The following is a 60,948-nucleotide window of genomic DNA, read 5'->3' on the forward strand; positions in this document are numbered from 1 at the left end:
AAGACCCATTTTTTCACTTGTTCTTTTGTATATTAATTTACTTTCTTTGTAAAGCGCCTTGAGCAGTGTCTTTTGTCTACTGATTTGGCGCTATATAAATCTCATTTACTATTATTGTTATTATTCACGATTAAAGATTTTCCATGTAATGAAAGTATGGTCAGGTTCCGGCCTACAGTATGCGGCAGGCTTGATATTCATATATATAACTGTAGTAAAAGGTTCAGTAATGTCATTCTCATAACTAATATAGATTTGTTAACAAAATTTACAGGAGGATCTTCCTCTAAAGTTTGGACAAGTGTAATTGTCTTTGAGCAGCACTCGATTGATCGGAAGGTCTGGTGAAATTGTCAGAAATTAGTCACCGACCTCAACAGGCTAAATATAGAGCATACGACACATTCTAGAAACCAAACCTGGTGAGTAGGAATAGATAGATAGCTATGGCGATACAACATTCTCTGCCACAGCAGTCATTCCCTTGTGCTAAATGTGGGATGTTGTTTAATCACATTCACAGTATGCAAACATGATCTTTTGTCACTTTCTGTTTGGGCAATGCACAGAAACTACCTCATCTGCCAAAACTATGGAAATTCCAAGAATTTTGAGCAATATATAGTTGTGTGGTATATTTTAGACCATTTTTAAATTTTTAAAGTTTAGACCAAGAAAAAGGATGTTGTAAATGTTTGCATACCAGCTGCTTGTGAAAATGAAAGTTTCTTTTTGATAGTTTGTAAAACTGATATATCTTTCTGGCAGTTCTGTGTTATAATGGGTAGTAAATTACAAATTCAAATGTTGTGAAAATCTAGATCATTGGGTGAGCTCTGTTACTGTGTATACAATGAGATTATAATCAGATAACAGAAGGATAAAATAATTTCAATTCAGCCGCCTACATATGTGTCTCCAACCCAGCCAGAACTATTTTGACCACCAGTGTCTGTCAACCTGCATGTGGTCATAACTGCTAGAGAATGCAAAGTGTTACCACATTTGACAAATACCGGTTATAAATGCCCCCCTGCGGTATAATTAATTTGCTCAATGATGCAGAGACAAAAGTTAAAAAGTTTCTTACTAATTACTGTACAACCTGTTTTGTGTCCTTCAAACAAAATATTGAAAAAGAGTGGAGGGAGTAAACAGACTTTGAGTGTAAAAATATCTCCATGAAGTGAATTTTACCAAATCTGTGGGTGGCAGAGTGAATTGCCCGGGCTACTATATCACCAATTTAATATTTACTTCAGTACTGGGAGCTCACTACCTTAAGGTTACAGACCTATACTGTGTGATAATAGCACATACTGTGGAATAGTTGGCTTGATAGTACTGCAAAGTGAATCAACAATTCTTTAATGGATCCAGCATAGGTTTTTAGTGTGGAAATGAAAATTCTTAAGGGCCCTAGTTAGGATTTTAATTTGGGATATATTCCTTGAGAGAATTTAATAAATATACTTAATGCAGTTTTGAGTTGAATTGGAACTTGTTTGGAATTTTAAAGTTCTAATTATTTGCTTTACTAAAAATTTGACTTTCAAAATGATGATATTAAAGTGAAATTTCTTAACGTTTTTAACAATCTTGGCATGAGATTTATATTAATATCAAAGTCTTAACATTGGCATCAATTAAATCGCCCTGATAAATCCCTAGCTCATTAACTTTTCATTTGTAGGAAAAGATATGAAAGTGTATTAATTACCATCACTTGTGTAATATTCGGTAGATTTGGTAAATTTGGCGGACCAAATTCCTGGCAACAGATTAACTTTAGGTGATGGCCAGTTCAAGGGCACAGAGTTGAGAGCAATAAAGATACATGAATAAATCAGCATGTGAATTGACTTTAATATTTGCATATATTTATACATAACAATGACTACAGGATCTTATACATCATGCATTTCATCTGTGTACAACAATGAATATTATTTATAATTACAACTACTTGTTTTCCCCCTTCCACCTCTTCCCATTTTCTTCCTCATTTTTCCCTTTCTTATCCTGTTTTCCTACTCCTCTATCCATAATACTCACTACCAGTTCCATTTACTTAAAACTAACATCACTTCACATTTGCCAGCCTCCATTAAGTCCGCCCTATATACTTCACCACAGTCTCAATAGTTTTCTCTGTCAGAGGTGTGTCCTGACATATTATGAAGATCTTGGCTTCATGTGAATACTGTACCTGCACATACTTGTCACTTATAACCTGACAATTCTGAAGAATGCACACAAACTTCTCCACCTTCCTATATCTGGGTTAAATATTTTATGACGCAGCACTGATATGAAACATGTCCATACTTTTTACCATGTTATGTTTGACATGAATGTATCTGTATTCAAAAGAAGACAGAATTATAAGCAGTTTTCATATCATCATTCAACTGTAGACACAAGATTGAAAGACCACTGTAGAGATATATTTATATATCACTGCATCATATTGCAGAATTTATCAGGGCAGTCGCAGGATGACGGGTGGGGGGCAAGGGGGGGCATTTTCCCCACTTTTTCTTAGACCTTGAGTTGGCTTTCTTATCCGATTCAGTCGGTACATTGGTTGGTAATATGCCACAGCAATACTGACAACTCTGCGATACTTTAATAATTATTTATAATTTGTAAAGGGAGAAAGTTGTAAGCTGGTTTGCTGGTTTGAGTGTCAATGGGCACCGTCTAGCCCTTCATTAACCTTAAGATTGACCATTTGCTACTTTTTTTGTAGCTATAATAAATCTGGCAACACATTTAGGCAGATAGCTATTTTACATTTTCAAATACACAACTATTACTGAGAAATAACCAATAAATATTGCACCATATTACATCCAGAGGGCTTTATAAAATCCAAAAATTTCTCAAAAGGCACGGTTTGTCCCCCCCCCCCCCCCGCCCACTTTCAGACATCAAATCCTGCCCCTGTATCAGGGTTTATATTTACCTGGGTACTGCATAGCAAAATGAAAACCAAAATGGGAAAAAAAATGGGACCACAAACTCACCGATGTAGATGTTTTCTTTCTTTCTATTTTTCAATATGAATCAATTGCTTCACCATTTCAATTTGAATTGCAACACAAATATGTCAAAGATGTGTGGAGCAGTTTTGTGTAAGAAGAACCATTGCATTTTTAGTGTTTTTCATATAAACACACTGTTTTATTACCGAAAAAACATTATGTCCGACATACTACACGAAAGGTAAACACATTGGAAAACTCTAGCACCAACTGTTTGCAAAATATGTTCCTATCTACCAAAGAAAATAAACAATATGACTGCATGAGCAAAGAAAGACATTAAAAGACATTAAAGTGACTCTGTGACATTACTTTCCCATGTCTTCACTCTTGTACATAGTCAATAGATGAACTAACATCAATGCTGTGACTTGTAGTACATTGTGACTTTGAGGGTCCAACACTAGGATGTTTGGGGAGTTGAGTTATGATATTGATAACCATCAGCAGCTGATTTACTGACCTGCAAAGGCTACAAGTGGGAATCTGTCATCAATGTTATAAAGTTTACTAGTTCATGGTGGATTAGTATTGTATCTTAACATTGACCTAACCTTTAACTTTATGCTGCAGAATTTGGTTTGTCCTGACAGTTTCACTCTGATTCTAGATTATCCAGTTCCGAAATCCAAACAGTTTAGATATTTTTTGTACTGTACATACGATATTGAACATGTTTGTTTCTTTAACTTTTGTTCCTTGCAGTCCAGTAAAATTCCAAAACTTACTGGTTTGGATATTTACATGTGACCAGCTTACCTGTCTCCCCACAACGTTAGCACCTCGCTGTAGGATATCCAAGGATGACAAAACAAATGATGTTGGCAATTTAGATGGTAGAATGAGAAGGTATTGACCGGAGAAGTCTGTCATAGAGGGCCCACAGTGTTAAAGGGTTACCAGTTCATTCTAGGTACCGTAGAATGAGGTGCTAAGGTTGTGGGGCGACAGGTAAGGGAGGAACGAAGTGAAATAAATTTCAATTTCAATATTAATAAGGACATGATGTTTATTTGTTTTTGCAAAAATGCAGTGCTTTTTGTTATCTTTTTCCCCCCAAATACTGTATTTCACATATAAAATGCATACAAGTACGTATCATAAACCAACAAACATTTGTTATCCAGATCTACACAGCTTTTTACACCCAGACAACGTTCTGTCTCGATGTGTCCTGATAATCCAGGATTTACAATTCAGCACTGTTCAACTACAGTAACTGCCCAATTTACCTTTATATCGAATGATACCATTTTGAGTGAGAACAAAGATCAGAATTTTGAATGAGTCTCCTTCTATTTAATTACTATTCCTGAGTCCTATGAAAGTATGAGCAAAATAGCTCCTCAAGTAATAAAGAACACAAAGCAGAGAACTAGCATAGGTAAAACTGTACAGACTAAGTTAGAGCTGATGCAGTTCTTCCATAAAGCTAATAGTAAATCTTAACTCCATGGATACAGCTGATGTATATATAGAAGATATATCTTAACTTGTTGTCAATATATATATACAAAGTGTGTTTATTGGGAAGTTGCAATCATTGTAACATTGGGAGAGCCCCTTTTTTGTTTTGGAACTTCTCACTATGCACTTCCACTTGACTATGAATTCAAAGTCTGCAATGCTCTGGCAGGATTACACAGAATTTGTTTGATTAAACCATCCCTCCATGTTGTTGGACTCAAATAGTTCTCACATAGTGGAGAGCCAATTTTCACAGGCGAGAAATATTGTTGTATTATTTGAGATCCCCAAAAAATAGGTTTAATTTGCTACCTGACTTTAAGGCAGAAGGGACAACCACTCTTGGAGCAGAGTCAAGTTACAGTTCCTGGGTAAAATTAAGAAGACCTCCTAAAATTCTTGATTAAAGTGCTGAGAAGACTCTCACTCTTAGAGACAAATTTTAAAGATCATCGGTATTACTGCTCCTTTAGTAACATTACTGTATGCCATGTGCAGTAGAAAGACCAACTGTTAGGAGAATTAACTTTTACAACGCAAACAAGAGGATCTCGATGAATTTCCTACCAGGGCCACAGAGATATGTTGATTGGAGTAGAGAGCCATCTGGAGGGAACCCATAGCTTTATACCTTACACTGCATGAGCAATGTAAAGGGGTATAGGCCACTAGGCTGCTTGCAAGCCTAAGAAGGCCAATATATCGGCCTATGATCCTGTCTATCTATGATAAGTGAAATTCCCACAACATGTTAACTTCTCATTATGAAGAATAATTTGCAAGTTTGCACCTATAACTCATACAGTATATATATATGCAAAGCTGAATTATTTATCATTTCCTAAATTTGGATAAGATGTTGGACCGAATGTAGATATGGAAGACTATCGACATAATTTTGAATAATGCCATCAAGGAATCTTTTTCTCAAGTTATCTACGATATTTCTGTTTTTATTCTTTCTTCTTTTTTTTGTGTCGCTGGGACTACAATGAATATACGATACAATGTGTTGTTTTCTTCCAAGCCTATGTTTCCTAAGCGTCTCTTATAGTGATGCCCAGGGCCATGTAGATGCACTTGCGAAGTGAGATCTGTGATACTGTATATGACCAAACCTTTTGAACTCAAATCTTTCAAAAGAATCTCTAGTTTATCTGTTAGACAGTTCAGAATGCCATTTTTACTGAAGATAGTCTGGGCTTTGATGTGGTTATGATAGCTGTGGTACTTAAATACTGTAGCACAAACACAGAACTGAATAGAAAAGTAAGCGTGGCTAGAAGCTCGCTGATGGCGACGTAAAAGAGATGTAATTGTACATTTTTCACAGTTTCATGTTTAGACAGTGTGTTTTGATATAGGTATCGGTTCTCGGATTTAGATCCGCAGGGCTTTTTCCCAATTCAAAACTGTTTACTTTTCAAGAATAATTTTTAATTTCGTATGAAGAGAGACAAAAAAGGAATAGTATTCGGAGAGCACAAAGGATATATCAGTGCTGTTATGTGATGCTGTATATTTCTTCGGTTTGAATTCTGTTACTCTCTTTTCGTGGGCCTTGACAGACTTTGTCAAAGTCTCCAAGGGTCAAGAGTAGCTGGGAAGGAGGTCACACAGGTGGTCCACAACAAAGCACGTTGTTGTCAATCTACACTTGTTCTGGAGCTTGGTTTGTAGTACAGTACTTGTGTCAACATATTGACCAAGTCATGTTATAAATATGTATAGATTCACATATAGTTAATACGGCTATTACTCAATATTATGTCTATCTTTGCAGTATTATTACCAAATTTTAGATTATAAACAAGTAATAGCAATTTCAGAACCTACACTGCTCTCACAGTAGCTCTATATAGATGTATAGGGTTCTAGCATACAATTTGAGAATGATAAAAACCTATTTGGAGGCCATTCTTGTACTAGATTGGTTTATATGCTAAATTATCAACATATCTACCTTGGAATACAACCAATTTATACTTCCATTACGATTTGTATGCAACTATTCAGAATTTTCAGCTATTTAAAAGAGTAGTATAAAGGTGTATAGATCCAGAGATAATGAAAGCCCTACATTATAGAAATGAGTTGAACAACCCTCAGTCCAAAATCCATAGATCTCAATTTGTCTTGTTCGTGCCTTTCACAGCCTGACACTGCAATTTTGTAAGCTTCGATCAAAACCAGATAAATTTAGATAAATGTTCTACCCGCCTCACTTCATTCAAATGTCACCGCTCAATTTCTATAAACCTCACGGGACCTCAACCATAAACTTAAAATGTAAACTCTAGGTAACTGAAACCGACATACTGTAATTTAGTTCCACCAATATACATTAAGAAATGTTACAACTTGGAAGAGTTGTTACAGTTGGATGTAGGTATACGTCTCCCGAAACTACAATGGCTTACTGCCAGCATTTAAATTTAGTCTCACCTTGACTAGAATTGACCGTTGAACAGCTCCCATTGACTTGAAGGCACTTTTATGGACTATATTTCCATTTCTTGGCTCGACAAGTAACATGACTGGTTAAGGTGGAAATGCGAATTTATCGGCCGAGAATCCACACGTAATGAACAAATATACAAGAAATTATGCATCACCCAATTCCACTTCTGTGTGTGTAAATCCACACAAAACATTTAGTTTCACAGAGTCAACATGACTCATATACACTGGTAACCTGTAGTAATAGGAAGCAATCCAGTATTCAAATTAAAATTCTTACTGTAAAACGAAATGTTCAGAGATTCGAAAGAGACAAGTCTAACAACTTCAAATGTTCAGGCACATCTGGTGGACAGATTTTATCAGTTAAATCTTTAACCATCTGTTCTGTGCAAAAACACTCCAAATTGCTCAAATTTAACTACTAAATACAGTGAATTTATATAAATAATACGCCTCTTTTCAATAAAACTTATTTTACTATGTGGAGGAGTATCGCACTGTGGGAACTTCACAGTTAATCTGTCTGCCTATTAATACACTGAACAATAACGCTATAGTGTTTGTGTACCGATATTTTCAATGGGAACAATCCTACGATAAAATTAACATTGTTACTAGAACCAAAGGGAGTGCAGTGACAGGAATTTGTAAAATGTGTTTTGATGATACTTTCCAGCCAAAAGTGATAAACAACTAGTCCCTATTTTTAAATTAAATGAAGTTCTTTTTCTAATTAGAGAGATTTCCAAATGACCTTAAAAAATATTTAGCCCCTGGTAATGAAAAAGCGGTTGAAAACTTTTCATAACGAGCCAATTACACACATATAAAGAATAATTAATGGATATCCATTTTCCCAAAGCTGATTGATTTAATTGACTGATATCACCTGATAAAGCCTTTCTTACAGCTTAATTTTTCTCACAAAACTTGTCAATAACTACTGTATCTGATTTTCAGTACGTAGGGAATAATTTTATGGTTAACATTTTGTAACAGAAGTTAGGAAAGTTATGAATAATAAAACACTAGGACTCCTGTGCATTTCATACACTTAAAAACTGAAATTTGACCGTTTTGAGTTGCATTTTACAATGCACTGAAGTTTTCACTGGTACTTTAAAAGTTTAATATTGAACAGACCTTTACAACAACAGCCCAATGGGCACTATGGTTCCTTGCTTAAATGGAATATTATAGTGTTTTATGTCATCACCCACTACCATAATATTTATGACCACATGTAGTTAGCTATTAATCAACAACTATATTCCAAGTTTGGATACAATCTGATTAAGGTTGTGGAGCTATTGCAATGTTAAAATTTAGGCCCCTCAAAACTGGGTCCAATAAAATGTTGCGCCTAAATGGTCCCAAAAATATTTGGCTCAACAAAGTGACCCCAAGTATATTTGCCCCCAAAAATTGAACCAAAAAAATGTGGGCCCAAATGGTCCCAAAATATTGGGCCCCAAAATTTCAGGCCCAAAAAATCTGTCTCAATTTGCATTTGAGGTGGATATAAAATATGGACCCACCCAGCCCAAAATGGGCCCGGATTTGTTTTGGGCCCAGATGGCCAACATGTATCAGATATTAACCAACAACTACATGTACAGTATACCAAGTTTGGCTACAATCCGACTTAAAGTCTCAATACACGTTTGCTGATGAATTTCAGAAAACAAATTTCCGAAGTAGATTCAATGTTTCTTATTCTAAATGCACTCTCCCCAGGTGGCTTTAATGGAAAAAAGCTGTCGCAATCGAAAGAAAGAAATTCATTTTCTGTTACCCTAAATGCACGAACGATTTACCATAAAATAACTGCGCCCGCCCATATCAGCATGTTCATTACACAAATGTAAACAAAATAGTCTACACATGCGGCCTGATCAAGATTTTAACGCAGTCCTATACTTGTGTAATCCACTTTTTCCAAAATTACACACACTGAATGGCAACTTTGCAAAGAAACTGCTGCTCAACAACATAATATGCAGAATTTCGTCAGGTCCCTTTGAAACGATCATCAGCAATGATCAGATTGCAAAAATCTTAATTGTAGTTTTCTCTCCCAGAATTACAGTAAATTATAAAGGATGACTGACTCAAAGATGCATACACAGCTGCTGTACCTCCTCAAATATTCTGATCACATTTTAGAATGAAACCTCCTTCACTTACCTTTCTCGACCTTAGATACTGATCTTTACTGTAGATAGCCCATGGGCGCAGTGCAAGAATGTTACCAGTTATTTGGCTAGGTAGATAGGTGTGCGATGGTAAAGCAGACAGGTAAGTGAGGAGTGAAGTAAATACCACCATTCTAGTTCCTTGACGATGAACTTTTTGGAAGAGACCTAGTTTATTCCTTTTCTAGATGCATCAAAACAATCTTAACACTAACCAATGACAGCGCGGTATGTATGGTTTACATCATAAACATGTCATAAAAAAACATTAAAGCTTTCCGTTTCAGACTATTCCTTGAAGTCTGCCCCACCTACCCTCCATTTTCTGCCATTTATGACTTCACAGTGGTACCATTTGTGTCCAATTTAATTATCAGGGTTGAGAGAAAATATCTAATATTTAAGATGTGGGAAATTAACATAGATCTTCTTTCCTCTAGGGAGACATTCACGTCCCCACTAACTGTCACAAAACGCACAATCAAACAGAAAACTTCAGACACTTCATTTCCATAAGATCTTTTTCTTCTGTTTTTTTGTTGGTTTGGAATAATTTAACATTTTTGTACAAAAGACACAGTTACTGAATATATTGTACAGCATGAATGGAACAATCATCAATCAGTAATATTTCTTATCTGTATTTTTTCAAAGACTAGAAAGGTGGCGATGGTTGCATTCCCCCCCCCCAACCCCACCCCTTGATGACCATTGTGCCTTAACACAACCAAGACGGTCTCAATGCCTTCCAGATGTACAGTAGACTTAACAGTTGGTCTTGGATATCTTTAGACAGGTCTTTTAGTTCATGTTTATAAACAATTTGAGGCTGAAACTAACCAGTTAAACTCGTGGTTCCTTAAAGCAGCTTTTTGAATTGATTTTAATAAAGTTTGCAGGACTGAAATTTAAATTCCATAAAAACGTACTTAACAGTAGGTCACTGGCATGAACAGCCAAGGTTGATTTCAAGTTCTTAAGGAAAAAGTTGAATATTCCTACATACCACTGAATTTGATATATTATTACATCAATATTGTAGTGAACTTGAAATCACACACGGCTGATGTGTAGAAGTACAGTACTGTACACACATTACAGAGTGTCTAGAACTTCTATGAAATCCCTATTAAACTGTTAAGTCAGTTCACCAAATTCATTATTATTATACATGGAATTCACATCCCAATCATCCATTTAGCAGGGTATAATATTTAGTGTTAAAAGTTTGTGTACTGTAACAGTTTCCAAGGCACTATAACATTCTTTGATTTCTGTGAACAAAAACTGAAATCTTTTTTTTTGTCATAGAGGTAAGAACTGAATGCAAATTGCAATAGGAAAGTAACCATAAATCTCTTAATTTTTTTGCAATCAACAAAATAAACAACAAATAGATTGACCTTGACCTCTTTTTGTAACTTATTCATTCCTGACCTACTATACTATCATAGTATTCACCGACAACATGAATAGCACAATATACATAACTGCTGTACACTGTAAATACTGTACTAGGCTATCAACACCAAAGAAGGAATTGCAGGAAAGATTTTATCATCTGTCTTCACAATTGGCAATCTCCCAAGAGTGACTATGTAAATATTTTTCATTAATGGCTGAATATCATATCATATGCCCTCCGGGGATAACAGAGGTCCCAAAATGCCCTTATGAATAATCAGATTGACCCTATGCTCCCCTCTAAACATCATGTATGTTGATAGCTATAATTAATGTGCATTTTATGTCTGCAGCAAGTGGATAGGTACAGTAGGTGCCTATAGTTGTCTACAGTGGTACAGATCATGTGCAAATCACAATGTTATCTGGGTATCTGGAGAACTCTGGAGTTGTTCATCACAAAGATCTTTTGCAGAGAAGCCAAGATGATGGTTGGGGTTTGAGAACTTTCCGTTTAATATACCTAGAATGTTGGTAAATCTGTATCTGTATCTTTTCTTCATGTTCATTATTCATCTTTGTCTCACCAACTATCTCATTGCATTGCTTATAATCAAATGACAAGTTCAATTAGCATGTTAAACCTTCAAAGTTTTTCACAGACAAACTCACCACAAACCTTTCTTTGTTCCACTACAGGACAATTTGTTTCCCTCCATTTTGAACTCCTCAGTTTAAGGATGAAACTAAAGTTCTTTAAGAATCAACAAGGGATCCAGCCATACAACATTTCAAAGACAAATAAATTATGTTTTAATGTCAGTGGGGGTGCAGACTGCTGAAATCATTGAAATTGATGTGAATTGAAATAAAAAGCCTGCAGAAAATTTTATTATCTACCCATACAAAAGTAACATGAAATCTACATTTTAACGACTGTGTCTGTCATCGCCAGCGTTACAAACATAACACATGTTGAGTTTACATTCGGTCCGGGAGTTGTTCATACCTCGCTGACTCGGACTTCAAATTTTGGTAAATAACATCTATGTTATATACTGCTAAAAATATCACCTCATTTTTCAGAGAGTAACACATTGTGAACACCAAATCTGAGTCCAGGACAAACATCTTTTATCTTTCTTTAGAAACAAGAAAGGGCCTCTTGAACAAAAGCAGTATATAAATATATGTATATTCTGTACCTTGGTTGCATAAATAATCGTGGAGATCCATCAATTTTTCAAAAATGTCACCGCTGTGGGAAGCATAAATACCTTTTACGACATGAAATTTATCACCATACTCAACATAAACCTAGCACATACTTCGAGCATTACATCTGTAATGTTTTCCCTCAATGTACTCTGGTACATTGGACAATAAATGGTTGGAGGAAACATCCAGGGTTTGACAAGGTTTCCAATTTCTAATTCATGACATTTCCTTCTCCCTGAAATTTCTGCTGTGAGAAGAACATGTACAGCATACATGCTACACAGTATACTGAACTTAACAAAAAGGGTGTCAACATGATGTTCTTGAATGTTCAGTTAATTTCAAAGGACTAATGTTTGGTCAAAATTGAGGAAGTTAATTAGTGTTGGGCACATTATGAGTATTGTGCATGCAATTGGTAGTGAACGAATCCAATGGGTAATACCGGTCCTATCTGTATCGGTACAGTTTCCATCAACTGGTGATAATTGGCAACCGACATGTTTTCCGAGATAATATTGAACATATTAAAATTACATACTACAATAGTCTGAGAATATGCAAACATGTGCGATTTAATCCACATTAGCAGATCTATAAAGCATTAGCTTTTGGAGGCTTATATTATAACAACAAAATATAAGAAAGACCAGATATTGATAAAAGCCAATATTATAGTGAATTCGATCAACACTAAATACAGCAAGGATTACATTTACATTCGATGTGCTCCAAACTGAGCTCTCTAATCTATCGCCACCATGTTCTTGATGCAGCTTTTCGCAAAATTTGATCAGCAAAACATTACTCAAACTGTGATAATTGCTCATTGGAACAAACTTAGACTGCCTCTTTGAATTTTAATCAGTAATTTTAATTTATCAGTTTGTTGTTACATGGTGTTGATGAAAATTGGTTACACTAAGGAGTGTTAACTCAGTGGTTAACGCGGGTGCCTTCCAATCATAAGGTCCCCAGTTCGAGTCACTCCAAGATTAATGTATGTCGTCCAGTTACAGAGTTGTTGACAAGTGACAATTCATAATCATGGACGTTAAATATGAATCTATTAGAAACTGACTTCGGTCAGCTCGAGGCTTTGATAAGCCAATGAGGCTTCTTCGCAAGTTCCTGCTTGCAGGAGGATCTAAAAATAAATATACACAGAACATACATACATACTTCACTGAAAACATTTCATAGCCCACCACCCACCCACACTACCCACAATTGGACATTTCTTCACACTTTTTCTTTTCTTTAACTCTAATATTTTTACTTTCAGAGTTTACTTCAATTACTAGAGAAAACTATGATGATCTCCTTCGTTTATGAGAGTCAGCTAAATTTAACCAACAAATGGAAGTAACGATTCCATCAAGTAGTCAATTAAATATGCACATATACAGTACTTACTGCTTTTTTAGCATCTCAGCCAAAGTAGAATGATAAATTGATCTACGACTAAATATATGACATGATTCAAAAATGATGTTTGACTTCAATTGAGGTCATTGGCCTCTCATATGACATCCAACATTCATTCAATACACCATACTACTAAGCTAGCTGTAAAGTCACCAGTAATTTATGGGGATCTGTATATTAATGAAAACCTTTCTGTTACCTCTGGGGTAAAGCTGTAAGGCTGGTTAGGGATAAAAACATATCGTTAAACTTTTACTGCATAAAAATATGTGTCAAGTTCACGCTGAATTAATGCTTAAGGCTATTGATCTTGACTTCCCTCGTAATACCTGTTTTGATGCACCATTTTATAATAGAAAACGGTTTAACTTGATATGACTGAATTAGGTTATGAAAATTGCCCTGTGATCTCCTCCGCACCAGGTATACATGTCCGACAATTTAGGTTACGGGACAATCTTGGTCATCTGTGAAATGCACACTAGTTCTACAATCACTGAGGGCCGTAGGGGACATAACCTGGAGTCCACTGTGGAGAAATGATTGACCATGGCAGGTTGGCAGTGGTCAGCAAATTTGTCCTACATCTGAAATTTCAAATATTTAAGCTAGAAAGTGGCATACAAGTAATATATTTATATATTTTTAAAGCAAAATATAACAAAATCACACAACCTATTAATCAGGATTTGGGTTGCACCTGTGCTTCAAACCCCTTCTGAATAATTGTGACCAGAAGGGGCTCTGAGCCATTTTCAGAATGACCTCTTTTTGGGTGGTAGTTCTGATAAACTTGATAGATTAATAACTTCAACTTGTGACTGTAATATCTAGGTTTATCTTACCTCAGGACTTCAGTACCCTTGATAATTACTGAACTCAAATTGATGTTATAACTGTTTACTAACACTCAATTGATTCATTGCTTTGTAAGTTTGTACAAACAATTATTGTGGGCCGACAGCAAATTTACAAGATAAAAGATCAACACTCAAATTTAAGCTTGTTAGTACTCATTGTCAAGTTCAGAAATGAAATGGATAGCTGATCTTGGTTAGAAACAACAGTACTTACCTGTATATGGTACACTACTACAAAAAAAACTTGGGTCTATCTTCTTTTTGCCCCCCCCCCCCCCGTAGATGAAATAAATAAATATTTGCGAAGTTGAGGAAATCAACCGTTAAACATACCAGCCTTGAGGACAAAATATAAAAGGGATAAATGATGCAGTTCAATTCAAATTACATAAGTATTTGACTTAAGCCAACTATAAATTTCATTTGAAATAGTTTAATCAAAATTCCTAGCGACTAAAGTCTTTACAATTTCCGTACCATTGAGAAACTGAAATTTGGATTGTTTAATACACATGGTGAGGGTCATTTGGATTTTTTCCCTTCTCTGATCATGTTTTTTGTTCTCATGGTCATTACATTTAATAGCTACCAAGAGAAGAATAAAAGTGGCTTACAGTAGCATCTTTAGTGTTTATCATTATAGAAAGGCCAACAAAACAAACAACCCACTCTGATGTTTATTTATGTGCATACATACATGCACACATGTGCATGCTTTACAATATAACAATGTGCAACAACACTGTGTAACTCACTGCTACTGTAGCATAAATTTAAAAGAAAATTAAATAGATACATAACTTAAAGGTTAAAAAATATGGTTTTGTCTCAAGATGAATAACTATGAAACCATCAACTATGAAACCATTAACCATTTATTTTCTCTTCTTTCTCAGGACTAGTTAATGGAACCAATTCACTACTAACTAATGGTTTTCAAACTTAAACATCCAATGAGAACAAACATTAATTTGGACTCTTTAATTCAAATTAGAACATTTTTCAAGTGTTTGCATAAATTTGCATATATGGTAAACTTTTAAGTTTATAAAAGTTTCTAAACATTTAAGTCTCATTTGTCATTTCTATGCCATTTGGCTGCTTTTGCAGTGCTCAGGAATTTGCTGTTACTTTCCAAGTCCATCAAAACACTGGGTCTAGAATAATGCAGAGAATCTTCAAGTGTCCTTCACTTCTACAAGCAAATTACTCAAATTATTTGCAGGTCCTACCTGTAGGAGCCTGTGCAATTAACCTTCAGGGACACAAAAATCGAAAGATCCAATTTTTGACATTTCATTGTAAAAGAGAGAGAGATACTTTAATCATCTTTTCTTGAATTTCTACGCTTAACTATTTTTTTTTTTTTTAAATCTTCCTGACTCATCCCTCAGACATGATTTAAAATAAAATCCTCTTACACTTATCTATTAAATATTTACCAAACAGTAAAATCCTGCATTCCAGCCCCCCAAAAGAGAGAGAGTGGCAAAAATGCGACTTAAATGGGGATTGTTTTCAATTTCAGCAATCCTCTGTCCTTGGCTTTTGATTTGCTTCAGAATTATAAAAGTAGGCCTCTAACAATGAGACATTACTTATTGAGGGAAATTTATCAACTTCACAGAGAGCTTTTCATTTAATTCCTACAAAATCTCTCTAATTCCTAAGAAAGGGACAAAATAATGGTCTCACTTGACAAATCACTGACAACAAGAACTGACTTGGGTTTTTGAATAAGATAAGGAGGTTACAGACTGCAAACAGAACCATTGTTCACACTCAGGGGGGAAGGATTTAACCCTATCAAGGCGACCAACAGTCAAAACCTTTTGTCATAGATTCTATTGATTTTTCAAACTGTTAGGGATCTCCTGTTGGTCAGTGACATTCACACAGAATGGTTTAACTGACCACTGATTCCTATTTAGACATTCTTTTACCTCTTAACATCAAGGGAAAAGACAATGAATGTCTGGTTTAAATGGAATAGCAGCTGTGGTTTACCTTAAATTTGAAGTATTGAATAGCTAAAAGTGACTCACTACATAAACTAAAAGTTACCAAACTTTACAACACTGTGAATAAACTGTGCAGGGGGGGGGGGGACCAACTTGTGTTATCTTTCTTACAACAACAATGGACCATTATATAAACTATCCTACCATACATCATGTACACATCACATTGAAAGTGATTGCTGTATGGTACTGTATAGTGGGGTTGTTTTCACTTTGCAAAAGAATTTTCTGAAGTAAAGGCATTTTCCAAGATACAGTATTTAAAACCCCGTGAGCACATATATACTAAGTGTTTACTCTTCCAAACACTTAATATGTTTTCATACTCTACTAATATTACATCTTTATTGGATAAGCAGTTTGCTAACAGTTTTGTTTTATATTAATATAACATTTACATTGGTGCAATTTCATGAAAATAAAAAACTCTAATTGTTGATTCTCTCACATTAAGTTATGAATTCTGTTAAACAGATTTGCAGTACACTACTTATTTAATGCAAATATTGAATTATAACAAATTACCCCCATATTGTAAGATACTGCAAGGAAAAATTTAGTGTTCAAATTGTTGTGTTTTTGTGCATTTTTTAAGGTTTTGAATACAAAAACTACTATAGATCTATACATCTTTACATTTGTACAACAACATGACCGTTTGTATCTATGCACTTTACAGTTCCTCACTGGATGGCCTATTCCCTCTCCTGTACTAGCACTTACTGTATGCATCTTTGATGTAACATGCTTCGCCAAAAAACTGTTTGTCATATAATAACATACATATAGAAATGATTGTACTGTATCCTATTTTGTGACATTTTATTTCTTCATACCTAAAAAGTTAAAAACTAGGTGGGGGTAAAAGAACTTGATAGATGTTTTTCTTCGCCATTCAAACAGTCACAGTTTACAAGTCACTTTCAAATAGGGTCACATCTATGTTAGAAATCCCATCAAATGGAAGCTTGTTTATAACATCAACCATTGGTGTTCCGACTGTCTTTGTAGCTATAGTAGCATTTCATCAATAGACGCTACCGAAGTTATGTCAGGCATTATTGTAACCACTTTTGTCATGAATGACCCTTTCAAACTTCTGTTTAGACATCTTAAGACAATTTTAGTAACATGGGGGCGATAAATGACATTTATTTTAACATATTTTCGGAAGGTCCTTACATAAAAAAGAACAACATTCTGTACAGAAAGATGATGAATCCTTTTTTTCGATTCTATAAATTGATGACATTTGGTTTTACTGACTTTTGACAGTACATTACCGGTAGACTAGCGTTACTCGATCATGATATCAAAAAACAAACTTACTCAAACCTTTTTCACATTGTCAATATTTTAAGAATGATACCACCATAAATGATTCAGAGAGGCCTGATCTCTTTGAGATCCCTAGATGATCAAAACTCTAGGAGAAATGTAGCTAAAACCACTGATAGTCTAGGTCTGTAGTTTGGTCAACTAATGGCCTAACTGATAAACCTCATGGGCCCATCCAATGTTGCTTTGGACCATTTTGTTGCATCCACAATTAATCCTTGGAAACAGGCTTAACCTTGCATTATGTTTTACGGTTGTTGCTTTAAATCATTTTGGCCAAGCCGTCAGTAGTACAATCATAACAGGTGATATAACTCCATATATGACTCAGAGAGCTAAGTACTGCTTGTGGTCACAACAATTTGGCTGCAACAAATTTGAGATTTATGGACTGTTCATGATTCATCATTATTATATCAAAATAATTTAACGTAATGCTACTAATTACTTTTGCATAATTTGCAAATCATACATAAGTTTATCCCTAATTTCATTTTTCTCAGTTTGACTATATGGATTGGTAACAAGTTCTAGCTCAGTTCCACTTTCCAGAGCCTTCTCTTACTTATTAAAAATGAGCTGTCAAATATGCCAGTCCATAAAACTTTTTGGATGGGAGTGGGAAAGTGGTCAAACAGTTTGGATAGGAAGGTGAGTATTGTATAGTTAAAATACCCAAGTTACATACAGAACATTATGATAGGTGTTCCAATGTAGCTGTACAATTGTTGTTAAACAGTTCAAATTTCAGGTAAATTCTTATTATGTTTTATAGTTACATCGCCAGTGGGACTAATGTAGTTGCAATTTGTACTGCAATGATCCACCTCAAAGGAGAGATTCTAAATACAATACTACACATTTCTTAACTTTGACTCACTTTACTTTCACTAACAATTATAACAAATGAGACCACTGCTACAATATCTGGTTTGTAATATAAATCTCTCAAGTAAAGTAATTTTAATTCCTGTGACTAATGTGTCTTTTTGGATCATCCATTTTGTGAAGTATTCTGTTGCCTTTTTGGTTAGGCACAAAGAAAAGAACAATTAGATGATACTAACATTAAAAACAGTACTGTTTAAGAAAAGGCAATACATTCCAACCAACTATGGAAATATTATAACCAAATGCTACTGGTCACCAAATATTTTGACAATGTTTGTTTTGTTTGCGTGACCACAGAGCAAACTACCATTGGACTTTAAATATTTTCAAACAGTAATTATTTTTTTAAATGAGTCCAGTACAAACTGCTAATACTTGATAATTCCCTCTCGCAACGTAGCCAGCGGGCTAACTGTTGGACTTAAAATATTTTTAAAAAATGCTGGAAACAATGTATGTTGAGTCATTCTCAAAATTAATTTGTCAAAGAGTGATTTTGCTAAAATGTTTTGCCAAGCCTAGACTGACAGCGACAATGATGCCACTGGTTTCGTAAGCTGTTGTTCACAAGTTGCCTAGTATTCTGCAATTATTGCCCTTCTTGTGGTGTGTTTCCAAAACACAGTAAGCCTACATACAGTAAAAGAGGTTCTGCTTCTCCTTATTGTGGTATTCAGTTGGTGCTTATGCTAGCAGCTAAGACGGAAATTTAGGACTTATTAAAAACTGCGTAGCCAGTACTGTAGCCTGGATCATAATGTACTATATGCTAACACAAGCACATATCCTACCAGTGGTCTATCATTTTCGGTTTCACTTAAATATATTGCCTATATTTTATATACTTCACAACAGTCATGATGACAAGGGTAAAGTGATTCACAGATAATATGGCAACCAAAACAAATGCTTTTGTAATAATAGTGTGGTCCCTAACATCACACTATTGAATGGTTGGATCATACTTCATAGCACACTGAGTACACCACAGCCTACGCTGATCTAGACTGTGCTTGGTTACGGTCCTCACGATAGTCAGCGTCGCAAGCAACGTAATCATGAACGGTGAATTTGTGGCTGACATTGATTTGCACGAAAGTGAAAACCGTAGGCCTAAAGTTTCTTACCTTTCTGCGAGATCTTGGCTCCGCTGCCTCCATCTTACACGTTCAATTGCTCCACATGATGTCAAAATATTTGCAATGACTGACATTACGATTATACCTATCCATATATTCCGTTAAATTCCTGACATTAGTGGTAATCTTATGACAGCTACCGATTTCACTATCGGTATCAATTACTCGTTAATACGTATACGTGAGTGTGTGTGGATGTTGTTGTGGGAGCTTTGTGTTGGATAAAACGTATGGAAAGTACCTGTTCAAAATAGGCGAGAAGTCGGCTGTTCCAATAAGACTAACTCCCTCTCATATACTTGTGTCGTCTGCTGGAGATTCAAGTGTCAAGAAAACAGGGTAAATACGGGAAGGCAGAGAACGGAAGCCAATGTGGAGGAAGGGGTCTAGACTCTAGAGGATGACAAACAAGGGTACATACGTGGAGAGGATGGGGAAGGGTGAATGGTTTGTTTCCCAATGGAAAATATACACCCCTTAAAGCAAAGGATCGAAAGGACAAGATGAAGGAAACTAGCCAGGGGATGAGGAGAGCAAAGAGTCAGGGAAAGGGGGAAGGTAAATTATGAAAAGGGAGCAAACTGTTCAACCACTATTGTAAGTATTTTTATGGTGGCGGAAGCAATGATTACACTTACTTATATCTTCAGGATTGTTGTAAATATTGTTTAGCAAGTTGTACTTCGTACTGCTAGTAATTGATGCACATTTTCTTTAGGTGCTGTAGTTATGGTTGTGTTTGAATCATCTTTACGCTTGTTCAATGAAGGGCATCTGTGCAACATTCTTGAGATTGGTGGGGTCGGGATATGAAGGGTATTAAGAGTCACCCCAATGCCTAGTACTGTTGAAATTGGCGGGGCAAGAGGCCCGCATGGATATTATACCTGCGAAAATTGTTGCGAGCCACCATTGGAGGTCGTTGTCAGGATGTCGCCCCGGTCGTGATCATATTAATGTCAACAGTTGGGATAATTCCTTGTAAATATCACAAAGTTGAGGGGTTGAGTCTTGTCACCAATTGGGCAATGCCTTCTCACACGACTTTACAACAAATAAACCCTAGTCACAACAAAAAAATGGTTGGCTGGCACTCTTTTTTTGCAAATACAAAGGATCCAGCTGAATGATCTAGCACTGCCACAGGCTGTACCCCTCAATCGAAAATAAAAACAATCCTTCACCTCACTTTGAAAAGTTTGTGTGTGGAAGGGAGGGGTGGATTGCTGTACCCGGCTTGTTCTTTTCTTCTACGACTGCACAGAGAATGTTTTCAGAGAAATATATCAACCTCATGAAAAGCACAAACTTACAGGTTCAATCAAACGGGGTTATACGATACTTGTTTTCCACACCAGTGGGAGAGGAGGGGGGGGGGGACATTACACAACCCCAGCCATAGGCCTATTCCCGGTATACTTTACAATGTTATCACTTGGTTCAAAGTCCTGGTTTTTGGTTTTGGTTTATACCCTTCCTCACTTGTCAATTCTAGTAAAGCAAAAAGGTGGCTTGTGATTGCCTTTTGCGTCGGTTTGGTATTGACATCCAATTCTTATAACCTTGATCTTGTCGGTTGTACTATTTAAAATGAACTAAACCAGGTGATTGACTCAGTTTGACTCTCATTTCTGTGTACAGTGCTAGCGGGTCTTACACATGTTATTCAACAAGTGAAGCATACACGGCGTGGATTTTATAGATTTTTTTTTGTGTTCGAATTAGCCTTTAAAACATAATAATTGGAGCGTTAGAGTGGTGTCACATGCTGAGTGTGTCGTAAACATTAAGTTTCTTGACCCGTGTTATATGGGTATGAAGATTGGACGATAAATGTGGAAACATTCCACTATAGGCCAATGCCACATACATTTATAGCATCAAACAGTTTCTGTCATCTGACAAAATAATGCAATACCACTAGATCAGATTTTATAGAGCAGCGCTAACCGTAGCATCAAACGCGCGCTTCTACACTTAGAGACCCCGATACAGGTTTGAGATTGGGGTGCGGAACTTGGAAGGGGGGTGAATGCCAGGTTGTAGGATTCAGACCCATGTCCAGTAATATTACATTTGCCGCCAGCGGAGGCATGTACCACATAGGCCTACCAGACTCGCTCGAAATTCACCGCTGTTAAAAAGAATGGCAGGGTCCGTGTTATCAAATCAGTGGCGTGCACAAAGGGGCAGGGAGGGGAGGGGAGGGGGAGGGGAGGGGGAGGGGGCAAGTGTGACATTCCCCACCTCCATCGTGAGTTGAGGAAATATCGTTGTCGGGAGATATTCCAAATTTCAAACTTAAAGTATTTATTACCCAACCCAAGTTGCGTTTAGACCTAATTTATAGTTGCAATATGCCTCAGAATGAACCATTTGACATCTCAGTTTTGAATATGTTTCAGTTTCCGCATTCAACGAACGCACAACTACACCCTCATTCAATTTTTTTTCTGTCCCGCTCACAGCACGTCCATGAAGCTTCACGTCCTTACCAAAACCTGACTCATCGGGGTAAATTTGGCCACCGTGATATTCCGTCACTGCAACAAATTTTATATTAATTAATTTAAGTCTGTCAGCTGACAGTTTTAGACTCTCCCTGTGTAACAATGTGTCTTAATTCTGTCCTCCTGTAAAATGAGGTTGGCCCGACCATAACTTTTCTAGGGAATTATGTTCTGTCCGGAATGCTGCCCATGATGCTATTTGAATAGCTCAGTGCCAAGCAGAATTTCAGTGTTAGTAATGTATATACACGGCTGTTCCGGTTTCTCAAGATATTCATATTTAAAATACATTAATTCTTTTGAATCTTACTTTAAGATTAATTAATGATGAAGTCGGCTCCTCAACGGAGGCGTAAATAGCCTATATATTAATCCATTGATTTATAAATTCCAATAATTCAGTGAAAACATGTTTTTGATTCTTCATATTATTAACAAGGGAGCATCCTTGGAAGATATTCCGACATCTTTCCTTGACAAATTTGTAATTACATTGTAAACGTGTTATTTGGGGCCGTTTAAGTCGTATGTTTAATGAGTTTTGTGTTGCATCTGTGGACCTGACATAATGGACCTGTATGTTAAACTATGTAAGTAATCCAACAAATTAATGAGCCAAAGGTGTTTATAGGGTGATTCTCAAAAGTCATAAGTGTATGAAAATATAACCTGGACTGATACTGTTTTTAACTGTCTACAGCATAACAAAATTAACGCCACATTTTAAGCCACTATTCTCAACGTCTGGAAATAACCGAACCTTGGTAGAAAAGTTCTGGAATTTTCACTTAATATTTAGCATATATTCAACTTGTGTTCAAAACTGACGACATTTAAGTTAAGGTTTGACTGACCACAATGCTGCTCCTGGGCCGCCGTACCCGACAGGCTATTTACCAGAGAGCTGCCGTCCTGACTTTGTTAAGGCTGTATATCACTGTTGCAACGTCAATAGTTTTTGTATATTCTTTGAGATACTTCAAAGATGATGATGTATGTGAAAGTAAAAATTGGTCATTTAATTGCCCGGCAATCTTTCCATGGATTCAGTTGAATAATCCAGCCAGTGTCGTGGATTGTAATTTAATTTCTTAGCTACCACTGAGAAAAGTTGACGGAGGAAAGTAACATACTCAGGCTTGAACTTCCAAGTGAGACCCTCGCTGAAGCTAGGTCACTAAGTCCTGTTCCGTTTTCTTTCTTGTCAGTCCTTCTTTTTGGAGGAGACCTAGATCGGGAGACCTTATGGACGGGTCCAACTTGCCCGGATGTAAAAACCCGGCGCGTTAACTGCTTCATGTAGGCATATTTACGGCTTCTAAAATCAATCCAAATGGTTTATATTTAGAAGGAGAAGAGAGGGGAGTGAGGGTTACTAATGTCTCCTCTAACCTTGCCTTCTCCAAGTCACATTTTCTACACCAATGACATGTCATCAATATTGCCATCAAATATGCTACAAAGTGAAACGATGGTCACCAGTGACGCTCCAACGTCAACATAACCCATACAAAAAATTCCTGCATGAAATCCTGCGGGATTTTATGCAGGATCCTGCAGGATTTATGCCAGGATTTGGCCACATCCTGCATGCTTATGAAGGATTCCTGTACATGCATCATGGAATCCTGCATGCATATGAAGGATTCTTGTACGTTTGGAAGGAATCCTGTTCCATATAGCCTACAGGAATTCTATAGGATTCCTGCAGGACTTTTTTGTATGGGAATGCATTTTTCTATCACCGAGACATATTATTGGCTACAGTAACCCTAAAGACAGCCAGGTCGGATGGGGAGAGGTCCCAGGTACCCCCAAACACAACCTACTAATTATCGACATTTAATTGATAAACATTCCAAAAGTTGTTGTCAGGTAGTTGCAGTTGTTGTGAGGAAGACAGGTAAGTGAGGAGTGAAGTTAAATAGTTGACTCCCTCAATCACTTTTGGAGAAAAACTAAAAAAAAAGAAAAGATAAGATGGTGGGTATTTCCTCTACACAGGATAAGTAACTGCCCCCTGGTGTATGTATCAAGTTAAACATAAACTGGATACAAAATCTTAACAGATGGTAACATTTGGGGAGGTTATCTGCTAGGAAAGGACCCACAAGGGGGATACAACCACCACTGTAAAACATGTCATGCTCTGCTCCTGAAATTTATTACAAACACGAAGAGGTGAAGCATCCATTGGCCAGGGAGATAGAATCAACATGTGCGACTAAATTCCAAATAAGCTGAAGAAACATTATTCAGCTTACTATAAAATAAAATATAGAACTTAAAGGGAACATTTTGGGTTATAGTTTCGATAATTTCTCAAGATGCTATTTCATACTGATATCCCATAAGAAAAATGTTGGTAATTCGTTTCACCTACTTAACTTTCTTTTCATATAATAGTAAAGGTGGAAAGTTTTCTTATCATTTTGAAATTTTCTCCGATGTGCTCCTATTTTTAATTAATTTTTTTAATAGGATTAATACTATTATGTAAAGTGTCCTGGTGACATGTCGAGAACTGAAATGAAATCATTGATTACTCTTCATTCATTACAACATTCTTTTTAAAGTAGAAACGTGTCTTAGTTTGATCCATGGCAGTCCTATTTTCAACGACTCTCGGTAGGGTTGGACAAAACTGCTGATCAAGTGTACAACACTACTTTAAAGTAAGAGTGACACAGAATCTATCGTTTATTGTTCTACTGCCAGACCTAGACGTTCCATGGCGGTAGGTTGAGTGGCTTCAAGCAGTTCTCTATGTCAAAGATGGGCACTGTGTGGGGGGGGGGGGGCAGATCCAAGATGTGTTCGCTGAGAGCTCCTATGAGATGACTAGCGGTAGATACCAATATTACTACCGAAATATGGAGGTGTATGAGAAAACGCCGATACAAAATAAGGAATGCCCTCATGCTAAATTTTCCAATATGTACCTTGTTTTGGACAATATTATATACACAAATTCAAAAGAGGGGAGTGGTGGGGGGCATTTCGATAAATTTTCCTTGCAATAGATTTCAACTAAAACGACTATCATCTGCAAAGCATAAATTTGCCAGCAATGTTTTGAATAAATTTGTGCTTGACACCTTTTATAAACACAATGCAATGTGAAAGACTATGTTGTCCATTCTATCAGGGCAGATCTTTGCACTTCTTCAGTAACATTATTACTATTAGGCATTTAACTCATCCTAATACAGGATGGGGGTAACAGATGGTGGGAGGAGCAACAGGAAGGTTCCCTTCTGCTTCTATCTTCTTTCCCTCCTCTGCAGTGTTTCTATATTTATTGCTCTTCTTTATACATAATCATTTGCCTTTTTGCTACTCAACCATAATGACATTCAGTTTAAAGATGGTATTTCTCATTGTTGAGGAGAAATATACAAAATATTGTCAGAGGTAATGAAATTAAAATCTGCAGAACATGATTTGGTCTTCTCCACCAGCAGTTCCATAGCTTGTCACTGCAATGTCAATTTCTGTAACATAATTTTCTTTTTCATATTTAGCTTTAGGTACATACATGAAAAAAATATATATCAGAATTGGTGTAATTGAAATCCCTAGAAGGCTGCAACATTGTTTAAAGATTCTGGCCTGGCAAATCATCTAAATTCATCCTTGAATTGTCTTGTCACCAAAGTTGATAATATTCAGTATTTTAGTACTGTGTTCAATACTGAACATCTGATGAAGACTAACAAAATCACAAGGACAACAAACAGGCTTGCATCTCCAACAACTCCTGAACTGATTCATGTTGGTTGCCGTAGTAACGGGAAAGAAGAGGAAGTGCTTGGGTGATAGCCCTCTTAGCTTTCTTGATCTGTTTTCTGTGTAAATAGGAAAACAAGAGATATAAAAGTTGTGATTAAATTTAAAAAAGTTGAGAATAATCCACTAGTGTAAACGAGATGGAGTTCAGAGAGATTATAACGAAAATGTTTCATACAATTATCCCTTCCTGAAATGTATCTCACTGGGGACTCAGCGAACTTTAAATTTCTGTCAGGATGAATCAGATTTTCTTAAAGATGTCATCATCATGTTGCTTTCTTGTTTGATGTAAGTGTCAGGGGAGTGGGGGTTCTGCTTTAGTTCACTTACCCATTAAACAGAATCTGAGTGAGTTTCTGAAGTTCCTGAGCGTGTTCAATGCTTTCTCTTCCATAGATTTCTGTTATAATCTTTATGCTTACTTCCAGGTGCTCAGCTGACTGGATAAAATCACCTTAGTGATTCAGAGAAAATACAAAAATATTATTGTAAACAATAGAGAACTATATATATAGTGATACGGAAAATTACATATTTACATACATGCATACTGACAAGACCTAGTGTGTATAATGTTGGAGGTACATATGTAACAGCAGGACCTAAGCTACTACATTAACTTACATTGCTAGGCTGGCTGGTAAGTAATTGTGTAGCTTAGGTAGCTTAGCCTAGCCACGTCAGTTTTCGTGTAGCTTAGGTCCTACTGCTACACATAGCGTACAGGTAATAATTTATCCAGCATCACATCTCAAAATGCTACACAAAATGGTCAATTTGCTGGACAAGTGCAAAGGTGTATAGCAGTTTTTCTTACACAAGAACCACATCATTTTATAAGAGACAAACTACAGACACTTCAAAACTGCTACTCAAGATTTGGACGATAAAATTATTGCCTATGCTAGGCTTATAATTTATTGGTGAAAATGGGTTACTTGATTTTAATACAAGTGTTCACTAATTTAATTACAAAAGGTCTACCTCGCAGAGGTAGGCTACAGTTGTCTAGAGCTTAATTAAATCACCCTGACAAGAATTATTTTTGCACAGGTTAAACAATGACTGTAATCTGGAAGGAAATAAAAAAAGTTACTGTAATCCAGATTTTGCTCAAGAATTATCCTAACCAAACATTACATTCAATGTCAATGACAACACTTTTCTTCTTCTAAAACCTCTTTTTGAAATTCTGAGGGGCAGAATCGGATAATACAAATTATGTGATTGTTTCCTTATTTAGTAATTGTGTGATTGTTTCCTTATTTAGGTTTACTATAAAATTATTATTTAAATAATGCATTATTGATTAAATTTATACCTTGAAGAGCATAACATCTAGCTATGCAGTCTCTCACTTCTGCGATGGTTCTGTGGTGTTTGAATAAAACCATCTCATGAATATGCAATGACTGCTGGAGCAGCTGCAAAGATTCTATCAAAGAAGAAACAAAAAATTAACCATTTCCATCTGTCTGAAGTCAATGACTGAAATAGCATGTGAAGATCATACAACACTGAGGTCTTGACATTTTACTGAAAGCACACATGATGCCAAGTTACTACAGAAAACCCCTAAACCCAAGTTGAAGCTTAGCAGGTTGGAAGTATTACCCCCAATCACCACTAATGACAGGTAATAGAAAGATTTTTTTTTACAACCCACATGCATGATTAGTGTAACACTGTGGGCCAATATATTTTTTTGTGGGATCGATTGAAATCTACTACAGGACTGATCTGGCCAATGAGATACTTAATGAGGCCCGGCTCTAAATGAAAGCAAGTGGGGGGGGGGATGCAAGGTCACATGGGGTTATCACCTAAAAATGAGATTTGAATCATTTCAAAATGACTCTAAAAACCAGGTCAAGGTAACAACCATCTCTAAAAGTGCACCAGAATATAACTTTGACCCTTAACGATAATCTTGCAACTTTTGCACGATATTTTTAGAAATGAAAAACATTTTCCCTTAATTTATTACAACATTTGTGATACTGAGTGACATACTAGTGTAAAGAAAACACCACCTGTTCAACGGTGTCAGAAGTGAAACATCATCAAAGACTGATTTGTTTATTATATGCAAATTTCTTAAATTAGTTACACATTTGTTTTACCATCTATCTATGAAATCATTCTCTAGGGGATGAGAAAAACCAAGAGGGTTAGCTGCAGATGGGACCGAGGTCAAAGGTCGGACAAGTTTGGGCATTGTTCTTTTTCTTTTTTACCAATTCCACATTTGACTCTAAAACGCGTTTGAAACTCTAAGAGCATTTAACTGCTTGAAATCGGAAGTTTAGAGATTCTGGTACAGAAGAGAACATTCATGAAATATTTTAATACATCAGTAAGTACAGAATTAACTTTAACATTGTAAATGGTCTCAGATGTTGAGGCACCTGGAGAGTATTACTGATTTATCAAGTGGTTTCCACACTACCTCATGGAATCATATGGAGGAAACTCCTAGCAAAACAAGTACAGTCATTTTTGTCAAAGTTTTTCGCAGATTCTATCACTTAAGTAACACAGTACTCCAGCGTTTTAATCCCCGAAAAGTAATAGGTGCATTATTCTTCACATCGCTGTTCTAGCTCAGAATTGCTCAGCCAGCATTTAAAAAGGGTTTCGTGAGATATCTTAGCAGAACTTTGAATTGGTTTTTGAGCACTTTTTCGATACTATTCAAATTAAAAACATACAACAGTTATAAGCTCATTAGCTTAACTACTTATCTTTTCAGTTTGAATAGTGAAGGCCAGGTCACAATCTCTTTAACATTTCAGACGTGCTTTTATACTTATGATTTATATTAAAATTAAAATTAAAATGATGTGCGTGATATTACTGATGAAATATTGTATGGAATAATAAATTATTCACTGCTGCATGCTCACTAGGTCCAAAAATCTTGAACGTGTCTTCATTTCACCTATCATAATTTTATTATGTCTAATACTGTTAAAAAAAATAAAAAATACCATAATTCCACATTTATCAACAAAACTGAAGTATCTTTTTTGATTATATGTTGCTAGTTTCAACTTACTCTCTACATCTTCCTTGTCACAACAACGAACACCCTCTTGGAAAAGATTGTCTGCTTTCTCTTTCAGCTGTATATGAGGACCCAAAAAATAAAATAAATGCCACCAAATGGATAGAATCCAGCTGCTTTATGTGAACTGACAATACTTAATAAATACAGTGAACATGCAGGGGCGTCGGAGCCGGTACGGCAGGTCCGGCAAACGCCGGACCAATATTCACGGCGCAAAAAAAAAAAAAAGTAGGACTAAGGAAAAGAAAATGGCAAAAAATAAAGAACCAAGATGAATCTGGGAGGTATATTTTTCAATAATTTTCAATAATGATGACTGCAAGTAGGCTAAATGTGACTACTCTGGCATGGCAGGGGTCTTGTTTTCAAGCTCGGGAAGTGCCATTTCCTGCAATCTGGGAGGCATTTTTTCAAAATTTTCTCCAGTACGCTACGTGCCAACCATGGTGGCGCGTAGCGTAGTTTGACCTACCAAACGACCCCCCGATAATTATGATAGATGGCCACACTCTGATCCGCCGTACCATTCCCAAATAGCTTCCGACGCCCCTGACATGAATGTGATGCATAACATGAATGGAAGTTACCTAACGACACTGTAACGACAACTGTGCAAAGTATATGAGCAGTCCATTATATTTCAAACAAAGGGACACATTTCTCTTTTTTCCTTCTCTTTTTCTAACTTGAAATAATCATGTATTTACTGATTTTTATCATTTCACACCAGAGTTGTTTAAATTCAGCTGCACGACACTAAATAAACAGAGCTTCCACTATAACAGCATTAACTTGTACCACTGCATCCAATCATACGCCGAGAGTTTAATAACAAACCGAATACCTCACAGACACAACTTTGCAAATAGATCTCGATGAAAAATACAAACCAGAAGTCGAAAATTTACACTTTAGTTTACGATGATCTTCTCAAGGGTGTCTCTAGTACCATTCAGACCTACAGATAACCCATCAACCTTCACTCAAGCTCATTAAAATAAACAAACAGGAATGTGCTGGTTTTCTTGAACAAAAATTCCTCAACTGCAAATGAGGTCCTTAAAATTCCTCTGAAAACTTTACAATCTCAGTCGTCACAAATTGGGAACTTCAAGGAGATCCTTAGTGAGTTTATCCTCTACTAAAGAATTTTGCGGGAGACTGTTTGAGCTACAAAGCTTTCTTCCTTATCTTAATGTAAATTAATTGACTCTTTCCAAATTTTTTAATTAATTAACACAGACATTAATTAAAGCTGTATTCAATTTTTTTTAAAAGATTATATATTTTTCAGATATAAAACTTGAATGGCCAATCAGAATGAAGTGTATTATTATGAAATTTCCTAAAAATAATTTCAAACAAGAAATCCATGAAGGAAGTTACAACTGACCAGGCTAGATCCTGACGACCTACAAAAAATCAACAAAACCCCTCACCATTAGTTTCTCTTTTGCACTTTCCTTATGCAAGCATTGTTGGTTTGTACATACTAGATCTGAATCTAATAACGTTGCAGGTTGATCACAATTGGAGCATTTGAACATTGACCAATCAGATGGTTCTTTCTCAGTCATGTGACAAGCACTGCAAGTACAGTCAAAAAAGTACTGCTCTTTCAACTTTCTCAGTCTCTCTGCAACTGGCATGTGGTTCTTGTGAGGTCCTAGAGAAGAAAAAAGAAAATATATTACTAAAGAGAGGACAATAAAATCATAGCAATAGAGCATCATCACTAGCAACTTTTCCACATTTTGCTTTTCAAGGAAAATTAAGGATTTGTCTCTCGAGAGGAAATAAAGATTTTCAATTCAAGAATATTTGGTAGTACACTTTTCGAGTCCATTAGTTCACTTTTGATTCACAAGAGAAGACCTTATTAAAACAACCTACACAGAAGACAAAGATATGGGAAGGGAAATTCTTCAAAGTATAGTGTGAAAATACCATAAGAAAATGCTGTAAACATAGACATTTATCATTAATACTCCACTGAAATGAGTATCACTTGAAACTACAAAGTGTTGGATACTATCAAAATTAAATATAATATATCAAATGTTAATTAAAGCTTAACTTGAAAATACTTCTACAGAATAATTGCTGTTTAAATGATTTCATGAACTTTCTTACTCATAATGTAGTGTAATGCCAAAATTGTCAATATCAGAATTTGGCAATATCTGTTTTTCCAGGACATTCTTATTACTTCTCTTTCTTCAGATTTCTCCATACATTCACTGCACAATATCACTGAGATTCAAGAGTCCTGTTGTAGGCATACATGATGTGAGAGGTATGGTGTTTATCATTTATTGCCAAGAAAAACCTGTCCAACACTTTGCTTTTTTTAAAGATTTGAAAGGTGTCTTAAATGGATTTTCAAGTAGTAGAATTGAATAGTTGTCAGATAGTGCTGCCAACATTTGCTCCCATCTTTTAGCCCATTTTGTAAGAAATTTTTGCTTTTTCAAAAGTAATAGGATTTCAGAACAAATGAATAAAAACATATATATAAGATATAAGCAAGATTCACAAACATTTACAACAATGCTTCTATAATAACAGCCCACTTAAATTTACTTTCCTTGAGCAGTCCAAGGTGTCAGAGGACAAACTTGGGATAGGAATATATTTGATCTACCTCGTAAGTGTGACAGTGTACTCACTAATCCCTTTCAAAAGCCTCTTGCACAAATTCGCTGGATGAGGGTACATGCCAAGAACTTAACAGAGTGTGAACAATTTTGGTGGAAAAATTGCCAGCAAAATGAAAGGGAAGTCATTAAAATTGAAGTAAGCTAAACTCTCACCTGAAGGACTTTATCCAGGCCATTACAGAGTGCAGCACACGTTATATAAGATCTCTTCTTTAATTGTTGAGAAATGTCACTTCTGAGCTAAGACCAACGTTTGTTCTTAATAAGTCAGTTTTGGAGTGTTTTATCTCATGACAGTCCATAGAATGTTTTCCGGGGAGAAATAACTGATTACGAAGTGTCACTTTTGAGCTATGACCAAAGTTTGTTCTTACTAAATCAGTTGTGGAACTGTGTTTTATCTTGTGACAGTCCATAAAATGTTTTTTTTCGGGTAGAAACAATTGATTTGTCATTCAGCATTTTTTCTTTCCGATAATATGTCAAACATTATGATAATCACAGTTCCTAAAGTACGATACTTGTGTATCAGAAGACAAATGCTATCACCAATGAATGAGGTATCTCCCTGACTTTCATCCAGTAACTTGTTTTCCTCACAATGTCTGCAAACATTTAACTTCAAGATATTTGAATGAAAAGTAAACATTTGTCTCTAAATCTTTGATCTTACGTTTGCACATACACATTGGATATAAACACAGATCTTCAATCATTGGGGGAGGGGGGAAGGGGGAGATGGAGGGTGACAAAGGGGGAGGGGACAATCTCTTCTTCTATCAAAGACTTACCATAGCTATGACAAATTTCTTCTCCATTCTTGATATTTCTGGTAGCTCTTATAGTGACATCACTTCCATTGAAACTACACACAAAGAAATGTGAGATGTGAAGCAATAAATGTTTTATAAAAGTAAAATGCTAAGATTGATTGAGAAGACATCTGGAAATTGTTCCAGAATGAAAACACAGAGTACCAGTATTGGCAGGTATTTTGTATGATGTTTGTTGTTCCTGACACAAGTTTTATGCTGCTCTAATCCTTTCCTCTTAAATGCCTGCAAAAGCTATTTACATTAGACCACAATTATTTGACTACCGGGCATGTCCTCTTTCGTTTCAAATGGTGAGAATATTGAAGAGAAGTTTATTTAGATACTGTGTGAGGAGAGAGGATGACATATACCAGTGGCTTTCTGGTTATGGGTGTAACTGTAACACCGTAAAAATAATACAGAGGTGATAATGGGTGTAACTGTAACACTGTGAATAATACAGAGGTGATCATGGGTGTAACTGTAACACTGTGAAAATAATACAGAGGTGATTATGGGTGCATGTCATCATGTAGTAAGATGTCTTATGATTCAGACTTGTTGTACCAGTAAAATAGCGTGGGTATGAGTATGAGTAGAATTCCCAATGGCATAAGAATGAGTAGGGTATAGCCCCCTTTGAAATGAGTAGAATTCCCATTGGTATGAGTATAATCCCCTTTTGTATGAGTAGAAATACCATTGGTATGAATATGAGTGGAATTTCCATTAGTATCAGTATGAGTAGAATTTCTATTGCTAGAAGTATGAGCAGAATATAATTCCCATTGGAACAAGTATGAGTAGAGTATAATTCCCCTAGTAAAATTCCCATTGGTAAGAGTATGAGTAGAATTCCCATTGCTAGAAGTATGAGTATAGTATAATTCCCCTACTATAATTTCCATTGGTATGAATATCAGTAAAATTCCCATTGGTAAGAGTATGAGTAGAAGACTACAAGTACTTAATCAGACATGCACTAGTATAGATACTAGATTTCCAACATGTCTCTAGTACAATTCCACAAAATAAGAAGAAGAGTATGTGTACAATCTCACTAAAAGTCTGTTATCCAATACATTATTTTCTACCAACAACTAAATAAAAATAGATCAAATCACAGAAGAATTATTTAGCACTAGCAAGGTCAAAGAATAAAATTTGAACAATGGTTCACTGAAATGTTGGTTTAGACACATACCTAGCAATCACATTAGGATCACACCCATGGTTCATCAGTGACACTGTTGGGTAGACAGCTGATGCTACCCTCACTTGCTCAGTGGTTTCTACTTTCCTCCCTGGGTCATCAGCGTGTCCTTGTGGGTGCACTGCTGTAATAGCATGTACGTTACACCTAAGTTGAAGGATGTGTCTGCTAATTAGGCCAGCTAGTGCACAAACCTCCGTGTCGTTACATAAAGCATCCCAGTGAACAGAATTGTCTTTTCCGAGCCTGATATGAATGCAAATGGATAATAATAGTCCAGTCTGTTGTGAATAAATCGAAATGTGGGATTGTAAACAACGATATGGAAAAAATATATGAAAACGTAGAAAGTTAACTTTTTTGACAGTAGTACAAGCAGCAATGACAATAATAACACTAACTAACAAACAATTGGTATTGAATTATTGAAAGCAATAAAACAAAATATTCACCAGAATACAAGAGGATAATTTCAGTCCCATTCTTACCATGGAGGCTTGGAAGAGATTTTCCTGTGTTTGATTGTCTATGTGAGTCTGTAATGAATACACTGCACCATAGTCAGCCTGGTATATACCATCAGCCCTGCAGCCAGGAATCCCATTGGATGTTGTTGGAAGGCTCTTAGAGAAGGATGATATCATTGTTTCTTTGTGAATGCCAGCACTGAGAATAATTCTAACACCTAAATGGCCAAGAGAGTCTATCTATTGGAAACATAAACGGGAAGGGAAGGTAAACTATTAAGTAATACATAAATGTATCATTTGAAGAAAAGAAAAAAAAACACATATCGAATAAAACTACTCAAAGTAGATATATTGCTAGAAAATTTTGTTAGTTCAGATTATTTTTTCAAAGACTTTTTGTAGCATGAAACATCAATTTCAAGTATAGATGCTAATTCTTAAATGGAACAGGGAAGGCATGGGGGAGGGGGGGTGGTATGGGTGGGTATGGTAGGGATGGGGAGGGTAAGAGAGTGGAGGTGATGTTGAGTCATGTGGTATCCAAGGTGGTATAACAGTGAAATTTGTTTATACCTATAACAAACGAAAATAAGGCATTTTGTTAAAAGTTGGATGCTGTGGGGGACAACAGCATCAGTACGGCCACACCGCATAAGAGATAACCATTTGTGCTCTGCAGTATGACACAATTGGCACTTCTCTTCTGCAGGGTTAATTGCAATAGTTTGATATCATGATATTGATTCAAATTAGCTCAGGGACTTTTTACTTCTGTTGCAGTTTATCATTTTGACACGATGCCCAAATAAAGTGTGTTTTCTCTACCGATACACGATTGGTTACCTCTTGAAGTACTTCCCACATTGGGCACTCCACCTCATGATAATCCTCCCAGGCAGCGTCTTTACAAACCTCAGAACAGTACTGTACGTGAATGCAATGGCTGCACCTTTAAGGAAAGGACAGGAAATTTAAAGCATCAAACAGTTCCTGATCTCAAATTTTCAGCATGCTGAAGTTCCTAACAGTTTTTGAAGGTACTTTCATGGAGGATTTGACCCTCCAAATTATCCACAAGCACTGAGGATTATTATTATATTAGGTAAGTAAAATTTCTATGTGAGGTTGATGTAGGATGTAGTACAATACTTGATGAAGTGACCATTTATTACACATTCTAGCAATATTCTAGAAAAAATACAGTTGACTTCTGAGAGGTATAAATCACAGGGTTGCTGATACCTGAGGCCAGAAATGAAGAAATACTCTGCTATGCTATAGCAGAATTAATTCAGGATCAATAATTTTGCTAGGGATACACTAAGAGGCATACCCAACATCGATTGCATAGAAGGTACTGATAAATGCGCTGTAGCAATTCAATGTTACTGAAAATGATTCCACGAGTTAAGGCCACAGACTCTAGTAAAGCATCTTATTCGATTTTAGTGGAAGGGACTCAGGACTGCTCTTTGAAGAAAAAAAACTCACTGGAAAAATTTGATAATTGTTTTAGTGTGTAATCACATTGAAGCAATGGATGCAAACTTTGGCACATTTACTAACCATAAACTGATGAAAGCAATACTACCAATGAAGGGTAATGACAAAGAGAGTTGGACTTTTAAAATGCATGTAAAAATGAAAACTTAAGTCAATTCACACTTGTGTGATTTACCCACAAAAGACTTTACAATTCTTGGAATTTAAAGACCAACTATGGAGGCAATTTTTTTTGTTGAGATTTTCCATTAATTTGGGAGTTTACATACCCATAATCAACATGTGTAAAAAATAATCTTCGAAAACCTACTATAACCCATCAAAAACGACCACGAAAATGGACATTTTGGGTAGTCACGTGACATGAACCTCTGGAATGTCTGAAAACAGAGATTGACCCAAAGGAGCCTCTGGTCACCGTGTGACGTCAAAGTTGGTATACCGCGAAAATCAAACGCTGATATAGGCACTGTTTGTACACAGATAGCGAACAATTGTACTGTTTTTGACTTTCAATTTCGAGCGTTTGAAAAGCTGTTAGCTTAAAACAAGAACACATGAAGGTTAACAACAAGTTTTAAGACAATTATAAGCAGAAATTTTAGTTAAATTGCTTATTTTATTAGCAAAATTTCCACTCAAATGGAGGCATCTTTTACATAGCGTAGCGTCAATAGGTCCGTACGGTACAATATACTTACGTAGTACTTACTCGTTTTAATATCCAAAAGTACAAACACAGAAAAAGTATCCTGTCAATAAACAAATTTAGCAGTGAATATCCTAATCCACGTTTCTTGTTCAATCCTGGGCGAAAAACTACCGTGACTCTGTGTAATTCCATAGAGTTAGGTCTAGTTGAAACAGGCCTCGACCAGTAACATCCCACAATCACAAGACAGTCACTAACGAAATAAAACGTCCGATCGCTACATACTACCGTTTTTATTCAACTCCTTGGAACATGCAGATGTCGGAATAAACAGAACGGACAATATTACACATGTATCACGAACTCACGATACTGGAATACAACAAATGAAATAGATATATCCTAACATGGCTATTTACACATGCTGTGAGCCAACGCCGGCGAGAGTTGTAACTAACTACCGTACATGTACTAACAATGCTATACCCTTGGCACGGTATATATATACGGTCATCTCTTACAGTAAATATATTACTGTCAATTGCGTGATATAATGTTACATGTAAGGACGTCCAGGGCGTGTTTACGGTCAATTTCACATTAGCTATGTCCGACCATGGTCCGACACAGCTATCGACAGTATATAATTTTCACAGAATGAGACATTTGCAGCATACACAGAAGCAGGGTCATGCATGTGGACTCATGGGCATGAGATACTCCGGGTGCTGAAAAATCTTTCCGTGTGGATCTCAAAAAATTGATCCAAAGTCTGCGGCGTTTTACGTCGGTTCTTTTACTCGGAAATCTAAAAAAGCTGATGCTTTTGTTGGATGAGGTATAACTGCAACCTCCAACAACACAGAATTGTGGCATTTTGAGGAAAAAGGAGTAATATCGTTGATGTTTTTGGCAGCTCAAGTATACGACTTTACACACTAAAAGTATAGTTGTGAGTGAGGTATACAAACGTTGACGTCACATGGTCACCTGATGTCTTAGGAATGTTTCAGGAATGTCTGAAATAGAAGCTGACTTTTCTTCCCATTTTTCACTTATTTAACGTCCGAAATTGGTAAAGTTAATTACAGCAATGTAATTGGAGTCAGTTAAGGATTACATACATGAAAAATGGTGGAATTTTATGTTCATCGAAAAGTCTCCATAGTTGGTCTTTAAACTATTCATGATCGGCTCACTAATCTAAACTGACAGGAATGAATCAAACAACACAACACGAGAAGCAACAAACCTAAAGCATCTTATTCCTCTTACTGTTAACTTCATAATAATAAAAAATATATGATGATAATAATAATGATGATAATAATGATGATAATAATAATAATAATAATAATAATAATTATAATAATAATAATACTATTAATACTACTAATAATATTAATAATAATAATATTAATACTACTAATAATACTAGTAATAAAAATAATAATAATAATAATATTGATAATCATAATCATAATAATAATAATAATAATAATAATAATAATAATAACTATAATCATAATTACATGACAGGAGCCAAAGCTCTATCACAACAGTAGTGGCAGTGAGTGTCATAGTGATCGGGAAGAAGAACGACAGCAAATGGCTTCTCTGAAATTATCACATCTCCAGCTTGTATGACAGTTTCTGCCTAAAGAAAAAAAAGAAGAAATATTTACAGAAATTTGTCGATCGCAATTTGCACAGCAGCAAACAATTACTTCAAGAGGTGAAGAAATTATTTGAAATGTAATGTTTCCTTCTGTTTTCGTTTTTTTTCCCCTTCTTTTGGGGGGATCGTTGTTCTTGACACCTTTTGCTATGAAAATAAATGTCAACCAGGTGGAAATACAAATTCCAATCAAGTGGACAGAATGAGTAAGATGAGGATACAAGGGTGGGGGAAGTAAAGGCTAATATGAAAGGCAATAATTTGTTCAATAATTCAAAACAGGATATGGACAATTTTGAAAGATTAAAGGACAGTTTTGTCTAGAACTGATTCAACAGATGCAATCTAGCCCCAAACTGTCTTTACTCTTTCAAACCTTATAATACAGTTTACCTATTGAGCAAATTGTTAGCCTGTTGGGCAACTTCAAAAATAGTAAAGAGATATGCAAAATGGGCAAGTGGCTTTACAAATGCAATGATGTAAAACATGATTTGTACACAGAAAAGGGGTTATAATTTTAATACGCCATGGGCAAAAATACTGATTGAAAAAATTGGAAATCAAAAAGTGTTAACATTGTTAAAGGCACTATACAATAAGACCTGAAAAAAATTGTCACACCACAAGTCACTAATTAGGAAAATACTCACCACCAGATACCGCCCTTTCTCTGTTGAATACTGGAGTGAAATCTGACGAGATGCATTTGCTATGCTGGGATGCGGATCAAAGCCACACGAAGATGCAGTCGCCTTTTCTTCCCTGACACTTTCTGAAGAACAGCTTCGCAACAGGTTTGCTATTTTCTCTGATTTTACTGCAGAGCAAAAAAAACATTCTAAAATAAAAAACGATATGCATTGTAAATTTTGACAGAAGAGTCACACAGGACATGATTATTTCCAACTTAAGGGGAATAGAGGAGAAAGATTTATACGAAGAGTGAAAAAGAACTGTTCAACATTTAATCTCATACAAAGTTGCTATAATTATGCAGGAACTCTGTCAATAGTTTAAATGTGCCTTTTTCTCGACAAAATATTCAACAGTATGACTATGAAAACTGGATATGAGGAGAATAAACTAGTTAATGGCGGGAGAAATGGGGCAGGGAGGGAGTGTGGAGGGGTTTTTACCATCATCTCACACCTCCCTCCTCACCAGTGGCGGAGCTAGGGGTATTGGTCAGGAGGGGGTGAGAATGGTCTGTGGGGGCGCTTTCGACACTATCTAAGCGGAGCGCCACCACAGGTTGGCGCGGAGCATACAGAAATTTTTTGAGTAAAGATACTCCATAGATCGCCGGAAATGATTCTTTCCGGGCCTTGCTAATTTGCAGATAAACGAAGAATTAATAGGTGTCATCGCCATTTTGTCAGAAAATTACACCAACAAAATGTGACAAATGTCAATAGGTATTGGAGAGCGCAATAAAAAAGTCAATAATCGCGAATAAGTAAAAAGTGGTAAAAAGCTGAAAAGGGCGCCAGCAGTCCATTTGAGTCCGTCAGGGGGGGGCATCCGCCCCTCTGACTGTATGGACGCTCCGCCACTGCTCCTCACATGTAACTACCTATGAAATACCAATACTTATGCTATTGTTCCAAATTTGACAAATGACTTGTTACAAACCTTTGATCTCAGCTGTTGTCAGAGTTGATTCAGACAGACTATCCAAAGCTAATTTGAGAGCTGATGGTAAAGACAAAAACAAAAGAGAACCTGGTCATGAATATTCTAAGCAGATGTCTCTTCATCATGATAGAGATAACAAGCCTAATGTGTTTGTATTTCGAACATTACTGGAACTTGCCACAAATGTGTGTTTTCATATCACATGATTTTCCATCATCTACAACTCCCCATACTTTGTAACCGTTTCAGAGAACACACATACAGAATGCTTAAAGGGTTGGTAGATATGACAGTGGTCTGTAACATACATGTCCATACTGTAAACAGATATGGTACATCATCTCTAGATCATTTGACAGTGCCAGCAATATTTTCAGTTACATCAGCTGCAGATTGTTCATCCTATCGAGGTATGTAATATGTAGAGAGATGTAGTGATATCAAATGGGTGCCTTTGCCTACCTCAGTATTTGAGAAAGTGGTCAGATGCTTACCCTTGTGGCTAAATCTGTGCTACAAGGCACAACCCTTACCTATGGTTGCATCCTGCATGCATCCTTGGTTTCTGAGGCATTCTCCTTTACGTATCAGTATTTTATACTTCTGTTGTAGAGGGTATCCATACTTCAGAGCTCTGTCCACATCATCGACTGCAAGCTAATCACAGAAACAGTGCATGCAAACATTTATTTTAAAGCTGTTTTAATAAATATATATATATATATATATATATATATATATATATAAATATATATATATTTATATATAGCTTTAAAAAAAATGTAAAAAAAATTGAAAATGTTATTGCAAAATTAAGATATCTGTCCAGCACTGTCCCTGATGGCAACAAACAATTAGAGGCTGCTACAGACTTCCTTGTCAATGTAAACCTAATTACTTAAAATGCATATCACACAGAATTTCATCAAAACTTCTCATCTTATTTCCCTTCTGCTTGATCTCATGCATAGTACATGTTCTACCTGTTTACTAATATGCTTAGAGAGAAGGCCGAAATCTGAATGAAAAAAAAACCACATCCATCTGTAACATCTGAAAGCAATGTCAAGGTGCACTTACCTTCCATTTTTGAATGTAATAGAGGGCAGCAGATCTGTTCGCAAATGCTAGACTCAGTTGCGAAGTGGACTGATTGCATCCAGTTGTTTGTGATGCATGAAGTATAGCCTGTGGGAACAGAAGATATAATAAGTTTCTGGTATGGTGATATGAAGTGAATGGGTCATTATATTGTCAAATCAACCAGTGTTTTGTCAAGTGACCCTCTAAGAGTTGAATGCCACCCCATCAGAATACTGAATAGTGGCCACAATGAACACATATCAAAACTAGCTCCAGTCCATACAACAAGTCATTTTCAAGATAATAATTATAATGTAGATTTTATATAGCACCCCTCCAGGGAATGAGTAACTGCCCCTGGTGCTTACATATAGATATGTCATGTGGGAACTTGCTATAAACCTCATGTTTCTTTGAAAAAATCCACTATTGCTTTATGTTTTAATATGACTTGGAAACTCACAACCTTCTGTTGATACCTGATAAGAAGCTGAAAATTAATTCTATCAGGTTTTTCCAAAATATTCCCAATAAGATCTCTGATTTATGTTTGCTTGTTTACTGTTATTACTTACTAAATTATATTCACATGAGATAACTACTTTTGTCAAACGCAAGAATTGTTTTGGGTGATTGGCTCACCATGTGCCTACCTGAGGAGTCACATGAAGCCCACATATCAATTATGTGTTCTACAGGTACATGTCTACTGCTAAAGTATGCAGGAGTTAATATAACCATTTACACTGTAAGGAAATGGCATGCAATCATTGTTTCATACAATGCTTTATGCTGATTGGTTCATCCTTAAACTAGTTAAAACTTAAATTATTATTGCATTTTACCAGCCCTTAAACCCCTACAACCAAATCAGAGCAACTTTGTCATTTCAGTTTTGTTAATTTTGACTACATATTGTAAATGTATGGAAATAATACATCATAATACATAGCTCCCAACTTTTCCTGATGCAAATGCTGGTCATACATAGGGAAGAGGTATAAGGAGAGGGCAGGCGCGGTGGAACGGGAAAATTATTGGGGGGGCTAATGTGTGGAGACTATCTAAGCAGAGTGCCACCATCGGTTGGCGCGGAGCGTACAAGAAAATTTGGGGTTTTTCAAATCCCCAGATGGCCGGAAACGGCACTTCCCGAGTGTTTTATGCTGCGAATACCTAGCCCTAAAATATGGGTCTCAAGCCTGCAATTTCTCTGGCTGAAATGAGGCAAGTCATTGGCTTAAGACGAAGTTGTGTTGCGCTTACCGGTACTCACACTCACTGCTTCCACTTTTCACGGGGCGTGAAGATGCGGCTGGGGTGACAATGTGGTCTATAGCCAGGGGACGTGCCGAGGGTCCCCCCCAGCATTTACTAAAAATATTACACCTATATAGTATACGTGTGCATCGGACAGATCGACAAGTATGCATTGAAAAATGGGCAGATGCACGTTTCGGAGCCTTGGTAAATATCGAGGGGGCTTATCATGCATTTGCCCCCTCAACTTTTTCATTGCGGGGGCTGAGCCCCCCCCCAAGCCCCCCGGTTCCGCCGCCACTGGGAGAGGGTGGTTCCCCTTGCCTTCGAATTCAAAAATGGAATTTGAGATCCCTTACATGCAAATTGGTGGCATGCACATGTTATATATTGCCATAATAATGTATAACTTTATGGTAACTTCATATAAAAGTAATACACCAACCCACGTTGTGCGGAACTTTTTCATTGGTTTTTTAATGTGACACGCAGTTCAGCCGAATGCGTGATTTGGACTAGTATGAGCGGGTGGGCAGACTTGCAACATCAATTGCGGGTCAAAATCGCAAGTTGCGGTGACTTGGGAGCTCTGTAATATCTTACAATGGAAAGAGAAGGTGTGTTAGATTAACTCTGTACTTACTTTAGAATAATAACGAACTGCTTTCTGATAAAGTTTCTTTTGAAAAAATTTATTTCCTTCTAGACGGAGCTGTTCTGCCTTTTCATCTGATTTTCTGCTCACAGCAGTTGAGCAGATTAAAGTTTCCAAGCTCCTCTGTAATCTTCCATCCCTGCAAAGAAAAGGGATCAGGCTAGAACTTATTAGTTGACACCTACAGACTCTCTTCTATCACTGGACGTAGTGATAAAAACTGTGAAGCAATGGTGACATAATGAAAAGTGCGTATAATGGGTAAGTTGGTATTATAGGCCCCAAATTATAGCATGCTGTAATTGCTAGTTTTCAAAAAGTACATTCCTGGAGTTCTTTACTCTCCAAATTGTCCTCAGACACTTTTAAGGAACCACCAAGATGACTGAATGTCCCAGGGAGGAAAATTTCCTCGAAGGTTATAATAAAAACAGAAGTTTGACCAAAGGTGACCATATTTGAATATCTAGCATATTTGGGGCCAATACAGCATACCTTTAAGTATTTCATGAACATACAGGATAATTTTAAGAGATTTGTCTGGTGCTCACTTGTACCAGGACAACCTGACCAACCTCGTAACCTTGTCTAAATGAAAATGTAGATGAAATGGTTGAGCATATGAACGAGTGCTTAAACTCTACAGGCCGTGAAAGTCAGTCCTGATATGGACAAACAACACTTCACATTCTTGGCTCTTCTTGGATATGGCCAATTTTGTCAAAAAAATAGTGTCATAACTGTCGTTAAAATTTGTTTGAAGATCCCAGCAGTTTTTAATTTGTATGTATCATACAATAACATACTGTACCTAACTTTGCATTTGAAGGTAACTTGCTGTGAAATTCCTTGGTAAACCAAGTCTCATTATAAAGCATTTAATGTCATCATAATTCAAAACGTGTCATAATGTGTGTCATTTATGGTTGGCCTAGATGCCCTGTTGGATTTAGGCTGCAATAGAGTAAGTTACCATACAATACGTCCAGATTTAGGCTGGAGTAGAGTTACAACATACAATATGTCCAGATTTAGGCTGCAATAGAGTTACCATACAATACATCCAGATTTAGGCTGGAGTAGAGTTACCACATACAATATGTCCAGATTTCCCATGAATGTCCTCCGTTTTTTCTTTCATGAGCATAAGTGTGGACTTACAATCAGTGGCGGAGCTAGGGGTATTGGTCAGGAGGGGCGAGAATGGTCTGTAGGGGCGCTTTCGACACTATATAAGCGGAGGGCCACCACAGGTTGGTGCGTAGCATACAGAAATTTTTTGAGTTAAGATACTCCCTAGATCACTGGAAATGACCCTTTCCGGGCCTAGCTAAATTTGCAGATAAATGAAGAATAAATAGGTGTCATCGCCAAATTACGAATTATAAATTTATCGCCAAAAAAGATGAGAGCGCAATAAAAAAAGTCAATAATCGCGAATAAGTAAAGAGTGGTAAAGAGCTGAATGATAATATTTAAGTAGTAGCCTTCCACCAAAGACATTTGGTAATTCAGTGCACTGCCCTCCATCTAGGGTTACAATGTTTCTTGCCTTGAAAAAGAAGAACAATGCTTCCCTTCCTCTCTGAGGAAAATTTGGGATTTTAGCCAATCTAGCTGGTGGGGCTCATATTAGCTAATGCATCTGAATGTATGTACCAAAAAAAGCCATATGGGTGCCTAACTTAGCCATGTATCATTTACCACTGTGCAAGCATGTTAATGTAGGAGGCTAGGCTTACACTTACATTTCACTAGGCCTATAAAAGGCTATATACAGTATGACCTTTTTCATTTTTCATATTAAGTTTTAGCTGTATTGAACTTGTATTTGTAGATCCTCTAGTCCAGGCACGTAATTATCCACAGGGCCCAACCTCTGGATGTGTCCACAAGGTTAATGTCAATTACCATGTCAACTTGCCGGCCACAAATTTTGTACAATGTAGGCTAGCCTAGGACTATGTACTTTCTAAATCAGGTTTCACCACAAAGGGTAGGTCGAATCTCTCAACTTACACCTATCTCCTTCCCTTCCACAAGACGCAACGGCTTGTCTCAATTTCTTTAGATAAAATATGGTTACTGAAAGTCTAATGCTGCTTGTTAGGCCCATGGTTAAGCCTATGGTTACTGAAAGTCTAATGCTGCTTGTTATGACTATAAGACTAGCCCATGACATATGACTAGCCTAACGTTAGCTATGCTGTAGTACTGTACATTGCTGTGGACAACGCAAATGCGATTCCGATTTTAGGATACGAAGGAATACATTATTTACTTCCACAAGGCAAGACGTGTACACTGTTCTATTATATGTTCTTCTTTGGTGCCATGTTCTTCATTACATGATGATATGAATGGACATCCTTGCAGCAATGCAGTTCTCCAAAGAGTCCTCCAATTGAACTCTCCCGCCATTTAATCTACTACCAATGTCGTAGAATAGGTACCACCTATGAAATAGAATAGTCCATAGAACTATTTTTTTTTTTGGTTCTATGGAATAGTCTGATCTGTACTAGCCTAACTGAAATAATTCCATCTCGCAGCTTTGTTTACATAGAGCATGTACAACGTGGTTGCTTCCGATGTTGTATGGAAAGACGTGGGACAGGAGACACCTTGGGGCAGTGACGAACACATGGGTCCAGCAAACTTTTCAACACTACTCATCGTAATGAACACATGCATGTCAAGTGTCCTAGTTGGTCTAAATTCGGGGAGCTCCTAATTGAACCCTTTTGGGTACAAACGGTAAAACTCAAGACGTGCTTTACATCTCCAACGGATAACAATTACCTAGGGAGTGGTGTACTGCAAGAAGGCTAATAATAGTTTTTCTTCACCAGTCCTTGGAATACATTAAAAATGCCTCAACAAATAGCTGTACCCAAATCTGTGATACAGAGAAAATATGGCAAGCAAAAATTTGATGTTTTTTTCTTTTATTTCCCTCCAATCACTGGAGCACAACAATTAAGCAAATCACACAGATTTAAAGAGAAAAAAAAAATACAAAATGAGGAGAAAAAAAAATGTTTCAAGCTTCCCACTTGAAGCTCATCAGTATTGCTCCCACATATTAGTGTGCTGCTATTTATAAGACGTTTCTGAAAGTGGTTTTCTGAACACCCGAATCATAGAAAAAGTTGAGACTCATACAAACAGGTGTTCTGGGATTAGCAGAACAAGAGGTGCTATATTTCCATATTTGACCCATTTTATGTTTTGAAGTTGCAACACATATATTTGGAAGCAATACAGATGGCAATGACATTTTCACATGCAGTAAAAAAAATGTACATATGAAGAAGACATGAAAATGGCTTAGCATGGCTTTTAGCCAGTTTACCCAAAGTGATTAACAGTGTATATAATCACAAATCTATTGAATTATGTATCCTTAATTAATATATCACTTATGAAGATTATTAGCTACTTATCCTATGGGAATTGGGGTGGGGGGGTGATGGGGGTGGGGTTGAGTCCCTCTTGCTACATTCATATGATTTATCAAACAATGCCTTAGGTCTTACGGCCAATACCACAGCTGCAAGAACATTGGAAAATTGAAAACATAATATCCCACTTTTACTCCACCAAAATTCCATCTATTTGGATGAAATTAGGTCAAGGGTTAAAAATGATGCAATACCAACCTACATTAAAATTTGTAGGACAATAAATTTTCTGTACTGAATAATAAATTAAAACCATTCACAAAATACCTTTGAGAAGCAGTCAAGGTGTTGAAACTACATAAATCCCTCAGTCAGATTGAGGCAATATAGTTAATACAGGGGAATGTTATTTGACTTGGTCAGAAGGTTACAATATGTCTGTTTGTATGTATTTTAGATCCTCCTGCAAGCAGGAACTCGCAAAGAAGCCTCATTGGCTTATCAAAGCCCCAAGCTGATCGAAGTCAGTCTCTTAGATTCATATTTAACGTCCATGATTATGAATTGTCAGCAACTCTGTAACTGGACGACATACATTAATCTTGGAGTGACTCCAACTGGGGACCTTATGATTGGAAGGCACCGACATTAACCACTGAGCTAACACTCCATAATGGTTACCTTAGTTACAAACTAACACAAAATACAGCTCTAAGCAATTGCCAGTGATTTTTTTTTCTCTCCATGAGACGTCTTGTTACATTGTAAAGGATAACAGTTTCTGTAACAGTTATTTTTAACTGTACTTCGTAAACACTGTATCAAAAGCCAACTGACAATGCAGCTGTCTTTTATAGACATTTTTGTATACTTGAAATGGAAACTGGGTGAGTGTTACTTGAAGTGAAAACTGGTGAGTTTTACTTAAAATGGAAACTGGGTGAGTTTTACTTGAAATGGAAACTGGTTGAGTTTTTAAAACAAATAACAGCGGTGAGGTGCCAAACAGTCATGGAACAACACATTCTACTTTAAATGCTAAGATCACTCCTGGTAGTAGAAATTTGATTGGTTCTGCATAATCTATGGCAAAGCAGAATATTCTTTTAACTTAAACCCCCGAGGCAAAAGACGTTTAGGGCTAAGCGACATCTACACATCACAGACATATTACACTAGGCTTCAAAAGACTTCCAACTGGTATTTCTTCTCCTCATCGCACCTCAACCCTTCAGGGACGATAAGCCCGCTCTCATGATCTCATCGACTAGGAGCAGGTTACTGGCTATTACAGTACTGAAAGGAAGAAAAGAGAGAGACAAATTATACATCTGATTGACAAAAGATCATCATAATAATAATATAAGAATTTGTAATGCGCTGTTATCCAGTTAAAAAGAACTGCTCAGAAGCGCTGCAGGAGCAAAGTACCCAAAATGGACACAACAGTTATCAAACAAATGGATACGCATTCATGAATAAGAACGTCTTGAGTTCTTTCTGGAAAGTTGACACACGCTGGATTGTTTTCAGATGTAAGGGGAGACTGTTCCAGAGCTGTGGAGCTCATCTAGCAAAGCAACGTTCCCCATAGGTGGAAGTGCTAATAGTAGGAACAGATAGCATATGTTGTATGCTTGAACAAAGCACCCTGCTAGGTCTGTATTCTTGGAGAAGCTCTTGTAGGTAAACTGGGGCTAAACTATTCCTTGCTTTGAACACAAGGACAAGAATATCATAACCAAATAATAGAAACTAAAGGTGTTAGGACTTGTTCCACATAAATCAACTTTCAGGTTCGTGAAAAATGGCTTATTTTTGGCCTTGCTCGTTGACATTTCAAATGATTTGTACGTCACAGTACAATATCAATGATAGTCACAATTATTACACCTGTCATAAATCCTTACCATTCATTTTTACCTACAGGGAATGTCTCTCTAGTAGAAACACTACACACCATTCTTGTAGGTAAAACCTGCTTGAGTAGTCTTCATAATTGCCTTTGTGAATGTCATACCATTAAAGGGACAAAATCTACTCACCTGGAATGCAGGATTTGCCTTTTGACACAATAGTTGTCCCAGATACCCTCATCAGCAGCTACTATCGCTTCTCCTATTGAAAACAGAGCAATACGTAGGTCAAGTAAAGACATTGAAGGTTATAACACATCATTCCCATTTGGATGAACGTCCACAAGAATTTAAAAAAACAATACATGGGATAGACAATTGTAGCACATGATGGATCAAATGGCATATATCAGATGGGAAAACCGTCAGTTGTTACCAGATGTAAAAATATTTTAGTGTGCTAATTGATATCACTTCACATTGTCAAAAATTGGTCAACTACCATTTCAAAACAATCCACATGAATTTTACGATTGCGACTGTGCGGTTCAGTTCATAATGTATCAGATGATGTGATTCAAATATGAGTACTGGTCAAATTTGTAGATAATGTGACCCGCCCAAGGAAGACACTTGCTGTTTTGATTCAAATTTTGGGTGATTTTATCCGACTTGAATTCATATTTGAATCCATATCATCATGAAGACAAGTGACTTGCACTAAAGGGTCTTTTAGTGTAAACCAAATAGATATTTACCCAATCGTCATATCTTGCCCACAATACAGAACGCAATTATCCAGAAATTATTTTAAAGTTACCACACTGCAATCTTTATTCAAACAGAAGCACTTAAAACTTTCTTGTAGACTATTTCTTACTTAATTAAAGCCTTTAACCCCCCTTTATTAACCTTTTCCTTTTCTTATTTTTATGCTAATGTTTATATATTATTATATTAGCCTTAGTGTTTGATACTCCTGTTTATAAATATTTTTTAATATATTAAATTCATAAATAATTAAATAAAATGAAATGACTTCCAAATGACACCATCACCCACATTTTCTCAATGAAACAAAGGAAATATACCACAGACAGTGCAGACAAACCATATATCAAGAAGAACCCTAGATATAATTAATACCAGAACAGACAGAACCTACAATAAAATTTACCTGTGGATATATCTACTCCTACTGGTTGACCAGATTCTCTGTACTCCTCCTGTAGTTTGACAATGGTCTCCTGAGGATCCAACCCAGAGTTAGCTGCCAACACCTTTGGAATGACCAATAACGCCTGCGCAAAGGCCTCGATCCCTAATCTGGCTCGACCTTTGACCGTGTCCTTGTAAGTCATGAGGGCATCGTGGATGGCAACCTCCAAAGCACCGGCACCTGGCACCACAGAACCTAACAGAGGTTAAACATTTTAGAAACAAGAGACACTTTCATTACTATGGAAGGAGAAAAGTTCAAAGTTCAAAGGTCGAGAAATGATATAATGTAACTTGACACTACTCTTTATTCAGATTCAATCAGTTATTGTCAGATTAAGTAAACAGATACACCATTTCAAAATTGTTCATTCAAGGGTAGTACAATAATATCTACTTACCATTTGAAAGGCCAGTTTTGACTGATATAATGCACTACTGTCCTATTTCAAAAGGACATCAAAAGTAGTTTCCTATATTCTCACTTGATATAAATTACTAGTCTGTCATGTCCTCAATTTTGACAGCATGAATCTAAATTTACATATGTCTTCCCTTCTAGATCTTCACCAAACCGTAGTTACTCCTTAAGGTAGACAACTAATGTCTTCTTCATGACAACATCCATCCTCTGAAAGCTACATTCATCTTATCAGATCCTCTACTCTACCTGTTAAATCTCGAAGTGTTATTTCATTTCTATGTTTGAAACACAAATGTTCTAAGAAATATCTTTTATAATAGATATCTTTAATAATAATAATAAGTCGCCACAAGTAAGAAGTTGCAAATAATGATATTAACAAGCCACAGAGTAACAAGCAAATAATAAGTCGCCACAAGTTCCTCACCATCATCGATGGCGTTCTTGACCGCTCTCAATCCGTCGTGTATGGCATCTTTAATCTGAGCTAAGGTGTGCTTGTTGGGTCCCTTGACTAAGATGGTCACCGACAGAGGGTTCTTACATTCCTCCACAAAGGTGTACTTATCTTCTCCCTGCAACAGCCGACAAAAATGAAGTGTTTTATTATGAGTTTGAAATTTAACCATGGACCATTCATAAAATACACCATTTGACTGACAATGAGAAATTTTCTAGTAAAATTTACCCAGTACTTTAAGAAACAGGCACTTTCCACCACTGCGACTGTATTCAATCTTTTGTACAATGCTGTTTTATTGTCAAACCTCCAATAAAAATGGCAATTTGTAGCAACTAAATTACTTCAATATTGTTGCAACACATCAGCACACATCTGATAAGGGTTTTCAGTAGTAAATTAGAGAACTTGCAATGTGTCCAATTAAAAGCACTGAATTCTGAGTTAGCCTAAAAACACAGAGAACTAACAGAGGCTTTCCCATGGTAGCAATGTGTACCTACATACTACATATATTAAGATCTTCAGAACATACAAACCAGTCCCTATTGGCAGGATGGATGTCAAAGAATGCACTTTATAGACCAATTTTAGTGGTAAAGAGAAACAAAGAAATGTGTCTTATTTGGAAATACTGAATTCCGAGCTAACCTGAAAAGACACAGAACTAACAGAGGAACAGACTCTCCCATGGTAGCAATAAAAAAAACACTAGTCCTGTCACAAACAAAAACAGATGAGAAACTTTCCTCTCATTTCATTGAAACATAAAGAGAAAACTGTTAAAAGTTGCCTATCTACTGAAAGCTCCTGTGTAGTATGTAAACATCTCAAAGAATGTTCAAAAATTTACTAAACAAAATCCAAACTTACTAATACATGTTCGTAGACTTGCCCAGCCTCTCCTAAACAATCAGGTGTTAAATCCTCCACAGAATTCATGGCATGGCCACCACAGGCCAAAGCTAACCTGGAAACACGAAAAGAAATAAAAAACGGAAAAATGAAACTAATCAGCAGATGACGAGTCCACAACCCACTCCAGAGATCATTGATATATGCAATATATAAACTATGCATTCAATGCTATTCATGTGCAGTACTCCTACAAACTCAAACGTGCATCCTTTTTATTCTTCATACTCATTTATATTGTATTTTATTCTGCAGTTTTACTACATATTTTGTGTCATATATCTTTTAATTTACTGTTACATAGCGTTTTAGAGCACTTTTTGTGGATTTTACGCTTTATAAAATAAATTATTATTATTATTATTATATGTAACAAGAAGAACCTTTGTCCATAAAGTCTACAACATCACCATCATTCAAGTTATTCCAATGCAACAGTCCCACATAACTGATATCATACCATAATTTTGTGCATTCCAATATCTTCAAAACAAGAAATCAGGCTAAGGATAGCTTCGATCAGACAAAACATGCATTACCTCATACCTTTTTTATCCCTATCTCTGTGTGACCTACGTCTCTTTACGATAAACAAAATAATCCCTTTCGTTAGCTCCGTCTTCACACAATATCACCATATTATTATTTTCATCATACATGACAGCATGGTGCAAACTGTATTTGTATTTCAAATCACCCAACACACTAATTTAGCACTACATTGCATAGTGCAGTTATATGCAAATGACACACAGAGAGCTTAGAAACAAAGTATGAGTTATGAATGGTCCAGTCCTTTTTCCAGTCCTATAGTTCACTAAATTACTTTGAAAGTTATTGACAAGTTTTAAGACTTTCTAGTATATTTGAGGACAACACTGATGATTTTTGATGTCAGATTTTCTTTCCCTCTTTCTTACCTCTCCATGTTTCGCCTCTTTGCTCTCCTGAGTGCGACGATGCCCTCTTTAGCCAACATATCTAGAGAAAGTGGATCTACACCCTGAAATGGAAAGGCAAACATGAAATATGAATCGATCAACAATTAAAGGTTGGAGATAAAGAATAGTAGAAACTCATTTTAACCACCTTTATCCTCTGCAAAGTCATTTTTTATGACACCATGCAATTTACCTGTGCGAAAATGCAGCTTAAAATCGTTCATCAAAGTACAGGCATGTGCATTCATGAAACATAATGAAAGATTTAGTTAAATGTGGAAAGTATCTGAAATTTTCATTAAAATAAAAACTCAACCAAAAGTGAGATTCTAAAATATCATCAAATAGCTGGATTAAGCCAAATTATGACTGGAAAAGATATCCATCATATCTCCTTTGAGAGGTGGGTAAAAAAAAAAAAAATTGGGTAAACCAAACCAAAATGGCAATGCACAACATGACTATGCAAAGCAGGAAATATGAATAACATGCAAGAATACATTGTCATCAATTGTCAATTTAAAAGATGTTTTACACAGACTCATGGAATCCATTCTGTAGCTATATAGGGCCATGGTACCAAAGCAACTTGTGCTATTATTTTTTTCTTGTTGCTTCATGTATCAGGAACAGGGCAATCACTACTAACTAACCTTCTGGTTTATGACAACAAAGCCTTTGTCGCTATCACCACAGACTTTTCTCTTCAGTTCGATAACTTTCTTGACCTTCTCGTCTGTGAATTTTCTTTCGGCTGCCACCAGTTTCTCCCTCTCCTCCGCTGATTTGTAAAAGAAGCCAGCATTTACCTCACTGTCGGTGAGAAAGAAGATGCAAAGGAGGATGGGAATGTTATTAGCAAACTGAAGTCCGCCACTAAGCAGACCTCAAAAATACTTGAAGAAACACTGGTGCACAATGATGCCCTACTTTGCTGTCATGCAACTGTAAACTGAATGAGCTTGAGGGAATGAAAATCTTAATTTGTATATAACAAATTTGGTGCTCATTTGTTACTAGCCTTCACCTGTTCCCTTTATCAATGGTCCTTAATACTAGTGACTTCTCAAGATTATGTTTAAGGGTTCTGAGTTCTGGCCCATTTCAAGATTTGTTTAGGAGTCCTACAAGATGAAACGGTTTCTCTGGCCAAATGTTTCAGCAGTTTTATCAGGCATCTCAAACAAATACTGATTTAACAAAAGTCAGCAATTTCAAGAACAGAGAAATTCTTATTGTTATGATTATTTCAAATGGATACAATGTAAGGTGAGCTACTAAAGCGACCAAAGACAAAAGACAAAACAATACAACAGCAGTGTAGAAAGATCAAAGAGAAAGTCTCACGCAATTTTTCTAATGTATCAATGTCCACAGGTAGCAATGAAGTAGACTAGTTGGGGACATTTTGCCTTACCTCTTTTCATATTCCATGGAGACGTTACAGGTCAGAATGTATGCATCCTTGACATGCTTCTTCATGTCAGGGTGCCTGGCACCGTGGTCCAACACCAGTCCTTTAATCAGCTGTGTATCTGTATCACTGCGGTGTTGCATTTGCATGATTTCAACCATATGTAAATCAATTGATTCACTCGTCTTATGTATAGCTAAAACAGCATCCACCACAACCTGAGGGGTAAAAGGGCAAATATATCGTCCTTAAATTGATACATTTTCAAGTCTGCGACTATGTCAATACAAAATCATCAAAACACAGTGCAGATGTTCAGACGTTTCTATGACAACCACTTCCATACACCACGTAACATCACCTGTGAAAGCAACTGGGTGCATTTCCACTGTACTATTTTCCTCCAAAATGTGGGCACACTAAATTGTTGCAATAATGAAATGAAATAAATGATGCATAACATTCGGAAAGTCTGTGTCTAACAGATTGATGAAAATGTTGTAGCCTTCTATATAGTAGGATACATCCAAAAATTGTTGCTTTTAAAAAGGGTTTTTGTTGTCATTGGTTAGGGAAGGCAAAGAAGCAAATCAAAATCAATTTTATAATGTTACTGATATATAACCTATAATTGTACATACTAGTTGTTGTTTGTCTTCAGCAAACCAACAATTTGCAGATGGAGCTGTTTGAAAATGTTTCTTGTTCAGTTGCAATTGTAAATCCTTATGTATAGACACTTTCATACCCATGCTTCTATAGGAAACATATTTTCCACACACATTCTCTGTAGTTTAATATTAGCTCACCTCTGTGAGAAGATCTGCCAATTCTGCATGGACCTTAGTTCTCAAAGATGTCTTGGCAACACTTATCAAGGCATCTCTGTCCATCTCCCTGGTAACTTTGATCTTTTCCAACGTCTCAAGAGCCTTCACTTTTGCAAGTTCGAACCCTTCTGTGACAATTCGAGGATGGAGTCCCTGAAAGGAGTAGAAAAGAGGAAATAAAACATGACATAAGAGGTTAATATTGCAAGACATGAGTAACCTTGTAAATATTGGAAGACATGAGTACCTAGGGAATAAGTTAGTGAGCAAGTTTCCAGAAGCAGTTCTGCAGGCTCAGACTCTTGTATTGTATAAATTACTACATGGTTCCTGTGTTAAAAGACTACTATACGTCTTAACACTTGCATAGCAATTCTTGCATAGCATTTTTGCAATGCGATACTACATAAATTATTCACTACACTGGATGTATTGCACAAGTTAAAACATAACTTACACATAATGCCTCGTTTAGTTCAGTTTTTCTGAACACTCGATCGAAAAGAGACGGCTTGGGATAAGCCGTTGTTCATCCACAATCATCACATGGGTAGGGTTTCAAGTTAAGCTTCTGTTGGTTTCATAACCCTTGCGGAATACTAAACAAAACTTAACTATTACTTCATCATGCTGGTTTCCCAATGAGTTTACACAGCCAACACTTCCTTGAACTGACCTTTGACAAACTAGACGAACAATACTTTTCACTTCTTAATTTATATTCTGAAGTTTCCCTTTTTCATAAACTTTGTTAGAAATATTTACTGGGAAGGAGGGAAACCGAAACTTACCTCTGAGACATAGAGGTCGGCTTGCTTTAGGAGTTCTCCGATAATGAGCACATTAGATGTAGTTCCATCTCCTGTGATATCATCTTGAGCTGTGGCGACTTTTGCGATCAATGATGCAGTGGGATGTTGAATTTGCTGTTGGAAGAAGGTTTTTTTTGTAAAAGATTGAGGTATTTGTCAACAAAGCAAAATGTGGACTTTATGTCTCAAGTTTATAAAACAGTTGCAGAAAAATTTAGAAAACTTGGATGCTGTTTACGTTAAAAAAGTTTATTTATACTCAAAGCTAATGTTACACAAAGATGTTGCAAGAAAAATATTCAAAATGCAATTTTTAAGGAACTTTGTAATAGTAAAGGAAAATGAGAACATCTCTTGATGATGTCAATTTGGTATCAAAGTTAACGACATACATTGAAAAGGTTAGTTTGTTATAATGGCAATGTTCACCGACAACAAATGAGAATCACACAAAGTTTATGGCAATCAACTGCAACTATGAAACAACACTTCAAAACTTTAAAGTGTTAATGTGCATTGTAAAGTTTGTAGCCATTTCAGAATAATACAGCAATTTGGGATTCACTGTATGGGTCTATTTCTAATAAAAATAACATCATGCCAATGGCTTCCAAACATTCAACATGCACAGAACCTTATACTTTGGCTACTAGTCTTATTGTGTGAAATTGGGGTTCATGACACTGTAGCCTGTACTTTGGAGATATAAATCATGTGTACTGAATGGTGCTACACAGAAGGTACATCATTCATATTGTAATCTTACCATTTCATGGAGCAGTATATTTCCATCTTTTGTTAGTTTTATGTCACCACTTCCAGACACTAACCTGAGTAGAAAGGGAAATAAATCATCTCAAATACAAGAAAAACTGATTTTGTTCATATCTTCATCATAAATATTCTTAAGTTTGGTCATTATAAACAGTAAACATGTTACTTCTTTCCATAACAATTACCATCCGGTGTAGCCTAGGGCTGGTCTACTCTAACTAGGTTGTATTGTGTACTATGAAAACATTGAGTTGTCATGTTGAGGCAGGTCTGCTTAGATTTTCCTTTATAAGCTATTCTGCTACACAAAGAAAGTATGTCCTGGTTAGTCAACTAAGTCTCATTTTTGCATGCTATGATTCTCCTAGTCCAAGTTTGTGCTCGTTTATCGTAATGACGAAGGCTAGGCCTTACACTGCAGCCGCCGTTTTAACATATCATTACCAAACACACCGTACCGTACGTAAATGCTCAACAGTAATACTGTGGTGTACATACAATGGGTAACGTTAGTTCATCGTGAGGTTCACAACTTACATTTTAATCGTTCCTTTAGGCCCTAAATTTGTTTTAAGAACATCTTGAAGTCCTCTAGCTGCATTAATGTTGATCTGGAGAGCCTGAGCTGCTCTAGCTATTTCAGCCTTGGGATTTAACGCTTTGATTGCCGACATTTTCTATGGTTATACTCCTTCGCAACGCTGTTTGTCAATGATCGATTCGCATGTGCACACATGAGGCAGTTAAATTAATAACTTACATCTGATAGTGCTCAATGATCACAGCATTCGAGAGTCTAAAAATACGTAATAACCTATTAGTTCCAACTATATCATATTCAAAATTTCTAAAATTAAGCCGAAGCTTTCTGAAAGTACAAATTGTTGAAGCTCCGAAATCATTTTTTCGAAATTTTCAATATAGGAATAACTATTATCATTTTAAAGCATTGGAAAAAGAACAAAGCTCTAGAAGCTTCGCAGGGTGTATAACACTAAAACTTTACCTTAATACTAATCAACCCACTCAGGGCGTTCCCTGATCGTAGTAATATGAAGGAAGCATTCCACCTTTTCATTTTTGCGTCGCCTTAGCATCCGCGAAATGTTCAGAAAACTCATATATCAGTGTACTAAAGAATGATGAAAGCTCTCCTTCTCTTAATCAGTTAAGAAGTTAATTTCATTTAGCTAACTTATATAGGAATTCAGGATTTTAGCTACATGATTGCGATATTTCTTAAGTTTTATAGGTGGGCACAACTGCTGCAGAATCTCGGAATGTCTCACAATGCGTTAACTCCCCGATGCTACGCTTTCTTATTTCTTCTGCTTCTTCTTATTGTTTTTATATAAACCTATTTCAGCGGTTTGGAGCATAGACAGGCGCGTATCCAGGGGGGCGTTGGGGGCGCGCGCCCCCCGGGTAAGGAAAAGAGGAGAGAAAAAAAGAGAAGAAAAAAGGGAAAAAGAGGGAGAAAAAAGAAAAGGAGGAGAGGAAGGAAGGGAAAAGAAAAAGAAGAAAGAGAGAAAAAGGAGGAAGTAGAAGATAAACGCCAAGACCTCGGGAAGAGAAAGAGGAACAGTCATAATTACAGCGCTGATCCCTATTATATACACAGGGTAGCCAGTGACAGATCGAAGATTACAGAGGTGACGTGCGCCTCACCCTACCCCTTACACCGACAACTCCATTTTTATAGCTCATACCAGCATGCTGGTGTGAGCTATTGTTACAGTGCGGCGTCTATCATTCTATCACTCTATCCGTCAACAATTGGTAAAACCGCTCCCACTCACACAGTATTTAATGGAATTTCATGAAACTTGGACACAAGGACCATTGGGTATAGGGCCATCAGAGATGGTCCGAAATTTGGGGTCAATGGTCACCTGTGGGCCGTAATAGGCCATTTTGTGGAAATACGCAAAATGCTTCTTCTCCTACAGATTCCATGGTACAATGTTGAGGGTTTGTCACAATAGTACTATGGAAGTTTTACCTTCAGGAAGTTCATGAATTTGAGATCAAAGATCGCCCTATATTTTCAAATTGCTCCTGTTCGTACAGTGTATGGCCAGTTATAATGAAACTTGGTCACAACGTTCCTCGGGATGAGGGTTATGAGGGGTGTTCGGAAAATTGAGGTCAAATGTCATTTAGGGGGTCATCAGGGGTCATTCTTTGTAATATTTTCAAATATCTCAATCTCCTCAAGATTTTGATGGATCATATTCAAAGTTGAACTGATGATTGTTGGATTGTGTATGAATAAGATGATGCCTAATAATTTTTGGTCAAAAGTTAATTAATTACAATTAATCCCCATTGTTTAAAAAATTCTGAGCCTTCACCTTTTGCCAAAGCTCCTTTAATTTGTCTGCCAGTCTCTGCAGTGTTTGTTTACATTTGTGGTTAAGCTCTGCAGAGGCTGTTAGTGGAATTAAAGCAGGACTGGGAGTTGTTATTAACTGTTGAACTGTAAGCATGAGAGCCCTATAGCCAATCAGCACTTGCCGATTCTTAGAAGTCTTTGAGCCTGAGGTATGTAGGCAGCCAGCCAAAATTTTGGCAAGGAGTGCTTCAGTATGGAACGCGAAAAGGGCAACCATATTTCGTTGTCTAAACTAAGTTTGTTGCAGTCTAAACTAAAGTTGTTGCTGCTGTTTTACCACGTTGTTGCTCAAACTCACGTTGTTCATTTTAACTTCCGTTGTCTAAACATACGTCGTTGTCTAAACTTACGTTGTTGCTATCGGCGCTGTTCAAAATTGCTCAACCGCGTAATGTAAACCAGAATGCAAAATGCATTGAGGTTTCGATGACTTCAGTACACTAGAAAGGTGTTAGTATAAGCAGAACTAGCTGTTACTATAGAAATGGCCCGAACCACCATTTTGATACATTAAATAGACACAGGTCAGTCTACTGTACGTGGCTATACACACCTGCACCAAAAACAATAGGGGTCTTGGAGGTCCAAGTCCATTTGGAGTCACCAAACGCAAACTTGTGGAAACCTTGTTTTATAAGCTACTGTATCTCCCACAGCCAGCCTATCAGATAACATGTGCGTTAGTACAACTCATACGAATAGGAGGCTGCACGGTAAACAACTTTTAAAATGTTATAATGTTATACTAATAGGCTATGCATATACGCTGTGAATGTCGGAAATCAAGTACAACGTCGAGTGTCTAGACAAAGTACCAGCATAAAAATACTGCACTTTGAAACTGATTTCATTGAGCCCCTCCAACAATGTGTAGAGATAATCTGGGAATGTCGGTAATCAAGTAAAACGAGTGTCGAGACAAAATGCCAGCATAAAATACTGTACTTAAAATTGAATTATTGAACCATTACATGATGTCTGGATATGTTGTGAATGTAGGCAATCTAGTAAAACGAATGACAGTAATATTACTAAAGACAAATGTTTTCGTCCCGATCGAACACCAATTGCGTTTATTATGTGACCTATACTTTTACTAGTGTTTATAGTTGAGAAGATGCGATCTTATCACTGCCTGTACTTTGTGAATGCTCTACACAATATATATATGGCGGATGCCATCCAGTGCCCTAGCTTCGCTGTTTTACAAGGGCGGCCGTCCGACCTTCATTTCGCCTGCCCTGCCACTCTTTCCTCCTCTCCAACTCCGTATATAGTACCTCGATGCTTTGACCTGCAGCGATTTCACCAGCTATACCCCAACTCTTCAAATATCCCCGCAAATGTAGTGTGCATATCTCGCTAAATTCCACGCAATTTGTATTAGGCCTGTTCAAACTTCGGAGTTTCAACTGCACATGCGCATATCCTGTAAATTTGTGGAGAAAAGATCATATCACCTTACCATGCATAACATGTTAGCGGGTTTTTTGGTCTAAAATTCTTAACAATGCTGAGCGAGGTTTGTGTATATTCCATTTACAACACAATCCCTTTCGCAAATCGAAACTCCGAACTGGATTGGTGTTACGAATGAACTTGCTTGGCGGGTTTAGTAAACTAGTTCTGTGAGCCATATTGCCTACGTACTTCAATACTGTGCCCCTCTTGTTACTCACGAAGCGCAGACCACATCCAACCATAGAGCAACTGATCCAACATTTACCCTGGATGCTTTTCAGTATTTGGAAACAACCAACTCCACGAAAATTATAGTATTTAAATTAAATAACATTTTTACGCAATGTCGAAACTTCAATGACTACTTTTGACGATGTATGACTGCAGTAGTTTATGCACACGAATTAGTGTTGCACCAGAATCATGACTTGAAGCACGTAGTCAAAGGGACCGCAAAACTTTACGCAAGTTTGCAACGAAGAAATAACTGTGGTATAAATGCACATTTTACATTATCAACTCTCAAAAGGGAGAGAACATAGCATACTGTGAGATTTAAAGTCCTTTTCAGTATCAGAGATGTTGTGGTAGCTTCCCGCAAAATTCATAGTTTGTCTCAACTCATAACTTTCTGTGATAAAACAATTATTCAAATATGACATTAACAATATAAATGTAAATAACGTCCTCGGAGTTGTATCAACTATCATGTAAATATCGTTAACAACGTGATTTTGTTCGACAAATCAGGTTGTTAAGGATATTTACATGGCTGTTGCTACAAATCCGGCATGACATTAACGATTACCCCCCCCCCCCCCCTTTCGCGTTACATAGTTAAACCATCGTACTTTGCGTTCATTGAGCACTGAAGATGCAAGCATGTTTGCAGACAATGGGTAAGGGACTATTAACCAAACAAATCTCGGGAAATTTGAGAAAACATCATTGGCTGTATTTAGCATGAAAATCTCTGTAATAGATATGTTGTTAGCACTGCACGGAAGTAACTTGCGGTTGATTGTTATAATTTTTTTGAAAAGAAAGAATGATATTCGTTCACAATGTGTTCACAACGGAACTTTAGATAGCAACGAAAGTGTAGACATCAACGTGAGTTTAGACATCAACCGTAAGTTAACTTAGCAACGAAAGTTTTAGACATCAACGTGAGTTTAGACATCAACCGTAAGTTAACTTAGCAACGAAAGTTTTAGACATCAACGTGAGTTTAGACATCAACCGTAAGGTTTATAAATCAACGTGAGTTTAGACATAAGGCGCGTTTTAGTCGTCAACGTGACTTTAGACATCAACGTAAGTTTAGACATCAACGAACAACAGCAACATGGTAAACTAGCAGCAACAGCTTTAGTTTAGACAGCAATAAAATTAGTTTAGGCAACGAAACAAACTTAGTTTAGGCAACGAAATACGGTTGCACTTTTCGCGTTCCATACTTCAGGTCTGCTCAGGTACAGGGGAGAAAGTTTAATAGGGTAGGTCAGTGGTATTGTTTGAGAGAGTGGGTAAAACAGGATTTAAAGGGGGGAAATAGGAATTATAGCCATTGG

General features: G+C 36.6%; 3 protein-coding genes across 5 annotated transcripts in view; all 3 read right to left on the reverse strand.

Moving 5' to 3' along the window:
• LOC139981065 (tetratricopeptide repeat protein 28-like) overlaps positions 1-19,681 on the reverse strand; it is a 109,581-nt gene extending 89,900 nt beyond the window's left edge. For 2 of the 3 annotated variants that reach the window (XM_071993213.1, XM_071993209.1), the window contains exon 1: positions 6,960-7,445. In XM_071993213.1, the coding sequence (XP_071849314.1) occupies positions 6,960-7,049 (90 nt within the window). In that variant the 5' untranslated portion in view covers positions 7,050-7,445. Of the gene's footprint in view, positions 1-6,959; positions 7,446-19,459 lie in introns of those variants that run through there. The other variant, XM_071993210.1, reaches the window with a different exon arrangement.
• Positions 19,682-24,126: 4,445 nt separating this feature from the next.
• LOC139980751 (SET and MYND domain-containing protein 4-like) lies at positions 24,127-45,064 on the reverse strand. The gene is made up of 16 exons (XM_071992653.1): positions 44,752-45,064; positions 42,459-42,609; positions 40,553-40,660; positions 40,006-40,129; positions 39,470-39,529; positions 38,488-38,654; positions 37,689-37,813; positions 34,845-34,950; positions 34,020-34,238; positions 33,523-33,812; positions 32,295-32,368; positions 30,283-30,509; positions 28,832-28,898; positions 27,095-27,208; positions 26,104-26,227; positions 24,127-25,829 (listed from the first exon to the last, which is right to left on the reverse strand). Exons 1-16 carry the CDS (start codon positions 44,889-44,891, stop codon positions 25,703-25,705), a joined length of 2,223 nt encoding a protein of 740 aa, XP_071848754.1. The 5' UTR covers positions 44,892-45,064; the 3' UTR covers positions 24,127-25,702.
• Positions 44,988-56,261, reverse strand: LOC139980752 (T-complex protein 1 subunit zeta-like). Its single transcript, XM_071992654.1, has 12 exons — positions 56,056-56,261; positions 55,511-55,574; positions 54,724-54,858; positions 53,912-54,085; positions 53,106-53,320; positions 52,342-52,501; positions 51,668-51,750; positions 50,706-50,802; positions 49,800-49,947; positions 48,908-49,144; positions 47,920-47,992; positions 44,988-47,170 (listed from the first exon to the last, which is right to left on the reverse strand). The coding sequence occupies exons 1-12, from the start codon at positions 56,190-56,192 to the stop codon at positions 47,098-47,100; spliced, it is 1,596 nt and encodes a 531-aa protein (XP_071848755.1). The 5' UTR covers positions 56,193-56,261; the 3' UTR covers positions 44,988-47,097.
• Positions 56,262-60,948: the final 4,687 nt, after the last annotated feature.

The sequence above is a fragment of the Apostichopus japonicus genome, chromosome 15, assembly GCF_037975245.1.
Source record: "Apostichopus japonicus isolate 1M-3 chromosome 15, ASM3797524v1, whole genome shotgun sequence".
NCBI lineage: Eukaryota > Metazoa > Echinodermata > Holothuroidea > Aspidochirotida > Stichopodidae > Apostichopus > Apostichopus japonicus.

What these genes read in the sequence shown, in the direction of transcription:
- LOC139980751 (XM_071992653.1), bottom strand. Translation starts at nt 44,891, where the DNA reads ATGGCGGGAGAGTTCAATTGGAGGACTCTTTGGAGAACTGCATTGCTG. An exon ending in CAGTTCGTTATTATTCTAAA is followed by an intron (nt 40,661 to 42,458) that starts GTAAGTACAGAG and finishes CTGTTCCCACAG; the next exon opens with GCTATACTTCATGCATCACA. An exon ending in CATGCAGGATGCAACCATAG is followed by an intron (nt 39,530 to 40,005) that starts GTAAGGGTTGTG and finishes CTTTACCATCAG; the next exon opens with CTCTCAAATTAGCTTTGGAT.
- LOC139980752 (XM_071992654.1), bottom strand. Translation starts at nt 56,192, where the DNA reads ATGTCGGCAATCAAAGCGTTAAATCCCAAGGCTGAAATAGCTAGAGCA. An exon ending in TGGCAGATCTTCTCACAGAG is followed by an intron (nt 53,321 to 53,911) that starts GTGAGCTAATAT and finishes TTTACCCCTCAG; the next exon opens with GTTGTGGTGGATGCTGTTTT. An exon ending in TTGTTGTCATAAACCAGAAG is followed by an intron (nt 51,751 to 52,341) that starts GTTAGTTAGTAG and finishes TTTCCATTTCAG; the next exon opens with GGTGTAGATCCACTTTCTCT.